Source organism: Vigna unguiculata, chromosome 5, assembly GCF_004118075.2.
Source record: "Vigna unguiculata cultivar IT97K-499-35 chromosome 5, ASM411807v1, whole genome shotgun sequence".
NCBI classification, from domain to species: domain Eukaryota; kingdom Viridiplantae; phylum Streptophyta; class Magnoliopsida; order Fabales; family Fabaceae; genus Vigna; species Vigna unguiculata.
This window is the reverse complement of record NC_040283.1, coordinates 31561814-31633902: the sequence shown is the minus strand read 5'-3', so window position 1 is coordinate 31633902 and position 72089 is coordinate 31561814. Positions and strand designations below refer to the sequence as shown.

Here is a 72089-nt window from a genome sequence, read left to right as displayed (position 1 = left end):
TCCGTAATGCGAGTACCCACATAATTTTTTAATATCCACGGGTACTCGCAGGTATTTACAAAAAATTAAAAAAAATTAACAACATATTTGAATCGTGAATTCAAATAAAATACAATACATAACATTCATAAATTTTAAATAAAGTCTAAATAACCCATTTAAATAGTGTTGAATGACAGTTTACAAAGAAATGATTTTTTTTAAACTAATTGATAAAAAAATAACTCATTCAAAATCAATATGTTAATATTTTAATCGTGTTTTTTTTATTTAAATTAGAGTATAGCAGGTACAGGTATCCACGGGTACAGATACTATGATACTCGTACTTGCCCCGTTAACATGCGGGTATTAAAAATACTCGTGCCCGTTACTCATGGGTATCCATTTACAATATCTATTTCCTACCTTTTGCGGGTTTTCCGCGGATACCCGAATGTACGGATTTTTTCGACATCTCTAATCACAATAGACGTCTGCAAAACGAGAAGCAATATTAAAATTAGAAAGCAAATTTATAATCCAAGTAAGTTCAGGTAGTAACATCTGTAAGAAATTTGTACTTAGCTTTAGAAAAAATTTGCTGACAGATGGCTACTTTTTTATTTCCGAGAGATTAAAAAGTTGCCGAAAAAATACAAAAACTAGAAGTGGATTTCCCAGTATCAAGACATGAACCCCAATCAACATCAACATATGTGTGTAATTTGTAATCAAAATTAGTTTTGAATAAAATGCCTTGACTAGCAATACATAACAAAAAATAAGCAGCATTCATTTTTTTTCTGAATGAGGATAAGCCATGAATTGACTAATCTTGTGAACAATGTAATAAATGTCAGGTCAGGATATAGTTAAATAAATCTACCGGTTAGGCATCTATAAATACTCGAGTCAAGAAAAGTATTGATTGACCTAGAAAGAAGTGTAGCATTTGGCATCATGGGATAGAAGAGGGTTTGCAACCCAACATACCATAGTAAGTAAGAATGGATAAAACATAATGACGTTGACACATAAAAATGCCACATTTTGACTTAGAAAGCTCCAAAACAAGAAAAACCTTAGGATTACCAAGATCTTTTAATCTGAAATGAGTGTGCAACATATTAGTTATAGACCAAATGATAGTTTGATTAGTACTAGTAAAAAAAGTATAAATGTGCTATCTATTACTATAGTAAAAAGAGAATAAGCATAGAAGCAACAATGTAGAAAAGTGATAAATTGTTGAGCAAGATGTTAGTTTTTAGAAGCAACAATAGAAAGAAGCCTAAGAGTAGTAACTTTGGCCATAAAATTTTATTGGAAATCAATACCAAGATGTTAAGAAAACCACGATACTTGATTGAAAAAGATCTTTCTAATTATTGAAGAATGAGGCAAAAAGGATTGATCGCGAAAGATTTCTTGTTCTTATTAGATGATCTTGATTGGATCCACATAAAGAGAAAGAACATATCTTCTTCTTTAAGAATAATAAAAAGGAAAGTGTTCAATTGGAACATGAAAACATGACTGAATTGATCCTAGTTACTCTTCGGAATAGAATAGAAGAAGTGGATAGATTCTCGAACCAAACTATGAGACAGATCCAATGACTTAAAAAAAATTGAACGAAAAGCCATACGAAGTGAAAATCTCATATACAATTATGTAGGGCAGTAGTAAGGGTGACTTATCTGTCAACTTTTCCACTATTACAATAGCAACCAATCTAGCCTTATGTTTAGCAATTTACACCTATTATGCTTTTTACCTCAAGGGAAAGGTGTAATAGTTAAAGTCTAATATAAATCCATAACATGAAGCTCAACATCAATAGTAGCCTTCAAATGAGGAAATATAATGGCTTGGGCACAAGACTGGTTAAAAGTTAGCATAAATTTGACAAATATAATAAATATGAAAAGGTGATATTTTAGACTATTGTATGTAATCTTGTAAAGGATATAAACTTTGTAAATTAGATATTATCATGAGAATGTTCATCAAACATCAATCATTGATACTCTAAATCTAAAAGTATTAAGAAAATGAGACCTAAATGTAGTCATTCTAATTTATTTGGTCACACCAAAGACAAGTGTTACAAGTAGGAATGGCAATTTAGGGCAGGTCAGGCGAGCTGGGATGTTGAACCCGCTGGCCCGCAATGGCCCGTCCCATGTACGCCCACAGCCCGTGCGGGCTAAAGGTGGGGCGAGGCAGGGTGGCCCGCTTACAAAATTATATGTTCTCATTTCTTTTAGTTCTCACATCATTCATCACATTATTTCTTTAAGTTCCTTTTATTATTATTATTAAGTTTATGTATAATCATTGTATATAAGATAGTGATTTTAATTCTTGAATATGGAATATCTTTTTATGCATTTTTAGGTACATGTATTATAAGGTGACATGTTACTATTGTACTTTAGTTATAATCTTCGTTGTTATTTTTCTTGTCTTTGATTAGGTAAACTAATTGGAATTATTTTAATAGAAAATGAATATCAATTATTATGAAAAAATATAAAAAAAAATATTTTGCTCAACAAAAAAACAAATATTTTGCTCATCACAAATGAAGGCCAACTCGCAAGCCTGTGACGCAGGCCAAAAAAGTGAACCCGAAATTAAACGGTGGGGCGGGCCAAAACAGGGTAGGTTGACCCGTTTTGCCATCCCTAGTTACAAGAGTGTGGGTTATCCTCTAAACTATTTCAAGAATTGTAAAACTAAGCATGCTATAAGTTGACACTTCTATTTTAAACCCCACTCAATGTCAACAAACGATAAATTTTCTTTTGGTTAGATCAAAGATTTTGTTAAGTTTATATGATGTTTCATGATAGTATTTGAATTATTTGAATTATTTTCACTTCAATACTAACTCAAATATTATCATAAAACGCATTTGAAACTTCAAATAAAGTTAACAAATTTAATTAAAATGATTAAATTCACACATTTCTAAAGATAAAGTACTAAATTGGTCAAAAATTTCGATGAATGACTAATCACTGAAACTTAAAGGACCAAAAACATATTTAACCCATTTTCATTCTACAAACATGCCATAAATGAAACTCTTCCTAATTAACATTAGTACTTATGTGATAGGTAAAAATATAAAAGAATTACTACTAATGAGATACGTAAAAATATAAAGATTTATTTTGTTAATAATGCTTTCATATGGATCTTAAACTCATAGACCTAAAATTCTAGGACAACTTCTTATATATGTTGCTTTAAACATCTTTTATAATATCTATGCTCCTATTCATAGCTCTCATGTTTTATTTCCTAATTCTATGAATTAATCTCAATGAGTATATTTTTTTTTCATATTGTGCTTGTATACCTAAAACATGATAATTCCACTGGGCATCTTTTGGAAGCATGGTTTGTCATTTGTATTTTCACATAGTACACTTTATATGTATGGATGATCTATCATTTTAAAATTTATAATGATATACTCTTCACAATTTTTTTATCATTTAACATTAGGATTCCTTAAAAACTCTTATTTAATTATTTACATTTTTCTACATCATCTAACATATACTCCATTTAAAATTGAATATATTATTTAAAATAATAATATACTACATTTTATTTAAAAAATATATAAATAACTAAATATAACTATTTTATTGTAACAAAATTATTATAAATATTTATAATAACTATTATTTCAATACTATGTATATGACGTTAATTATTATCATCATAATATTATTAAAAAAGTTAAATATTTCTTTTCTTTCCAACTAACAAAATGAAATAATTAATAACAAAGACACATAAATAACTTCATTTTATCATCTTTAAATAAATATTTTAATTATTTAAATATCGTTACTTTAACGAATAATAATTATAAAATAGAAAACTAATATAGTTTAACACTTAACTTCATATATAAAAATAGTATTAAAATATGTCAAAAAATCATATTCAATCAAAATAAGAAATAATTACGGTATGAATGAAAAAAGGAAAGAATTTTTTCAAAAAAATAAATTAAAATAACTATTATTATTAAAAAATAAATTAACAACAATTATTAATTGAAACATGAGATGTGAGAATCATCTTTATAAAAAGATAAAAAGAAATAGATATCTATTATTTTTAACTTTCAACTTCAAATACAATTTATTCATTTCTATTTCTTTTAAATTTTCTGTATAATTATTGCAAAAAACTTAATTTTGAAATAGGTTTTCATATTAATTTTGCACATAACAGTTGTGGTACTAAGAAACAAGTCCACTCGGAGAAAAGTGCGTCTATAACTACTTCAACTGCATACTCAGACAATGTGTTTGTTGTATTGTAATACTGTCAAGGAACATTCAGTATGTTTAAGAAATGCACTTAATAAAAATCTATGTACTTAATACAGAAAAATAGTTTCTATTATTTCAATTTGAACAAGAAGGGCAAATGCCAATAAAAAACGAGTAATTATAATATATCAGTGCAACAGCTGCATGAAGATATCATTTCAAAATCCACAAAGAAAATCACTTAAATAGAAAAAGAACATTCAACCCCCAGAGTCTATTGTGTAGGGAAGAGAAAAAGAGAAAAGCATAGTGAGAGATAAAATTTAGGGCAGTTTCCCTGAATTCAAACATGAGGGTAAACACGTAAAATCCTTGAGGCTGCCCCCCAAAAAGGGATCAGATTTTGGCCGGGTGAAATTGAGATCTCAAACAACATTTGCTGAGAACCCATTGGAACGGCCTTAAAAAATTATTCAATAACCCTTTACAAATAATAAAAACAACTAATGAGAAAACGATAATGAAGCAAAGGCTATGTGCAAATCCTTCCCACGTACTTTCTGCAACCAGGAAATAAATCGCAGAGAGAGAAATGAGAAAAATTAGGGTTTTCTATGCGCCCGCAACGGAACTCGGACGCCATTGCATTGCTGCTGCGCTCGGTTCTCTCAAAGGCACTTGAAGACCTAATTGCGAGTTAGTCACTATTTATATACAAAAAATGAGTCGTGCGGAAATGTCACCTTTACCCTCTAATGTAGGGTTTCTTGTTTCATTTATTCGCAGGATGGCAAAGATACTAACTTAACCGGCGCAAAATACTACTTTTAAATATGTGTTTTGTTTTTTTAAATTTGATTTTCTTTAGATGACATAAAATAGTGGCATTGTGGACTAAAATTATATAACTTCTTGATGTTTAATGTTGAAAATTAAAATGATATTTTAAAGATTAAAAGAATGCTTAAATAAAATTAAAAAAAATAATCATCGTAAAGTTGAAAAAATAATTAAATTACCTTAATGAATGTTTCTAGTACACATTCATTGGCGATATTTTATGGAATTAAATATTCCCACATTTTTAAAATCAGTACTCATTTGTATATTGTACAAATATTTGTATATTGTATAAATAATTCTTAATTCAATTAAAATTGAAAGAAATAAATTCAAATTAAAATGCATAATTATTTATTTATTTATTTTCTTTAAAATTCCATAACATTTATTTTGAACAATTTTCTCATTATGTATTCTACAAGCATTTTCTTATTCAGTGTTATCTGACTTCATGATTTTACTTTTTGACAATAATTTCTTATCTACTCACTTCATATGACATTTAAATTTGAAGTTGTTGTGGTAAAAAAAAACTTAAATACTACTTTGTGATTGTTTTTCAATTGTTTTTAATGTGATCCATTTGTGTTTTGCATTTTCAATATAATCTTAACTTTTGTTATTTATGTTCAATTTCATTTTTTTTTTCTAATGCCATTAAATCATTACTAGAATAGTGGACAAAATGACACCGATTGACTTACGTGTATAGTTTTTAATGACGTGGTCTCGTTTCTTTTGTATCTGTTACGTATTTATGAAGTATGAATTGCATAATTATTTTGAAATGCTTTAGAGGGGCGGAAAAGGAAACTAGGGTTTGATGTTCATGAAAGGAGTTGGAATGATCGTTGTTATGGACCGAGAAAAGAGATTGTCTTGTGAAAGGAGCGAAGTCCTTGGCCCGAAATCTTATGCATTCAATCTTCAAGAATGTCTCGTGGACACTCTTCATCTTCTTGCTAGGTGCAACCAAGTTGTAATTCCTCTCATGGTCGTGATTCAAGGGTTTTGGGCTCAACCCCATTTGCAATTGTGGAGAGCTTGTTGTGATGAGAATGACAACAACTTCAAATAATGTTGGTAAAAAATTTTGGGGTTGTCTTTACTACAAGGTATGAAAATAAATTTTTTTTTTGTTATTTGATAGAAGTATTTATTTGTAATTAATATTGGTTTCTTATTCTTGTGTTGAACATTAGAGCGGTTTGTCTCATGTGGTGTGCTGTAACTTTTTCAGATGGTGCTCTGAAGAAAATGTTAATCAAACGGATGCTATCATTGGTAAGCAAAGAAGGAAGATATAAAATTTGGAGAATTCATTGAGGGTTTTAAGAAAATGGATACAATTATTAGTAGGAGTGATTTCTATCATGGGTGTAATAAACATACTCATGGTGTCACTAATGTTGAAAAGTTTATATGTTTAGGTTGCCATGTTTTGTGTTGGTTTATGTTGTTGTTTGGTTTATGGTGTTGGTAGGACTGGGGAAATTGTTGGTTATGTTATGTTACCAAATGCGAGTTAATGAATGAAGTTATGAACATTATTGCTTTGTTCAAATAAGCCCCACTATGTGGTCCTACTCGAATAGAAGTTGTCATTTTTGGTAATAATATTCATATGGAAACATGTAGTGTGACCTGTGTCTTACTGAAGAGGTGTCGCAACTCTTGATTGAAGTTATCTCACCTATGCAACTTGCGGATATTACTAATTTAAATAATAAAATTAAGAAATATGATGAAAACCTCATTTATTATACTTCAATCCCCAAAAACGTGTGAAATTTTAAAACATTTATGACATCGGAAGTCATCCAGAAATCCATAATTTATGAAACTCCAATACATTATCCAAATTCACAAATAAGTAAAACATTGTTTACAAAGTTCATAAAAACAATAATGATAAAACTCCAGTAAAAGCTTTTCCCAGCTAACCCTCTCTCCGATGTCAAGCCTCACCAGCACCACCTGCAACATCATCTGCTCCCGTATAATGCATTACATGATCATCGCCAAACACAAGCAGATAGGGTGAGTTCAAAACAGTTAACATATAAGTTAATAAAATCAAGATACACCTAACTATTTTGTTCTAGTTAATTCTTAGCCAAGACCTTAATTTCCTAAGGTTTTTCAACCTTCAATTCACACAAATAATTGACCATGGACTTAGGATATATGATGCTCCCACAAACCTGCCCGCTCGTGGTCCTGTCTCTACGAACCTCCCCGCTCGCACTCTTGCCTCTACGAACCTCCCTGCTCGTAGTCCAACTCTACGAACCTCCCCGTCCGTAGTCCAACACACGTAATCCACCAGCTACGAACCTCCCCACTCGCAGCATCTCTCAAGTGTGAGCACGAAACATACGAACCTCCCCTATTGTATCCCCACACGAGAGTATCAGGATATGAACCTCCCCGCTCATATCATCACGTGTTCACCACCATCCATGAACCTATCCGTTCATGGCACATCATCTCCTGATCCAAGTCTCACATCATAGCATGATAATGAAAATAAGAAAAGCACACTACGCTACACAAGGTACATACTCAACCTGGTCTTAGGGATTTCAATGCTTCCACGAACCTGCCCACTCGTGGTCCAACTCTACGGACCTCCCCGCCCGTAGTCCAACTCTACGATTCTGCCCGTTCATAGTCCAACACAAGAGTAACTGGATAAACCTCCCCGCACATAGCAGCCTCAAGTGTGAGCATGAAACATACGAACCTCCCCGCTCGTATCCCCACACAAGAGTACAACAGATACAGACCTCCCCGTTCGTATCCATCACGCATCTCACATCTCCGTTACGAACCTCCCCGCTTGTAACTAATCCAGCATATCTCTGACCAAGCCTTTAAGATCATCCATGCAAATTCATTTGCAACGGACCTCTACCCATGCACTATCGCCTAGCGCTGCCTAAGTGTCGCTAGGCAAAAATGTGCTCCAGACCACCTGGCGGTAATTCGCTGCCGCCTAGCCACTCGTCTAGTGACCCCACTATTTGTGGCTTATCGCTTGTTGGAAGCATATTCGCCGCAAGGCACCATACCAATAATTCATATTCTACTGGTTTAGGCACGACAACATGAGTTCTGGCACATCCAAGCATTGAATCCATACATCTAGCACACCAATTTCATTTGATTACAATTCCCATACCAAAAAATTCCTCATAACATTTTCCTAAGTACCAATCAACATAAACACTTAAGCATTTCATCATGAAAGTAAGCGTCACTTTAAGGTTACTAAAAAGGTACATCATAACATGAATCTTTATATCAATAGTCCAATATACTTGCGTCACCATAAATATCACAACACATATACTAGCACTTCCAATTTGAGGTATCACATCCTATTTCTAGATTTACTAAAATCCCATAATTCCCATCCCAAGCACAAGTTCCTTTTATTAGTTGATTAGCATTATTACCGTGTCCTTCCTACCTGTTAACTACCTCCACGCACATTCTCTAACATCTCTCAAGCATACAAGTGATAAGGTGATATTAACAGAACCTTTTTTTTTCTTTCCTTTCACAACTTAATTTAAGTCAAGTTTCGTTTAATTCCCAACTCCTACCCATACAACGACACAAACCAAATTGAACACTTAGGCATCATGCAATCATACCAATTTTCGTACTAAAAACCTTTCCCCCAATGACCCCAAATGTCAGTTTGCCCCAGAACAAGCCCAAACAGCTACTGGTAAACTTCCATCAACTGGCAGCAACACTTGTACCGCTAGACGATGCCTCAATTTTCTGGGAATTCCAGAATTCCTGGTGGAACCCTTTGGATGAAGGTGAAGAAGAGAGCTCCATGGAAGAGTGTGGGTTGGCGGAAGAAAGGTGAAGGATGAAGGTTATTCTCGGAATGTGGAGTGAAAGGTGAGTAAGTCTATCTCAGAGAAGATAGAGGAAGGTGGCTGGAGGAGATGATTAATCCTCTAGCTCAAGTGACTCTCAAAAGGCAATAGAAGTGGAGTACTCTCAACACTAGGCATCTATTGCTTAAAATTTAAGAGTGATTACAATAGCCTAAAATTTAGGCTTTTATATGAAAGTAAATACACATAAGCACTCTTAGCCTTTGGATGAGAAAGGCCTTCAATCTTGGCCGTGGAAGATGGCTTGAAGAAGGAGGAAGACTCACGACCATTGGATGATGCCTTGGAAAAGGAGGAAGCATTCCTAGCCCCTGGATCCGTGAGTTGTAGGAAGGAAATTTGACTTCTACTTAGTTAACCTTGGATCTTTGGTAACTCATGGCCAAATCTCCTATTGGGCTTAGTTAAACCCAATTTTAGCAATTCAACTACGCATTGTTTGACTTATTATTCTAGAAAACAAGGCCTAAACAATGGGCCAATCTTATTGCTATTCTACTGCTCTTTGATATACCTCTTCAAATCTTCACATCTTCTTTGGCCTATGTGAAGAGTGTGAGAAGCCCATGTGGATTTGGGCCATCTTGGATGAAGTCCAATTGGATCTTTTTTAGCACGCCCCTTGTTATTGGGCCTTTTGATGGGCTTGGACTTGAAGGTGTACCTTGGCTTGATGTTGGTCTTGTTGGGGTCACATTAATTCCCTTGCACCTGATTATGATCCTAAGCTTCCAATACATGATTAAATCATCCAGTTGCACCTACTTTACATACAATCATGTTCCCAGCATACACATGTGCTCAATTCACCCATACATTTATTAAATAGCTAAAGTAATAAACAACACAACACCCAAATTCTCATAAAACCCTCATGTTCATGAAAACCCCCACATTAAATTATCATGAATAGGGAAACATCCTCAGTCAATTAGATAAATAAACAACCAAATAATGAGTGATGTATATCTCTATCTATAGACATCCAATGCAAATCTCCACCATCCATGTGAATAACAACATGTTATCAATCGTCTGTCAAAATTTCACCTAAATCAAACGGTTAACGAATCGGGAAACACAATTTTACAAAAACTACGTAGACTAGAAAAATTTGTGGCCCTAACATCCAAAAATCAAAAGCCTGGCGCCTGGCAGTATAAAACCAGCACCCGGCAGTTCCTGCTGCGCGAAAAGTACAAAAAATAGCATTTTTGCACAGTGTTCGCGTCGCCTGGTAGAGTCACCCTTGCAGCCAGGCAGTTCATCACAAAAAACCTAGAAAACAACACATAATTCATGCATCACCTGGTGGACCTTCAACGCCGCCAAGCGGTTTCTGGAAAAATTCCAGAAATGTGAAAACAACAAGGGTTTTGATCATACCAAGGCACCACATGCACACATTATACTACACAAACATTGTAAAATAGTTATACACATAAAAGAGCTCCCCTAACCTGGTAATCCTTGCCAAAATTTGAAATTGCTTGAGTTCTCCTTGCTCACGATCGTTCCAGCCCTTGTCTCCTCTCCAAGTTCTCTCTAAGCTCTTGATACTCTCTCTACTTAGCCTAAAACGCACTCTCCACGTTGCCAAAAATAGTTCCTCCTTTGCTCTCTCACTTCCTCTCCAATTTCCACCTTAACCTCACTTAACTATGTTTAATTGTTCATAAAAACGAAAATGGCATTAAAAGACTCGTTAATCATACACCACCAGGGATATGAAAATCACTAAAAACATTGTTTAAATTAAAATTCTTACACCACATAGAATTTTAATTACAAAATTTAATGTGATGTAGTCTTTAGCATTTTCACACACGTCATAGAAATCGACAAAATTGATTTAAAATCAATTTTAGTTCTATCATAACTAACAAGTGACTCATTTTTACCCACATGAACCTTATTCATGGGATCTCCAATCACAAAGGTTGGGTTAGCATCACTTCTTTATTTATAAGTGGCTTAAGTCTCATTCCCCTCGGTGTTTCTAAAACCATGTTTCATTCATAATGTATTAACAAAGATGAGGTTGGTTTCATTCCTAGTGGAATGTTTGCTAAGAAGTTTTTCAACCACTTAACTTCACTACCAAATATTTCAAGATCAACAAACTTAGATTCCATTGTTGATCATGCAATAATTGTTTTCCTAACTGATCTCCATGCAATCACACCACCCCCAAGTATAACAACTAGTGGATTTTGTCTCATCTGAATCAGAGATCTAATTAGCATCATTATACCTTTCTAGTACAACGAGAAATCCACTATATTCGATGGCATAATCCATTGAACCTATTAAGTATCTCAAAATTCTTGCAAGCATCTCAATGTTCCTAATTAGGACATTAAGTGTACTTACTCAGTCTACCTATTACTTAAAAAATATTTGGTCTAGAAAAGCTCATTAAGTGCAGTAAGCTCCCAATTATTCGGGCATACTAAGATTGAGAAATAGATTCTCCTATGTTTTTTCTTTGAGATGGCCTCATTAGAGGTACTTATTGATTTCAAGTCAGAATATCTAAACTTCCTAAGAAGTTTCTCAATGTGTTGTTCTTGGGATAATAATATATTATCTCCCTTCCTTATGATTCTAACACCTAAAATAACATTGGCTTCACCCAAACCTTTCATTTCGAATTTAGATCTTAGAAACAATTTAGCTCTAGAGACAATCTCAATGGATGTATGTCGCAACCGGGATCACGGCGAGGGAACGATAAAAAAAGAGAGAAAGAAACGGGTTTGAAAAGAGATTTGGAGTCGCCACCATAATTATTTATGAAACACTATGGAAAACCATAAAGATAAAGCAAGTTTGCTTAAAACCATATTTTTGGGTTCGGGAGTCGGTTATGCGTAGGGAAGGTGTTAACACTCTACTACGCCCGCCCAAGGGCGGTATCTTTAATTAAACATGCAAAGTTGAGGTGGTTTTCAAAATGTTAATATTCCCCAAAAATAATAAGACAAGAATATATAAAAGAAACAAAAATATATTTTTGTTTTTTGGGTCGGACAAGGATTGACCTTAGTCCTACGTATTCTCATTCCAAATGAGAAATCAGGGTTACGTAGTTCGTTTCAAAGATATTTGGAAAGCAATTGAGAAAATGATTTGATTTTTTGGAGGTGAACATGACAAGGATTGACCTTGCTTCTACGTATCTCACAATGGAGAATCAAGGATCACATAGTTCTTAAGAAACGATTTGGAAGATTTGGAAAATGATTTAATTTTTTGGAGGTGAACCTGACAAGGACTGACATTGCTCCTATGTATCTCACAATGGAGAATCAAGGATCACGTAGTTCTTAATAAAGATTGTTGTTTGAAAATGTTGATATTTTTATATTTTTTGGTATTTTTGAATTACTTGAAAATATGCGTCACACGACGCGAGCGATCGGACAAACATTAAAAGAAAAATAAAATTATTTCTGGTATTTTTTAAAATGAGTGTCACACGGTGCGGGCGACCGGACAAACACTAAAGGGGAAAAAAACTATTTTTGGTATTTTTGAAAATGAGTGTCACACGGTGCGGCGACTGGACAGACACAATAAAACAAAAGAGAACATTTTTCATTTTTTAGATTTTTCTATTTTTTTTGTAATTTTATATAATTTAAAATATTTTTGTTTTTTAGAAAATTATAAAGGTAGAATTTAATAAAAAAGGATAAAAGTGAAAAAACAAAAATAGGAGGGTGCATGAGTAATGTGTGAGGTGCATGAAGAAATGTGGTGTGGTTATTAAAGGTGAGAGTGTAGTGAGTAAAAGCTGAAAGTAGAGTGAACCTAGAAGGAGGGGTGTGAATTGTGAAAAGTGGGGTGCAGTCAACAAATGGGGACCAATGACATAAGGAGTGCAAAGCGTAAACAACAAGGTTGCAATGAGTAAACGTAAACAGATACAACATAACACAAAAGGTGCAAAACTAGTAAACATCCAGGTACACATAGCATAATAATAAAACAGGCCCAAACAAACAAGACACAGGGGTGCAAGTTATCAGAATATGGAGGTGTACGAGGTGAAAACATGGGTGTAGAGATTAAGATGGGGTGCACGAAGAAAACATATCCAATTTTTTTTCTCACCCTAATCATGATTAAAGCTCATTCCTGGCAGTCTCTCTTCCTCATCATCACCGCAAACCACCACGGCTCCAACAGCAAGAAACATGTGTTCATCTTTTTTTGGCCACCACGGACTGTTGGCGACACCGCCGGCGATGACTCCGGGAACCTCGCCGGCGACGATGTTTTTCACCCTTTCTCTTTGCGCGAAGCATAATGTCCCATGCATCTTCTCCTCTATGCGAAATCTGGACCGGGACCTGGCAACCTCCCCTTCCACCATCTCACGCAGACAACTTCCATGGAGTTCCAGCAGCTCTCACTCTAGTTCCCATTTCCGGCGTCGCTGCAAATGCGATCGGAGATGTCGATTCTTCCTCTCCTTTCTCACGCAAACCACCGTCGCTGCGTTTCCTGTGATTCTACTTCCACCACCCAACGAAGCCACCGCATGTGATATCGAACAGAGCCGCCAACGCCACGCAACCTCTATTCGAGATCCAAACCCGCCAGCAGAAATGCCGTCGGTGACTATTCTTTCTCCTTTCTCTGTTTTGCTATTTTGATGTTGGGTTGCGATGATGAATTTGTTTTTGGATGGGGAAGAGGTGGTGGATGAACTGACTATTTTTGTTTGTATAGGTGAAGGAGAATAGAGTTTGGTTGTTGTTTTTATTAGTACAAGGGAAAGAGGATGGTGTGAATCTATCGTGGTGGTTTTATGTAGGAGAATGCAAAAAGGCTTTGGGTGTTTTAGTTGGAATCGTGAGGATGAAGGTTTTGTTTTTTGTTTTGCAGAGAATGAGGGAAAGCAAGCTTGAGTGAAGAAGGTGAAAGATGTTGGATGAAGGAAATTTGTTTGTTCCCTTCCCACCTCAAGACGAGGGATAAGGCTGAAAGCAGATGTTGTCATCATGACTAGCTAGCTACCACACCTAATTATGAGAGACCTTAGTATCCTAATATAAGAGTTTACGTTAACCTCTCGTTCTTCTATTTCTTTTTTTTCATTTTTTATATACATATTTTTGAAATAGGAATAAAATGAAATAAAATAAAAAGTAAACAAAATATAATTAAAATAAAAATAAAAAATAAAAAGAAACATAAAAATAAAATAAAATAGAAAAGATAAAATAAAATAAATAAGATAAATAAACCAATATTAAATAAAATAAAACAAGATAAAATTAAATTAAATTTAAAATGAGATGAAAATAAAAGTAGGACTATATCCATACTCAAATCAATGTTCACTACTCTTTTGTTTTTTTATTCCCTCCTCTTCCTAATTATTTTTGGAAAACAAAATTATTTCTTACTTGGATAAAATTGGGTGTTGACAATGTACATAACATGTCATCCACATACAAACATATAATGACACATTCACCATTTTCAAATTTAGAGTTCACACATTTATCACACATTATCAAGTTTCATGCCATTGATTTGGTGCTTGTTTCAACCCATACAAGGATTTTAAAAGTTAGCAGACTTTTTTCTCTTGACCAAGTACAACATTCATTTGGTGTGTCACTAGCTTATTGATAGTTGTTAGAGCTAAAAATACTCAAATAGAAAAAATCCTAGTCATAGGGACAAAAGTTTCAAAGTAATCTAGTTCGGTTTTTGAGTAAAACTGATGAGTCCCCAATTGATGAAATTTTCCAAAGTTAAAAACACTTCTTTAGGGCGTAGTTTGTGAGTCTTAGCATTTTAGGATATTTTTAGTGTAGATTAGAGAGTTAGATCTTACTTTAATTAACCTTACCTACTCTTCCACTCTTATTTTCTTTTTTTACCCTAATTTACTGCAGCAGTAAAATTCTCTTAACTTAAAACACATTCTTTTACCCAAAGTAAATCTCCTTTTAATCTTTCCCTTCTGAACATTACTTTCCAATATATCAACTCTTGTAACTGCCAACCATCATTGCTAGCCGTTGCCGCCACCTAGTGGTAGATTTTTGTGGTGGCAGGGAGGGGCCATGACCCCTCCAAAAATTTTGATTTTTTTTTATATTTTAGGTATTTTAAATTTTTTTATGTTATAGATATTAGATAATATATTATAGATATTAGATAATATATTATAAATTAATGATGATTAAATTAAATATTTTATTTTTTTTATAAATATAATAATTCATGTTAATAAATAATAAAATATAAAATCAAACATAATAAAGAATAAAGAATAAAAAGATTTTTCAAGATGTTTTTATTATTATTTTTCATTATGGTTTGAGCTTCTTATAAATCGTTTTCATTTCTTATTCTCACATGTTTCCTTTTGTTTTTGAAGAGAAAAATATCTATTTTTTTGCTCTTATTTCTCTTCGTTCTCTTTCATTCTCGAGGAGGAAAAGAATGAAGTAATTCTTTCATCTTACTTGATAGTGAAATATTAGTTTAATAATTTATTTAATAAGTCTCTTTTATATTAATTTTTATTTTATGAACATAGAAGTAAAATTATCTTACTGTGTATTTTTTTATAACCGGATTTTAACTGTGGTTCCATTATATGACTTGAACTTCTCACGAATTGTTCTCATCTCCCATTCTCACCCATTTTCTTTTGTTTTTGAAGAGAAAAAAATCTACCATTTTTGCTCTCATATATCAGTTGTTGTCTTCCATACTCGAAAAAATAAAGGAGAAGGTCTCTCTTGTATCACATGATAGTGAAATATTAGTTTAATAATTTATTTAATGAATTTGTATATTAATGTTTTCTTTTATGAACATAGAAGAAAAAACATTGTATTGTGGGTTTTTTATAACTGGATTTTAAGTGTGGTTTGATTATCATCGAATTTTCTTTTGGTATTTACGTCTCTCAGTTTTTTATTAGATTATGAAAAATTATTTTTTAGTCTTTTTTTTTAAATAGGTATACAAATTCAACTCTTCCATATATTCATTTGTAGTCTTATTTCTTTTTTAGTTATTGTTATACTAAATTATGTATTCATTTATATTATATTAGTGATAATAATTAAATGTATAAATTTTGGACGTATTATTTTGGCTCCCCCAACAATGTTGGTCAAGATCCGCCACTGCTGCCACCAGACACTACCAGCAGCTGCCGCCACCAGCCACCGCCAATTCTTTCTCTTTTTTCAATACTTTTTTCTACTTCTCTATTTTCACTATAATTATTTTGCAAAAAAAAAAAAACATACCAATTTTCCAACAAAAATAATGACCAATGATCAGAATACTTCAATATCATTATTTTTGTATTAAAATTATATGTAGGGGTATTATATTTTCTTTATCGCATTATTTCCGTCATAACCCGTTATGATTTTCGTTATAACTTTATAAAGGTTTTTGGGGTCACCGATATATTCCGTTATCCGATATCAATAACACTGATTAATTGGTTGTTTTTAGACTAGTTTGGCGAGAACTAAGATTAGTGTTAACATTGCCTTTAATTTTCTTAGTTCTATTGACTTTATTTGACAAATTAGGATGTTTCACTAATTGTTTCTTGTCACATATAGATTTTATATCAGTTTTACTTTCTTTACATTGTTGATGTAGTTTTAATGTTGATAATAGCATAGCCTATAATATTCTACTTAGCTTGTTAGTTGTAGCTTCTTATTGTTACTAATTGCTAAAGTGAAGATTTAAAAATTTCATATTTTTAGTTGTTGTTTTAAGATTAAATAATCATTTCCTTTGTTGTTTTTGGAGTGGAATTTAATCTAGCTTTACTTAATTGAATGTTAAGTTTAGCTTAGGAGGTAGTTTGCTATTAAATAAGTTTTTAATATCTTTAATTCTTTTACATGTTAGTCTTTTGTTCTCTTAGTATCATGCAGAAGATTTTCTTAGTTTAGGTAGTTAATAGTTCCTTCATTCATTAGTAAATATTTGCAGCAGTAAATAAATTCTCTTGTCACGTTAATTTTCTCTAAATTTATGATAAGTTGTCAGGTTTAATAGAGCTTAGAAGAAGTAACCTATCTTTGGGTGAACATGGAAATTAAAGAGAGGAAAACCGGGACTTAACCTGCAATAGCTTGGGATGTATCTACTGTAAAGCTTGCTGCCAAATTACCTGGGAAAGGTTGGACCTAAGAGTTGTAACCTGCTACAAGCTGTGAAGAACTCCATTGCACTTTGAATAGTTGTAGCAACTTGCTATAGCTAATGGAGAAGAATGCAGTTGTACCTAAACAACCTGCTACTTGTTGAACTAGGAGAGGAAATTGAATTGGAAAGAAGAACTCACTTGAAGTAAATATTATAGATAAAGAGCATATCATGCACTACATTGTTATTTTAGTTCAGTATTAAAACTCCTCTACATTGCATATAGATAGTATCTAATTCACTTAGATTAGAGTTAGTAAATTTCCCTAACTAAATCACTTTACATACAATTAGATTACTTAATAGTTTGCTATATCCTAGGATTGATATTTGGTCGACCATACACTACACTTTGAGGAAAACTATTATTTGCATAGGCTTGATGAGACTAAAAAGCTCCATCAAATTGGCACCATTGTCGGGGATATGGCACATTTGAGTAGTTGTGTGTGTGATATGATTTGTGTTACAGTTTAAATATAGTATAGAACTGGTTATTCTAATGTCTGTTGTATAGCTGTGGTTTCGGCTTGTTGAAAAGAGTTACAGGAAATATAGTTGAGTGAACCAATCGTTCCAACATGGTTAAAGAAAGAGGGGAGAAAATATCGAGGGAGTTGGCTTCAAGCAGTATGAATTCTTATCCGTTTTGTACAAACATACATCATAGGGAAGGAGCACCAAAGTTTGAATTAAAGACAAGGTTGATTCAACAATTGCCTAAATTCTTTGGAGTAGAAAACGAAAATCCCTATCATCATTTGAGGGAGTTAAACTTAGTTTGTGCAATGATGAAACCAGGAGGAGTGTGTGCTGATGATGTAAAAGCAAAGGCCTTTCTGTTTTCATTGACAGGATTTGCCAAACACTGGTTCCTCTATCAAATAGCCCCAATGAATAGTTGGAATGATATGGAGACTATATTCACAAGGAAATTTATTCCAATAATGATGAGGCAAACTGCCTTAAATCAGCAGGTTGATGCTATAATCAAGCATTGTGGATTATGTGCTGCAAGTGATCATTAACAGACCAATGTCCATAACTTCAAGATGTAGCCAATTTGGATTCACAAATGATGGTTGGAGTTTTCCAAAATCAGCAGGGAAATCAGCACAACAATCAGAAATGGATCCCTAACCCAAACTACATTCCAGCTGATCCCTCACAACCACATACGCAATACTTTTAGAACACTATATTTGTGCCTTATCTCACATCTAATACTCAACTATTAAGAGTCATCCTAGGGCTTGTTGGTCAACAATAATTCTACAAACCTCAAGGGTTTGGTGCACAACATCAACACAACAAAGTAATCCATCACTTGAAGCAATGATTCAAGATCTGAAAACTCATGTTGGGCAACTTGCCTTCAGTGTCAATGAGTTGGTTCAACAATATTCTGGTACTCTTCCTGAATAACCAGTGGTAAATCCAAAGTCTAATTGAAAAGCTCAAGAAGAAGAAGATTCAAGTCGTTGTCTATACCATAGTTTCATAATTTAGTTTTTGTAATAAATCTTGTGGATGTAAAGTTCCAACTTAACATTCAGCTTGAATTTTGGAAGTGATGTACAATGAGAAATATTTTGGTGTTTTTGCTAATAAATAAGTTAAATTCATCTGTAGGAATGTTAAATATCAAGCTAAGGTGTCTTGTAGGAAAGGCTCCTTCCATTGAAGAGTAGCTGCACAAATCCCTGGTTTTATTTCTTACACTTACCGTTTTAGTTTTTGTCATAGTTCTAGTTATAGTTAGTTAGCTTTATTTCTATTCTAGTCCAATGTGGTAGTTCAATAGTAGTTTAATTCGTTTCAATTACTTGTCATAGGATTAGATTGTTTGTATGCTTTTAATTCTTTTTATTGTCAAATTGTGAAATTTTGGGTCTGCATATGTAGTTTTTGTTTTCCATGATATTCCTGATCCTTAGTTTAGTTTTCATTTTTCATTTACTAATTAGAATGTGTGTAGCTAATTGCTTAGCATTTCTTTTACTGCTTTGATATTTTTTTTAGGTTTTCACTAGGTAGATTTTCATTCTCTAGTAATTTTTGATTTGTGACTTGTTTGTTATCTTTCTTTTGCTAATTGAAAGTTGTTCAAATATTTATATAATAGTTTCTTACGGTAGTTTAAGTCAGTTTTAAGAATTACCAATTTTAGTCTATCCGAGTATTAGCTTTAGGTTCTAGGTAGCTATATTTTGAGTAATAACTAGTTTTGGTAATGTAAGTTGTCTTTTACTTAAATTTTGTCATTATAAACTTGTTAGGATAGTTATTTTACATTCTTATAGGATAGTTTAGTACATACATATGCATTTGCGTTAGTGAGCTTTTTAATCATTTTGCAAAACTCCAAACCATTGATTCAAGTGGTTTTACATGAAAAATCTGTGGCATGATCTGTTTTAGCATAATTGACCATGGAGAGCATTGAGCCTGAAATTCAATCTTGTGTGTGCATTCATGAAAGTTGCATCCTAGGGTTTGCATTGTTTCTCTTGATCATGGAATGTGAATTGTTGAGATTATATAGGCCCTTTTTGAATCAAGACAATGGAGAAATAAAGCTTACCTAAAAAATACCCTTGCACCCAATATTTCAGCTTAACATGACCATTTCATTGTGAAATTTTCCCCTGACAGCAGCCTTACAACCATAAAACCATGAATGCGACTTATCCATGAATTATAAGATGAATGTAGGTTATGTTATGGGACAGTTTTTAGTTCAAGTGTGGGGATGTAGTGTTTCAAAAGCATGAATGAAGTGAATTTATGGCTAGACATCTTGTGAATCAATGAAATATGCGAAAAAGCTGAAATGAAATGAGAAAGCAAGGTGAAAAAAAAAAGCAGAAAAAAAAGTAGAAAGAAAAGCAAAGAAAGGTTGAGATGAAGGCGCTGAACTTGAACTAAAAGGTGTCCACCTACATTCATCTTAACTTTCTAGGATTTGAGCCTTGCTTCCCTTTCATATACCACACCTTTAGCCTAACCTTATTACAAGCCAAGATGTCAGAACTATTGATCTTCAATTCATATTCATTTTGATTAGAAATTCTGCAAAGTCATATGATTGTTTGTTGGATTGAGTTATGAGAGTAAACAAGAACTTATACACTTGAGTGCAGAGTGGGAAACACCATCCGTGAGGGTTAGAGCTGCTCATTGTCACTAATCTTGATTATTCACCACCTAACATCTAAGCTTGGAGTTGTTTTTTATGATTCGAAGTTCTGCAACTTGAATTAGTTTGTTTTGTTATCATGTGCAGGTTAAAGTGAGCCTGTTAAGTGAGTTAAAATGTGCAAATTTATTTAGCATTAGTTTTATGTTTTTAGAAAGTTAGTGAGTGTTTTCTTCTATCTTGCCCAGGAGTGCAATAGTTCAAGTGGGGGGATGTGATAAGTCCCTTATCTTTACAATTTTTCTTGGATTTTTGTACTATCTTGAGTAGACTTAAGCTGTTAAATGAGAGTTTTTAGCTTAGATTTAGTTTAATTAGCTTTTTAGACTAGTTTTGTGAATTCAACTTAATTAGGCCTTTTTAGTGCACTTTTAGTGAAAGTTTTAGAATTGCTCTTAGAGTAGACGAGTGATGTAAAAGGTTAGTTTAGATTACAAAATCTTATATAGGTTTGTAGCATTTTAGTTTGAGTAAATAGATTTAGTAGTAGTCATTATGGTAGAATATGTAGTATAGAGTAGAATTAATGTTCTTAGTTAGCTTTATTAGTTTAGTTGGTTTAGGTTTGTGTTTGTGTGCATTCTAATAATTTTGTTAAGTTTGGGGTCAGATTTGAAGCTAGTTGGTATTAGATCTAGTGTAGTTTTAGTGCTTAATTGAAATATGGCATAGTAGGTTGTCTAGTATAGTGTCATTAGGTAGAGTCCTTAGCTTGACTAACCTTAGTTTGAATTTTGTAAGTCTAATACAGCCAAAAGATGCAGAGTTAGCACTAAAATGATCATTGAAAGCAACCAAAGCATCCAAATCAGCCAAGCCTCATTGAGGCATAGTTGACTTTTTTAGCAAAGTTGACTAGAGTGTTGACTAATAGTTGACTTTTTGCATTTGGGCTCTAAATGATATGAAAACTGTGAGAGAAGCTAGAGAACACTTAAACACACTTGTGCAAACATTGAAAGGGCAAAGAAAGTATCGAGAGTTGCGTCAAACTCTAATTCCAATTTGCACTTGCTTAGTTGACTAGTGTAGTATTTTGTGGTTAAGTTTTAGCTTAATAATTCTAATCTGATTTCTTTGGTTCTGAATGCAGGAGGGAGTGTGTGCTGAGGTGCTTGAGTTGTTCCTAACCTAAAAGAGGTTGCTGAGTTGGATGAACCATGATGAAGAGGTCAAAAGGATACCACACAAGCCTAGCATGCGAAAAGCAATTTGAGAAGTGGACTTGAAGCTGTTATGAGCCAGCAGGCCTTGTTTAACCCCTATAATAGGTTAAGAGCTTGAAGAGTCAAAAGGAGTAGAAGGACTGACTTACACTAGCCTATGGCAGCTGGAATAAGGGTTACCTACGTTAAGGGTCAAATTTAGAGTAGGTAGTATAGGTAGTTAGTTAGGAGTTAGGGATGACCTGTAATAGGCTGTTTTGTTCTAGTAAAACAATTATAGGTAAAAACCAGCCAAAGAATCATTGATCCATGCACCATTTCAGATCCATACAATCATCACACACAGAGACACCATTTTCTTCTCTCATTCTGCTGCACTTTTCTACACTTTTTGGAGCTTAAGACCGCATAATAGGCTTAGCACCAAGGATTTTCCTTATCTGGGAGTTTCCATTCCATTTCCACCGAACAATTGGTTGTAAGCATGATTCTATTCAATAAGTTTGTGTATTCATTTCGTTTTAACCAATTAATGTTTTTGTTTTCCTATTGCCTTTGCTAATTTGAGTTCATGAAACAAGTTTAATTGATTGTGTTGATTCACTAAAACACTGAATTTGATCTGTAAACATGTCGAATTTCAGAGAATGCACAATCATTCAACCTATATCAAATGTATTTTGATTAAGAATGAATACACAACAATTTGTGTATTCATTTCGTTTTAACCAATTAATGTTTTTGTTTTCCTATTGCCTTTGCTAATTTGAGTTCATGAAACAAATTTAATTGATTGAGTTGTGTTAATTCACTAAAACACTGAATTTGATCTGTAAACATGTCGAATTTCAGAGAATGCACAATCATTCAACCTATATCAAATGTATTTTGATTAAGAATGAACTAAATGCAAGCAATTTAAACTTAATTCATGACGTTCACTTCTGCAGAAACTCGTGTGCACTGTTCCATATGTTCTTCAATTCGATTTTCAATTTTTGTTGTTTGTCAGCTTCGTTTATTGGTTGTAATAGCTTTATGATGCAATTCGTGACTTGTTTGATGCATTTTTGTGGTAAATTCATGTTCAATTTAGTTTAAATCTCAATTCGTGCTTTGCGACAGTTAAATAGTTAATTAGGGTTCTTAAATTGGGATTTCGAGTTTTAAGTAATTGTTTTGAGTGATTTCAAATTCTATAGTTAATTAAGATCAATTGGGAGTACATCGTACAATAAATTCATTGATTCATTCATTCCATCTCCATTACGAACTTGTCATAGACATGCCATTCGTGAACACAACCATGCAAGTTTTCCAATTTTTTATTTTCTGATTAGAACTTTTCCATTTTATTTGCAGTAGTTCCAGTTAGTTTTATTTGTGCATTGGGATCATTTTAAATATTTACATTGTGAGTGTAACAATTGCATTGCAAAATTTATATGTTCAAAGTCACTTAGGCATTTTCACAAACACTTTGTTTTTCATATAATTTCTTTAAGGCATTTTTACGAATAGATTGCATCATGACGAATTCTGCATTGCTTAGAGTACTTTGTCTCTCATATTAGATAGCATATCATTAGTTGATAGGGTTCATTCATTAATAATCTATTTCAAGACATTATATATGGTCTTAGGATAGGATTCATGCATCCTTTTCAATTTATAGCTATGATATATTAGTTAGCTTAGAATAATTAGATTTCCTCTCTTTATACACACACTCATAAATCCTTTAAAATCCATTTTACCTTTTCTAAGATTGATCTTTAGTTTCACACTATACTACACTAGTGGAGAAATCAATTTTGTATAAATTTGAAGTGACTTAGAGTTTATCAATAACATATCTTATTTGTTCATTTGCTTACATTGGTTATAATTATGATGATGGATTTGATTACAAAAATAATAATAATCATTGTTCATAAATGTATCAATTACAAAAATTATGATGTTGTTTTATTTAAGTTAATTTTATAATTTAGAATGAAATGGAAATTTTAACTTATTTTTCTTATTCTTTTAATCTTCACATTTCGAAAAGGAAAAAAAATCATAAATTATTAATATATGTAGGTTATATCTAATGTCTTCATCATCCTCAAAACAAAAGCATCAAAGCAGTCTCCCACAACAAAAAGAACCAATTTATATTAATAACTCAATTACTCCTCCCCCCTTTATCACACTTGTTGGATCACAATCAATATTTCACAAAATTAAAAGAAAAAAAAAGTATTATAATGATAATGACTACAGAGCCATTGTCAGTTGAAAATAATGAATTTCACCTTCATTGTTATGACTGAATTTACATTTTCTTAGTAATTGACCTCTCAATTTGATAACCTCCTCCTCAAGTTAGGTTGGGCTAAAGCAAGAAGATGGATGGTGGGCAGAACTAGGAGGGTGGTGGTAAAAGCTCTCTGTTTGGAGGTTTTGGTGGTTGGATGAAGGTGGTTGATGGTGCTCTTAAAGAGGTTAGGCACTCTCTCTAGAGAAGGGTGGTTCGAGGGCCTCTAGCAATGACTAAGAAACAAGTTTATGGCTCAAATTAAATTTTTGCAGCATAACATTGTACATCTCAAAGTGAAAATACACAACAAAGACACCTCTATTTATAGAGTAAGGTATCTCCAAAGTGGACCAAAATTCTAAAATGCTATCTTGCCCCAAACCTATATAATACTTTCACTATTAGGAAAACTCTTCACTCCTATAATGTCATGTGGAAAACCACTTTAGTAAAAATTTCTTTACTAGGAAAATGACAGATGGCCACTACCTTTGTAAGAAAACTCTCCACTAAGGGCTTATCATGTGGCATCATGTGTGTGGGATGTCCTCCACCGATCTAGGTTACAAAACTAATTACCCTAGATTAACTTAAGCTAGGCGCAAACATTGCTCTACCACTTAAGATTGTTCAAAAACCCTACTTTGTTTGGCCCTTAATACAAGGCCTTAAAAGAAATCCTACACCCTTAATACAAGGTCTAGAAAAGTGAAGAGGATTTTAGCTTCAACTTCCATAAATGATGTTAACTCTTTTTAAATTTGTTTGACCCTGATAATTTATAATATATAAGTAAGTGTAAACCTTACTTTACAAGTTGGTTTTGTAAAGTTAAGTTACGCTTAAAGTTCATTTCTTAACACATACATTGATTATATGAGTCTAAGAATACACTAATTAGATGAGTATAACAAAATATTAAACAAGTTTGTTGATGCACTAATTAGACAAGTTTAACCATACACATTATATGAGTCTCTCCATACAATTACTAGACAAGTATAGAAAAAGAACTAGATGAATTATTTCACAATTTTAAGTATACTAGTTTAGCGATACCCATTAGACAAGTTTGTCCATACTCTAATTAAATAAGTCTAGCAACAAACACTAGATAAGTTTGTCTATACGCTGATAAGACAAGCTTAACAATATACATTGTACAAGTATATTCATACACAAATTATACGAGTCTATTAGTACATATTATATGAGTTTGTTCATTCATTGATTAAATAAGTCTTGCAATACATATTAAATGATTCTACAAATACTTTGATTAGACTATTATGTTCATACACTAATTAAACGAGTCTAACAACAAACATTAAACGAGGATGTAGACAAGTCTAGTAGTGTACATTGGACATGTTTGTCCATACATAGATTAGACGAGTCTATTAATACACATTAGACAAATTTGTCTATTCACTAAATAGATGAGTTTTTAAATACACATTACACAAGTCTGAGTGTGCATTGATTAGACGAGTCTGAATATGATTAGACGAGTGTGTCCATATACGTATTGGACAAGTCTAACAATACATATTAGACGAGTTTGTCAATGTATTGATTATACGAGTTTAGCAATACACATCAGACAGATCTTTCCAAACAAAAATTGGAAGAATATAGCAAAATAAAAAATTACATCAACCTAACCATACACATTAGACGAAACTATTCATACAATAATTAGACGAGTATAACAAAAAATATTAGAGAAGTCATTTCATATGTTAATTAAACGAGTATAACAAAATTATTAGACAAATCAAGGAATATATTGATTAGATGAGTAAAGAAAAAACATTAGAAGAGTTTGTCAATGCATTAATTACACAAATCTAACAATACACATTAAATGAGTTATTCATATATTGATTAGATAACTCTAGCAAAGTACATTAAACAAATCTTTCCACACAAAAATTAGACAAGTCTATTAATACACATTCGACAAGTTTGTTCATTCACTAATTAGATGAATCTTGTAATACACATTAGACGAACTTATTCATATTTGATTAGATGGTATCGCGAAAAAAATTAGACAAATTTAGCAATACACGTTAGATGAGTTTGTTCATATATTGATTAGATAAGTATAGCAAAAAATATTAGATGAGTAAATACATACATTAATTAGATGAGTCTAAGAATACACATTACATGAGTATCTCCATGCACTCATCAGATGAATCTTACAATACACATTAGACAAATTCGTCCATATACAAATTAATTAGATGAATCCAACAATATACATTAAATAACTTTGTTCATACACATATTAAATTAGTCTATTAATATACATTAGACAACTCTATTCATTCTTTGATTAAATGAGTCTTCAAATATACAATAAACAAGTTTATCCATTAATTAATTAAACGAGTGTAACAATTAGATAAATATATCCATGCATTGATTGGACAAATCTATCAACACATTAGAAAAGTTTATGAATACACTGATTAAACAAATCTAACAATATACAATAAATCATACATTGATTTATATTTTTAGTAAGTTTGCTCTATATATTTCTACACATCCTTTATATTTGTACAAAATCTAGTATTTATATTTTTAAAAACATTTAATTTCTAAACCTATAAATAATTTGTTAGGTTGATTATATTCATAATTTAATTATAAACTTAAAAATGTTAATTTATTATTTCTTCAATTTCTAAATCGATTTTAATAAACACAAAAAATACTTTGTGCGTAGACATGAATTTAAAACTAATTAAAAAAACATATTACAATGATTATGACACAGAAGCCATTGTCGTCTAGTCGAAGATAATGAATTTCATTTTTTTTATGACTAGATTTACATTCTTTTGGATTACATTTCTTAGTAATTGACCTCTCAATCCTTCAAAAGATTACTGTCATGAAAACGCGATTATTATGAGGATATTGTAAAACCGTTGTAAACAAATATCAAACTCCTCGACGTAGATAATCTAATCATTAAGGTGTTGAAGAAGATTAGATCACACCAAATGATTGGATAAATGCTGCAAACTTGAAATATGGTGGAGAAAAAATTGATCTAACCAACACCTCTAAATACCTCAACTACAATAGGAATGCTACTTTGGTTGAAATGTTAATGTCGGAGCTTCGCGAATGTCTATGCGATGTTGACTATGCACAACTCCTACAAGAAAATATCTTCATGACGTGAGAAATGAAACATAATAATGCCATTAATTGGTCACATCATATCATTGATTATATGCGAAAATGAAAAACTAATAACATATTATTGCTTTATGCTCTTCTTATAACTCGTATTCTCTTTGACCTAAAAATTGCAAGACTAAATTAGGGTGGTCAAATTTCCTAAACGTGAAATCTCAGAAAGAATTAAATGTAGTCAACATAAACAGTGCATGGCAACGTTGCATAGGTTACCATGAGTAACATGACCCTGACAAAGAAGACCACGAAAATCCAGATAAAGATTTCGAGGTTTAAGGACATCAACCCTATCTTTCCTATGTTAAACCAAATACAGGATGGTATTAAAGGACTGCAACAAGGTGTGGATGAACTACAACTAGCTTTCAATACCATATCCCGGAGCCTTTGTAATGGTCTCCAACATGTCCATTAAGGATTGATGGAATTGAAATTTGGATTCAATAACTTACCAACAATATGGGAAACTCACGTATTATTTGTGTTATTATTTTTTATAATTTTATGTATTTTTTTAATCCATGATTGTAATTAGTTATTTTCACGGTTAGTTAAATATGATTGTTGGAATATTAAATTAATTGGCATGTTATTATTTCATTAAACATATATTTAAATTTCATTTCTAAATTGAAATTTAAAATATTAAATTTTTTTAATAAACTTTTATGTTTCTATATTCAAATAGGGAAAATATTTCATCATATATATATATATATATATATATAAATAAATGTTTCTAAATATTTTTTCCATTACATATAGGGATTCCTTCATAATTATCCATTATTCAAATATAACTTACACTCATGCTTAATAAATACACCCAAGGGTATATTAGCAATTATTTATATAACAATTAATTTTTTATGTTTTATTTTTAGGTACATTAACTACAAACTTCCTCATTCATTTTCACTCACTTTCCTCGTATTTAAACAATCCTATATTCCACTATCTTCGCCCTTCTTTCTTTTCCTTTCCATACCTACCCGAATCCACAGAAAGTGTTAATTTGAACTTGTTTTTCTAGTATTTTAATATGGCACCCGAAAAAGGAGAGGGTGTCTGCTTGAGCAATAAACATGATTTCTCTATAAGAGAGCAAGGAAGATGACAACACAATTAATTTTGAATGTTCTTGAAGTTCAGTCTGATGAACATATTCCTATTGTTTATACTTCTAACGTTTTAGAGCAGATTCATAATGGGTCAGACCCGCTTCATAATAATACTTTTCATAGTTTGAGTACCAGGGAACCTGAAGCCGAGGCTATTGCTTCTCCCGATACTAAGGCTACAAATAGTTCTTCTGATATGGCTGCTGCTGCATTTAGTTCTGCAGCCAAAGAAATTGATTCTAATTCCAGGCTTGTTGTGGATGCTAATATGGTTTCTAAATTCTGATCTAATAGGGTGCAAGAGGAGGAAGAACAATTGAGTAAACAAGATGATTTTGAAGATGAGGCTATCTCCTTATAAGTAATCCCATATAGCAGAAAATTGGGCAGGCCACCTAAGAAATCTACAAAAGCTCAGAAGACCACAAAAGCTGGTAAAAAGAAAAAGTATCACGACCTTTTTAGAGGGTTGTTTCATGATGGAGGAAGGCTCCATGTTGACGAAGGATTCACCCCAACCAAGGATGGAGGCACATGCTTAAGAAGACTAAGCATGTTTAGAAAGGAAGTTCACTAATCCTTCATCTCTTTCATTTGCATTTGTTATTTTTGATTCCCTAAGTTGACTTAGTTGAATCAACTTTAGTTGACTTGTTGACCTTTGACTAGGTTTGACTTGTTGATTATAGTTGACTTGACTTAAGCCAACATGCTAATCTATGTTTATTTGCTTTGTAGGTTAATTAGGAGTAAGAATGCAATGCTAGGTGGCGCATGGTGATTGGGGAGCATAAATGATGTGGAGAAGAGAGTAAAGCAAAGGCATAAAGCATAAAGAAAAAGGCATAAAACAAGTGTACCTATGTACCTTTGGTCTCCTTTGTTTTTAGCACACTATGGCCACTTTTTAGAGACATGAGACACATTCTTGGTCTCCTTTTGTGCTAGAACGAAATTAGCGTTGCACACACCATAATTAGCTTTTTTGTCTCTCATTTTTGTAACCTTATTTGACCTAGTTTCTAGAAGGTAGGGTTAGGTTTTTGTAGAGACATCCTTATGTATCTTTTATTTGCATAGAGGCCCTTAAACTCTTCTATTTATGGGGGTGCTCTACCACTTGTACAAGGGTTGAACATTTTGAATCAAAACACTCTTGTTTCAACCACATATCCGTGAGCTAGCCCTCCTTCCAAGGAGTGGAAGAACTCTTGCCTTATCTTGCTTATGCAAGTGGTGGCACCATACACTCATCTCTAGAGCTTGGTTTGGCTTTGCCCCCTCTATGAGTGGCGTGCTCCACTTCCATAACCATTACTCTCTTCTCTTCCATTTTACTTTGTTCTTCTTTTTTCATTGCAAATTCGTTGTGTTTTTATTGCTATTTTCGTTGTTAAGAACTCCAATCCATCTCTTCCTTCTATTGTACTCTTGGAAAGGAACCTTCACATCTAAATAGCTTGCTATCTTAATGTCTAGTGGGGATTTCCTTGAGTTTTCTTAAACAACTCTTCATCATATTCCATAATCTTAAAAGGAAACAAGATAATCCTTCATCAAGTCTCCCTTTCTCCTTCCTTATATCTAATTTGTTCTCTTTTTTTCCAGCATGTCCTTTCAATCTTATATCTTTAAGTCAATTAACCAAGTATTAAAATTGTTCACTAACCTTTGATGACAATTCCTTTGATATACAGGAACCTAATACAAGGTGACTAATTGAAATAGAACTTGAATCTTATACTATTTTGAAACTACTCCACATGTGCCTTGTCTTACATCTCCATCTCCTAAACTTTACATGATTGTTTGTTACATCCTCACTTGTCAAATTAAAAAAAAATGGTTCCTAAACTTAGTACTCCTTATATGTTAGAATGTGGGTCATGTCAACTAAGAAATCATGTTAAATATTCTTCTCCTGAAAAGTTTGAATTGAGACATAATTATTATTTTTCTATCATCCACTTCGATATTCGCGAACTATGTCATGTCTCATCTTTTGGTTTTAGGTATTTTATTACCTCCAAATATAATTAGGCTTATCTTATGAAAGATTGTTCCAAATTGTCAACTATCTTTACATCCTTTTAGAATGAAATAAAAATCAGTCTGGCCAAATAATTAAAATTGTACAGAGTGATAATGCCAAAGCGTAACTATCTAATTTCTTTATAGTTTTAAGTTCACATGGCATTTCACATCAATCTACTTGTCCACACACCTGAAAAAGATGGTATTGTAGACAGAAAAAGTAGACACTTGGTTGAGACAACTTATACCTTATTACATGGTGCCAATATATTGGTCCATCATTGAGTTGATGCTATCCTAACTACTTGTTTTCTTATTAACAAAAATGTCATCTTCTCTAAGCAATAGTGTTCCTTATTCCAAGGTTTTTAAATATTCTCTCTTTCATGTTTCCTCCGCTTGTTTGATTGTGTATGTTTTGTTCATTATTTGTCACCAAGGTTGAATAAACTCTCTACCACCTATATTAAATGTGTCTTCTTGGACTATTTACAACTTCAAAAATGGTATCGTTGTTATTCTCCTAAAATCAAGAAGTACTACATGTTTGCTAACGTTAAGGTTTAGGGTTTAAGGTTTAGGAAGGGAAATAATGAAAGGGGTTGGAGAATGTATAATAGGAAGTGCAACTTCAAAAACGGTATCGTTGTTACTCTCCTGAAATCAAGAAGTACTACATGTTTGCTAATGTTAAGGTTTAGGGTTTAGGAAGGGAAGTAATGAGAGGGGTTAGAGAATGTATAATAGGAAGTGCAACTTCAGAAACGGTATCAAGGTTACTCTCCTGAAATCAAGAAGTACTACATGTTTGCTAATGTTAATGTTTAGGGTTTAGGAAGGGAAGTAATGAGAGGGGTTGGAGAATGTATAATAGGAAGTGCAGCTTCAAAAACGGTGTCGTTGTTACTCTCTGAAATCAAGAAGTACTACATGTTTGCTAATGTTAAGGTTTAGGGTTTAGGAAAGAAAGTAATGAGGGGTTGGAGAATGTATAATAGGAAGTGCAACTTCAAAAATAGTATCGTTGTTACTCTCCTAAAATCAAGAAGTACTACATGTTTGCTAATGTTAAGGTTTAGGGTTTAGGAAGGGAAGTAATGAGAAGGGTTGGAGAATGTATAATAGGATGTTTAAAAAAACAAGTACTTAGTAGTTTGGGGGGTGAGACTTTTTGAGAAAGTTTATATATTCTTATCTCGAGGGGTGCTGAGATAAGAAGGATTTTAGTTGTTGAGATAGGGAATGTCCCATGTGAAAGGACATTTCCTTTGTAAGCGGATGCTTGTGTTTTGAATAGATAATCAATGAATAATACAGAAAAGGGGTCTTTTTTTTACGTTTTATCTATCTTGTTTTGTCAATTATTTAGAAGGCACTCTCTATCTTGTTTTGCCAATTCTTTAAAAGGTACGTAATAGATTCATATGAAAGATTTCACTTTCTCTGTAGTCAGGGACATAGTGTTCAATAAATACTTTAAACAAAAGATGCAAGCATACATCTCAAACACAACTAAAAGTACAGTACCTTATTTATAATATCTTCAATCGAGTAATCCAATGCTACCAGGTGGCCATACCTAGTAACATACAGCATTCGGAAAACTTTTAATGGACGATTTAAAATCAGTAAATAGAACAAATTCGTACTTGCCAACAACTGTTAACATGCACTTTTTTCCAATCATGTAAAATATTTGTAGTATAACATAAAATGGTTCAACTAATTAATCAGAATGACCTAGCTTCCGCACAGCAAATGATGTTTTCACTTTTCACTGCAATAATAGGTCAAATTATTCGAGGTTATGATATCTAAATAAAGCAACAAATAACAGCAGTTGCCTTATACATTACTGTTTCAACTATGGTTCTGATACAAGGATAGATCAAAATATTCAAGGTTATGATATCTACAATCAGCAACAAATATCAGCAGTTGTCTTATGCCTTACAGTTTCAACTATGGTTCTGACTACAATGATAGATCAAATTATTCAAGGTTATGATATCTAAGATCATCAACAAATAGCAGTTGCTGCCTTACCTTTACAGTTCCAACCATGGTTTTGAAAACCGGATTGGATTGGCCCCTAAACAGTCTAATCACTGTATAAAACCCAAAAATTTTAGAACCAGTAAGAACCGGCCAAAACACAGTGAAAACCAGTTCATTGAACCAGTGATTCAAAAAAGAAAAAATTAAAACTTAATATAAAAACCAAAAATAAACAAAAAGTCATAATTAGTAATGTTCACAAATTTCTACGAATTATAATACCAACTATTATTGTTATACATGTATATCAATTGATATTATTTACAAATTTTGTATAATTTCCTATTATACCAATTTGTCACTTTATTTTTATTTTGTAAGTAATTATTATTTTTAGTAGACGCTATTGTAATTTATTAATTTAACATTATTATTATGATATATTTTATTCAGACTTTTATATGTATTTTGACTGTTAAAAAAATACAATGATATTTTTTTTTAGTATTATAAAATTATAATACTATACTCCCTCCCGTTCTTAATATAAGACATTTCTAAGGTAAACACATAAACCAATAAAAGTAATTAATTCAGATGACTTTGTTGAATTTAGAAAATAATGTCAGCAATGTACAAAGTTTACCCTCCTTAATGACTTTTAAAACTATTTTCTCGTTGTTTATTAATAAAAAAACACACATATCCATAATATTAATAATGAGAAATAAGGAAAAGAAATTTAATATTTCATAGAATATATAAAATACCTTACCAACAATTTCTTTTAAACTATGTCTTATATTAAGGGCCGGAGGGAATATTTAATTATTACTCCCACAAATACTCATAATGTTTAATAGGAATAAACAAGTAAAATAAATCTAAAGTTGTATAAAAATTATAAAATGTCTTATTAAAAGAACCAACAATTTCTTTTAATATGCGTCTCATGGTAAGGACTAGAGAGAGTATTTATCAAAATCAGTTCAACCAAAGTTCAGTCAAGGTTAGACTGTTGAAACTTGAACTTGAGTCTTGACCGGTTCAATGACCAGTGTGCTTTTATAAACATTGGTTCAACTACAAAATGACTGATTTATCCGAGTACACTAGTGAGGAAAAGAAAAACAAGCTTAGCACTGTATTAACATAACAGTACTAATACAACTCTACCTCACTCAGCAATTTTATGGGAAATAAAAAATGTTAGACCACATGAAGATAAGAGAAAAGTGCATCATGAAATTCAAACAATTTTAAGATAAAAGAGAGAAACTTAAAGAACCAATTCGTAAATCATACAAGAACGTAGAATGTATGAGGTACAACACTTACCCGGAAAAACACTTTTCCTTCTATGAGACCATATGGGACAGGACCGAAATGGCGTGAGTCACGGGAGGCATAAATGTTATCCCCTTGAATCCAAACATGCCCCTTTGGCACCTGTGGAGAAAAGATTGATAAAACAGATTATAACAGCAATTAAAGCATAATATCAAACAATGGACGATTAATAATAACTACTTATTGCCTCTTAAGTTCAGCAAACAAAAGTATTTGGATTGGCATGATAGCCTAACCAAAATGGCATGGGCATAAAAGTTAGGGTGTAGGGTTTAAAATAAATGAGTGTATTGCATTATAAAAAAAACACTATAATATTTTACTTAAAAATATACTTGTTTTCAGCCTAAGGAAAATGAAATTTTGACTGACATTACTATTCATCACAAGCAAATAACTCATCTCTTCAAGTGACCAAGTGAGTAAAACAGAAACGTATTCGATCTGTTTAAGACTCTTCTGCCAAGTTATTATACATGGGACAGAGCTGCTGTGTGGCACCAGCCAGATTACTGAAACTGTACTTTTCCATTCTATATATAGAGAAGAAGTAGAAAATTACTCTAACCATTCTCTTAGTTCCACATATTCTTAAATGAAAATGGCACCTAAACATCAGAGTCAGTTGAATGAGCAGTCAAAAAGACCCGCCTAACTGGGACACAACATAAAAACAACTTATGATAAATCACAAATTGAAAGCATCAACCGATGGCTTTCAATCTTATGAGTCATGACTAAAGCAACTCACACCTGCCTTTACTCACTACGATCTTGCATGATTATACAGTTAAGCTACTACTTTATTAGAATTACATGTATATATACTCTATACTGCAAATATTCATCTAAATTCATAACAGAAAAAGAAAGGGGGCATTTAGGTTGATGTTTTCTGAAGTTTATCCAGGAAAAAGTGAAAACGGAAAAAGAAAACATTTTGAAACAGAAAACAAAGTGAAAACAAAAAAAGTGTTTTCACAAATGAATCGATCCCTAACTTCACAATAGGTTGAATCTCATATTTGATATCTAACATAATAAAACCATCAATGAGGTACATTTCAAAGACTTCTGTTCTCTACCAATATAAAGTCAGTTTATACCGTCAACAAATCACAATCCATAAGAACAATCCCTGACATAGTGGTAAAGTTCAATTTTGGTGACCCATTAGACTTGGATTTCAATCTAAAACAGTCTCTTTGCATATACAAGTGAATGTGCAAGAACAAGACATACAATGACCCTCATCGCACTTTCATATTGCGAGGAACATTCTTTGTTGACTTTGACAATTGTTGAGAAATTTCTAAAGGATAGACCAGAGAGACTGATCACCTCAGATATGTAAGTTGCCTATATGAAAGACTTGACATCACTTTCAATATAAAACCTTATGACTTAATGTTCATGACCTTTCTATTCTTATATGTGACTCAACTTTTTCATTTCTGCTTGATATGAGATTTTCAACTTATATTTGAATTCTAAGAGTCTTCCCCTCAAGTGTGAGCCTAAATGCGGTTCGGTCTTACTCCAACAGACATACTTGTCTACGTTAGAGTTGGACACCAAGATAAACCTCAATGAGATTAAACACAAATTAAGTATGAGTTGTCCATATAAAAGACTTTAAATTACCTACAACATAAGACTTTAAGACTTGATGTTAACGAGTCTTTCTTTCCTGACACCGAATTTTCTCATTTCCTGTCATCTTTCATCTTTTACTTGAATTCCTAACAATAATTAGATTCCTAACAATAATTGGATGACAATGTAAAAACAATTATATTCATTTACTACAAAAGAAAAAGAAAAATATAAAAACACAGATTAATTCTAGAGCAAATGAAGAACAAACCACTAAGCACACACACCACTGCAACTTGAGAAGCTTCAGAGTGCAACGGGTCGAAGTAAGTGACGGTGTCCCCTTCCACGGCCACGACGCGCTTCGTCAACCTGATCTTAGGGTTTAGAGGGGACCGAACGAGAACCAAGTCGCCGTGGCCGACGTTCCCGAGTAGCGGAGAGAGATGGTCGGCGAGGAGGATGTCGCCGGTGACGTTGAGAGTGGGGAGCATGCTAACCCCATACGCCTGCAAGCAGGGAATGACGCAATTGAATCAAAAGAGTATCCGAAAAGCACCAAGAAGGGGAGAAAAGCTTGAATCTTTGAAATGAATACGTGAAACGGGGAACAGAGGTAGTTGCTGGTGAAGTGAAGCCAACACAGGAAATTCACAGTGATGCTTGTGCGGTCCAACGCTTCCTTCGCTGCGCTTCTCCATTGAGCTGCGTGACCCAAAAACCTCATCTTTCTCTTTCTTTCGGTCTCTTCTTTTCGAAGCTTGTTAGTACACCATTCTTTGAGAGCAATAAGCGAAAGAATACTCACTGAGGTTGCAACCTACAAGCAATTTATGGGAATATAAAGGAATATTTGAGAGAAAGGGTTGTAATCTACTTCTTTTAGGAATTAGGAAGTTTCAAAAAAAAGTATTTATGCCCGTTCGACGTTTTCTTTTATTAGAGTTAATTAATTGTATATTATTAAAATTAATTTATTATTACATTATTACATGCCCAAAAGTGATAGAATTAACGTAATTTATTGAAATTAGAATAATAAGAAGAAGAACTAAAAAAATGAATAATAAGATATTATCATAAATTTGGTTGTAATAATATAAATTACCTTCAAAAAAATTTTATTACAATAATTTGATATAAACGAATTTGTAGAATTTGAATCAGAATGAACAAATAAATTACTTATATGACTCCACGTAACGAAACAAAAAATATTGATTATTTACACTATATACTATTTGTCGACTTTTAGGTTATGATAATAAATAAAAATTATTTCTTTTAATTATTATTGAAATAAAAAATGTTATTAAATTTATAAAAGTATATTTTTAAAAAATAATTATAAAAAATAGTTATAGAATCTAAAGAAGTAAGGCCTTTTATATTACAAGAGCAAAATGGACAGGGAAATACACTAAAAAAAGTTGGAGTTTGAATCAAATTAGTGTTAAATATGTTTTTAGTCCCTTAATTTTTAGTGAAAATTGGAATTAGTCTCTCTTTGAAATTTTATATCAATTAAATCCCTCATCTTTAATAAATAGGTGACTAAATTAGTCTAAAGTTTCGAAGAAAGACTATTTTCAATTTCTACCGAAAGTTAAGGAACTAAAAACATATTTAACACATCAAATTATTAGCAAATTTACACAACAATGACATATTCACTAGGCTGGTCAAATACACTTAAAAAGAGTTGGAGTCATCTGGTGAAAGTTGTGGCAACTTACGAACCCTTTATTATTATTATTATTATTATATGATTTACTTATAAAATTTTAGTATCAAAATTTACAATAATATCTAAATATTCACATATATGCTTATATATTTTACAGTACGATATGCATCCTACAGTCCCCCCCCCCCCCCTCATATACTGGTCTTCAAACATGAGGAGGAAAAAGGTTATGGATAGGGTTCACTTGGACCATTGGAGGTAAGTAAAAGGTAACTCCAATTTGTCATTCAATGATAATAAGTGCATTTGGACTCGAAAGGAAAGTGATAGTAGAGTTTCCATTCCCCTGAAATGTCACACAGAATTATTTACTACATTTGTTTGCCATGCATTTCCTAGGAAGACAACCACGATGTCAGCGAAGAAGGGATCAGACATGTTGGGAGCAACCATCTATGATGAGGTTATAAAATTTTGTTTTTCATACACAATCATAAAACAGGAAAGTGAGACAAATATCACATAAAAATATACAAGATATCATAATAATATAAAATAGGATGGAAAATCTTCCAAATCCATAAAATTGAATTTCATCATACTTTATAAAGATATTGATTAATTTTGTAGCGACTGATCAAGATAAATGAGCTCATGGACAACAAAGTAACTCAAGAACATTTCATCTTGAGTAATACTAACTCGTTTAAATCCCCAAGGTCATACATTCAACTACAATAATCAAATCTTAATTTATCATAAACCATATAATTATATAAAGAAATAAATAAATAGGGTCAAATGCATAATTAAAATAAATATAAATAAATAAATAAAAGTACCAGTACGTGACTAGCGATAAATATAAATAAGTAAGTGAAAGTAAATATAAATTGAATAAATAAGATCAGTGCACAACTAAAGATGAATATAAATAAATAAATAGGAATGAAAACTAAATATAAATTAGAATGAGGTTAGGGACACCTCAATTAAAGTAAATATAGAAATAAAAATAATTATGAAGAGATAAAAAAGATAAAAGTAAAAGAGATAAAATAATAGACGTCTCCTCTCCTTACCTTATTTATTATGGAAAACACACCAAGGTTGTATCGAGACTTTGGTGATAAATTTTTTTTTTCTTCGTTGTTGTAACTTCTCTCTCTTTGAATGGATCCACACAGAAGCTTCCCTCTGTTTTTTTTTTTCTAGCTTATCTATTTCGCTCTTTATTTCTCTTACCCCACCCTTATTAATATTATATTAGGTAATCATTACTTCTAGTTTGATTCTTAATTAACTTAGTTCCTATACTATTCTGATTCCATTAGTTCTCAACATCCAATCCTAGATTTTTTTCTTTATAATGAAAGGATAAAAGATAGAAACGAATATGCTAACATTAAATGTTTCTAATCTCTTCAATTTATATATACATACATACATATATAAATATATATATATATATATATATATATATATTCTCTTTTTCTTTTCTTATAATTTTTATTAGATACGATAATAACTTTCTCATTCACTTGTTATTCAATCCACTGTCACTTTGTTTTCAAAGATTTCGCATTTGATTGTTACCCATTTTTCATTTATTCATTTTGCATTTATTCAAACTTTTGTATATAAAATCAAATATCGATTATTATTAAACGTATATTCATAATTTGTATATTCATAATTTATTGTATTATTAGTTTCAATAATATATATATATGTATATATATTTATTTATAGAATATTCAACCATCATATATATTATAAGTACTGTCAACATGTTTTCTCAATGAAGATCTTAAATGTGGTTTCTTTAAAATATATTGACTTGATCACAAAAAAAAATATTTGTTAATAGTGTATATAATATTATTATTGGGATTTTATTTTGTAATGTTAGAAATAATGAAGATAAATAGTATAACTCCAATGCATTGTATATGAAAAATAATCAATCATTAACTTTTAGGTGTTAACATACTAAAAATATTGTGGTATAAACTTTTTGGATGTTACATTTTCTTCCCTAGATACAAAAATTTCGCCCTTGAATTTTTTTTATTTACTAAAATAATTAGGGTAAATATCTTTTATTTTTTCTTCTAACTCCCATGTAATATCCCCATTAGCTTCATTCCACATGACCTTTACCAGAGGAATTTGTTTGCCTCTCAGTTCCTTGACCTTCTTGTCCATAATTTGTACAGGCACTGCGTCAAATGTAAGGTTATGCTTTAATTGTACTATATCAGGTCTTATTACATGTGATGGATCAAAAATATATTTTCTTAATTGAGACACGTGAAAGACATTATGAAAGTTGGAAAGAAAAATGGGTAAACAAATTTGATAATCAACAAGACCTTTTTTTCTAAGAATTTGGTAAGGACCAATGAATCGGGGAGTGAGTTTCTTCAATTTTATCACCCTACCAATTCTAGTTGTTGGTGTAACTTTCAAGAATGCATGATCACCTTCTTGAAATTCATGAGGTCGTCTTTTCTTGTCAGTATAACTTTTTTGTCTACTCTGAGTTGTTCTCAATTTTTCTCTAATCATTTTGATTTTCTCGGTTGTATATTGAATCATGTCAGGACCTAATACTGAATTCTCACCGGTCTCAAACCAACACAAAGGTGTTCTACATTTCCTCCCATATAATGCCTCATAGGGTGCCATACCTATGCTGGAATGGAAACTATTGTTATAGGTGAACTCAATCAAAGGTAGACATCAGTCCCAACTATTAGAATTTTCTAACACATAAGCTCTTAGTAAATCTTCCAAAGATTTAATGGTTCTTTTAGATTTTCCATCAGTTTAGGGATGATAAGCTGAGCTAAGGTGAAGCTTGGTACCTAAGGCTTGATGTAAACTTCCCCAAAATTTTAAAGTAAATCTAGGGTCCCTATCAGATATAATACTTATTGGAACTCCATGTAACTTGAAAATTTCTCTTATGTACAATTTAGTCAATTTTTCCAATGAATACCTAAAGATAATGGGTAAGAAATGAGCATACTTTGTTAACTTATCCATGATAACCCATATGGAATCAAATTTTTGAATGGTTCGTGGAAGGCCAACTACAAAATCCATTGCTATACTATCCCATTTCCATTCAGGTATATATAAGGATTGTAGCATTCTTGTTGCCTTTTGGTGTTCTATTTTAGCTTTTTAACAAACTAGACATTTTGCTACATATTGTGCCACTTCCTTTTTCATTTTGGGCCACCAAAACATTTTCTTGAGATCTTGATACATTTTTGTTGTGCCCGGATGTATGCTTAATTTGCTTTTATGTGCTTCTTCTAGAATCATTTCCTTAATTTCCTCATTATTGGGTACACACATCCTATCCTTAAATCTCAAAGTTCTGGTTTTATCTATGCCAAAATTCTCCCCACCCCTTTGACCTATCAATTTCTTTTTCTTATTAATGAACTCATCACTTTCTTGTGCCTCATGGATTTGCTTTTGTAAATTGTTAGTGATCTGAATGGAGTTTAATTCTATTTTATCATGGTTTAGGGTGACCGACAAATTCATGTCTCTAAATTTTTCTAACAAATTCATTTCATGAATCATTAGTGAAGAGGCATGTAAAGATTTTCTGCTTAAAGCATCTACCACTACATTTGCCTTTCCTGGATGGTAACACTAGTGTAAAATAGGCTTTTTATACCGGTTAAAAAAAGGCTTTTTATACCGGTTCTAGCATCGGTATAGATGCAGGCGGTATAGAAGGTTTGATCTTTCTACATCGGTTCCATGGCAGGTATAAAAAAATTATTTTTTATACCATTTCTAAAACCGGTATAGAAAGTCCTCTTGAAAATGAAAAATTATGTAAGAAAAAATGACTTACTATACCGATTATAGTTCCAACCGGTATAAAAAATTACACATTTTACACCAAGTATGACCTCAACTGGTATAAAAAGTGATTTATTATTTTTTTTATGAAAAATTCATTTATGCTTCTTACCACATACCAAACCTGTATATAATTACCCAAAACATCAAAAAAACAAATCTCATTCAATCTAATATTTACATGAAATTGAATGTAATGTTTATATGAAATATAATACTACTCCAAAACGAATTACTACATAAGTCATAAAACACCTAACATCATCTTATATATTGTATATAATTACCCAAAACTTCTAGAAAACAAATCTCATTCAATCTAATATTTACATGAAATAGAATCTAATGCTTATATGAAATATAATACTACTCCAAAACGAATTACTATAAGTCATAAAACACCTAACATAATCTTATATACTGTATATAATTACCCAAAACATCCAGAAAACAAGTCTCATTCAATCTAATATTTACATGAAATAGAATCTAATGTTTATATGAAATATAATACTACTCCAAAACGAATTACTATATAAGTCATAAAACACCTAACATCATCTTATATACTGTATATAATTATCCAAAACATCCAGAAAACAAGTCTCATTCAATCTAATATTTACATGAAATAGAATCTAATGTTTATATGAAATATAATACTACTCCAAAACGAATTACTATATAAGTCATAAAACACCTAACATCATCTTATTTAAACACCTAACAACAGTTTTTATTGAACAGAAGAAAAGAAAGTGGCGAAAGAGAAGTGACATATGAGATAAAGAAGGACAAAATTCACAAGTTAAATTACTAAACAATGAGAAAAGCCAAATTCTTCTACTCGTCAATTTCTTAAAATAAATAGGAATCCTTATGAATCAACTGAAAGAAAATAATAAACGAACCATGGAGATTCAAAATAGATGGGTGAGAGAAAATTATTACCTTAAAAGTGAGTTTTGTGAAATGAAATTAAACAATAAACCAAAGTCTAAAACATGAATGATGTGTAGAAAATAAAAAACATGTATGATTTAGTTTGAGTACATCAGTATATGAATAAACCACTGCTAAAGAAGAAAGAAATAATCAGATCCATACCAGAAAACTAAATCAGAAGTCAATTCATTACAAGTATAGTAACCACCGAACTGACCTTGGAAGGATGCACAGAAGATCGATATTACCTATCCAAAAGTCTTCCCAAGAATGAAAACCTCTGCAAAACAAAAACTAAAACCTCTTCAAAACAAAAATGCTTCTACTTTTACATCCAAATACGAATTACATTCCCAATTAAATCAAATAATTTTTTCAAATACTTTTAGAATGAGATTCGTTGGATGCAATGTCATTCGCTGGAAATGAGGTTTAGCACGATTTTTCTTTCTTTCTTAAATTAGACTTTGATAACTTTAAAAGTTACCTTATACTGATAAAAGAAATTTCCCAAAAATATGTACATAATAATTGAATAACACGACACGAATGAATAAAGTTACTCTCAAATCAAATCTCAATAAATAATAAAAACCTTACAAATCCATCACGTGATGTGTCTAAGCTCCTCCAACATGCTTTTTTTTTTCTCGGAATCTTGACTTGGTAGTGAGTAATACTAGAGTCTTGAATTTAACTAAAGTTTAAACATGCCTTAAAAGTAAGCTGGTTTAATTTTGAAAGAACATATATAAAATATTTCAAAAAAAAAGAAAAATCTTCGTGCCTTCGAAAACTAAGAATAATTATAAATATGTAAAACGTATAAACATTATAATTTCTTAGAACTAAACAAATTATCGTAACTTAAAAACGAAATGATCGTAATTTTCAAAAGAAAATAGACATAAATGAACATAACTTCAAAAGAGGAGAGTGAAGCATTATACAATAGTCAATGTTGCTTCTTACCAAAAGGATCTTCCCTTCTTGTGCTGTCTCTGCAGAAAAAGAAAACAGAAAAAAAGAGAGAGAAAATAAACAAGTGAAGAACAAAGACAAACAGAAATAAAGTTGAAGTTCCTTAAAGAGATCATGAAAGTTTGCACACTGACATAAAAGGTGACGTGTGTCATCAAAGATATTAACCTCATTTATTAGACATTCGATTTTATTTTATTTTAGTCAGCAAACCAAAACAAAACATTGCCTCACTTTCTCACTGCTCTGTGTTTTACCTTCTACTTACGTCTATCAGAAAATATAACAACTCGATTTCCCCATCCCCAATCTTCCAATCTGAGAAACTAAATAAGTCGACATAAAGTAATTCAATAGAGGTGACACTTCAACACACATCATGTAGAGAAACTTTTAAGCTTAAGCAATTGGGAGAAAACAGAGATACGTTTGTCTGACACATAGGAAAGAAAAGAAAAATAACATAAAAACAAGTAGGTAGAGTACAAAAGCAAAAGCAAATAACTAAATTTGACAGATAAAATAATTAGAGTAATTATATACAAACTTATCGTTTCACTAATACTTACAATTGTTTGTATTGTCTCTCTTTTCTTATAGCAACGTATGTGAAGATTGGTATGAAGGTTTTAATTAAAAGATGGTTGAAATTCAAAAAGAGGCTGTCCAATTTAATGGTGGGAACAAGAAAGGAGACTCAGAACTCTGTCCAATTTAATGTTCAGCTGTTGAGAGAGCCAACACATCGTTTCGCTTATAGATTTGTTTCTTCTGTCTCTCTCCTTCAGCGCTTTCTAATTTATGTTCTTCACTCTTTCATGCCCTCACATCATAGTACTACTTCTACTCTTGCATTTATGCATGCATTATCAATTATTAACATTCATCATCAACTCCACTTTCCTCTCATCATCAACGTTATTTCAACAATTATGAGTCATTGATCGGAAGAAAAGACTTAGATAGGAAAACCTGCCACTACTTTAACACCAAAAAAGAAACCTAGTGCAATGGCCACACTTTTTGTTTAGGGCAATGCATTTCAATTATCAGTTCTAAAGATTTTATCACACTGGCCTGGCAAGAAACAAATTAAAAAGAAAAAGGTTTATGGTGTGCGGTGAAAGGAAAGTAAAGGGAATCTTTCTAAGATATAAAAATAGCTTATATCTTACGTGAAAATAGTTCAAACTGATTTATTCAATTATAAAAAAAAATTAAAATCCATGTGCTTATTATAACCAACTCATATTTGGGTGGTACGTTCATGAAGGGAACACACTCTACACACCAACTCATACATTTTGACATATACAATAAAGTAGTATCACAATTTTCTTGTTAGTGTGTCTCCTTTTGGTGAATTTTCGTAATTAATTAATTTCAAAGCTACTACTCCTAAAATGTTTCTGCCACTGCACCTATTAATCTAGGAGGGAATTCTGTGACTCTGAATGACTAATTTATTCCATGCCTCGTTTAAGAAATTTCATTTCAAGTTTGAAAGAGACTACAGAAATCACGTGAATTTGAAAGTGATCTCCATGATGTACATTGAGTCCATTATCTTCTTTGGGCCTTTGGTCCTTAACTCATTTAAGTTTGATACTGATATTCTAACAGTTCTTGTTTTGTTCACAAGAAAAAAAAAAGCAGTACTGGTAAGCCAATTGAAGAAATGGTGCTTTAATAATGCGCAACTAAATAATGTTGCTTCCTAAGTTCGATTAAAATTAGAAGTTTCTATGGAATTATTTTTTGTATTGACATTCTATTTGAAATTTGAAAACAGTCACTACATATAATTGTCTGATAATCTCGAGAATCACACCTTTAGAGATGAACACAAAAGGCTAAAACATATCTTATGGAGAGCAACTCAGAAGTTAGTCATAAAAATCTATTGGTCTATTTGGAAAAGAAAAAAAGAAACAGGAAAAACAACACAAATAATGATTCCTCTTTATTTGATGAAAAATAAAAATTGACTTTATAAACAAAATATTCTTCTCTTTTCCATTTTGTTTCCTATTTGACAACCAAAGGAAATGTTATGACTCCCACCCAGTACATGAGATCAGTGTGTTTTCTCTTCATTTCTGCTAATAAAAAGGAAATGAGAGCACACAGAGGAAGAATATTCACTAAATACAATCCAAAAGAAGAAATAATTAAGTAAAATATATTTAAATATACAAAATAAAGCAGATGAAAAAAATCTAGAGAAGCTCTACTCCTGAGAGAGAAGACTTTTGATAGTCTTTATCCAAGTAAGCCTTTAGTAACAGACATAACTAATGGATTTCATATAGTACAACCTATGATCAGAAAACAATAATCAAGGAAAAAAAGAAAAATGATTGATCACAACTATTAAATTTCTATTAGAGATAGTACATATTTGCAATTAAGAGTGTTCTTTACAACTATATTCCCTTCATGGTTAAATATAGCAACAAACATCATGCCACCTAACCCATTGCACGCATAATTTGGCCACAAAGTTTACGATTATTATGTAATCCTTGCATGTCTCTGCTTTCATTTTATGCTGCAAGAGTCACACTCTGCTACTCTCAAAACTTCAGTGTGTAGTTCTTATAATTTACAAGGAGCACTTTCATTTAGCATGCCACTCTTTTCTTTCACATAGTAGGACTAAAAGGAGTGAACTGCACCAGCAAAGAGATTTTGTTTAAATATGTTTTAGCAACTGAGTTCAATCCATTTAGTCCACCCTCTCCTCTGATATTTTGGTTTTTAAATTAATGGCTGCAACCATGGTTATCAAACTCGCGGGTTGACTCGTACACCCGTACGAGTCTGCGAGTCATGACAGTGTTCACGGGTTAACTCGCATATAAACTCGTTTTTTTTAAACTCGTAATGAACTCGGAGTAAACTCGTCGACTCGTACCAAACTCGCGAGTTCGAGAGCGAGTCACCGAGTTCGAAGAACGAGACGAATTGACACAAAAACATGTTGTTGGCTTTCGGATTTTAAGCCCAAACCAAAACCCCAATGCCCCAAATCGAAAATCCAAGCAAAAATAGAGATCGAAACCCAACTCGAAAACCCTAATCGAAGAAGAAGAGAAGATCGAACTTGAAAACGTTCACCTATTTCGAAATCTCAGCCCCGGTCATTCACGTCGCAGCTCCGATCATCTCGCACGGCAGCTCTGATCGCCTCGCGTGGCAGCTCCGTCGGATCGCTGGTTCAGTGGCGTCGTTGTTCCCTTCTTCTCTTTTCCCTCTTTCGAATTAATGACATACGTATATAATATATCTTTCTTTGTTTTTTTATTTCATTTTTTTTACTTTTACTGATCATTACATATATAATATATTATATATCTTTCTTTGTTTTTTTATTTCATTTTTTTTCTCTGGCTTTTGTTGTTGTTCTGTTACGTGTGTGTGTGTGTATATATATATATATATATATATATATATATATATATATATATATATATATATATATATATATATATATATATATATATATATATATATATATATATATATATATATATATATATATATATATATATATATATATATATATATATAATATATCTAGTTTTGCTTTTTATTTATTTTATTTTTGGTTTTCTAAAAATTAAATTATTTGATTTTTAATTGATTGAGACTGGTTTATAATGTCTGGAAGTGAGACTGGCAAGATAATGTTGTAGATGATAAAAGTAGAGGATTGGGGTCAAAAAGTTTAGTGTTTGCAACCTCTGGACATGACATTACTACCTGCCCAGAGGTTGCAGACACTAAACTTAGTCTAAACCAAATATTAAAACCAGAGTTTAATAGTATGTCCATGTGTTGGTATCTGTACAACAAAAGCCAAAATATAGGTATTTGGATTGGGCATTAACGACCACACCGAAACCTTTTTATCTCAATTATAGGGTTCGCAACTTGAATATACCAGAGAACTATCCACTAAAAGACCAACGATTAACTTGCACAAAGGAGGCAAGTTCTAGTTGTCTTAGTCTATTTCAACAAGAGTCATCACTTGTCAGGGATCACGATTTCATGATTAGAATTTGGTAGCTGGCTTCATGCAAATTCTGTCAAATCACTAATAATTTTGTAGAATTTTGGAAAATTCTGAACTATTCTCTTGAAGAATTTAGCAGAATCCAAATAATTACTGTTCAATTCAATTATAATATTTCCGCTTCTGTTCAATTCAATTCTAGTGTTTCAGATAAGGAATTGTTTACCAAGTGTAGTCACCTGCTTACGAAGGGTGACCACATTCATTTGAACCAATACCCGAAGAACAGTCTTCAATATGCATACAACCTCATGCTTCTGTTAAAAGTCTAGAGCATGCATAGCTAAGGGCAAAACCTCACATTACATTTTCTGCTGGGATGTTAAGCGGATATTGTTGTAATTCAAGTAATGATCATTGAAGAGATATGCAAAGAAAGTGACGAGATACTTTGCGGGATGCATCCCCCACAAACTTTATATCTAGACGGCCTAAAATTGGAGATCATTGGGTACCCTAGGTCACAAGGATCATTGGAAAAAGTACACTTTGATCATAACTTTCACCAAGAAGCTTAATTCGTTTCCTTTTGAGACCACTTATCGTGGTGTATGGATATTTTCGTCCTTGGCCTCAAAGTTGTGGATCTCAACAATATCAAAGATATAGTGCGAATTCTTTTTCTAGGTCATTGTACATATATTGGGGACTTTAGAATGTGACAGTGTTCTACATTGTATTTGCAGTTATGTGGTGGTAGTTAATACAGTAGAAAATTATGCATAGATGTAACTTTTAAAGCCATAATTGCAGTCATCATGCAATTCCTGAGAGTAAAAAATTTAATGCTGCAGAGGCAGTTGGGATTTTAAATTTTAGTTTAAACAATGGATGGAATGTTGTACTTCGCTTGCAAACAAGTAACCACGTCCTTACAAAGTAATTTCAGAAATGTACTAATTTTTTTTTGGAGCCTATAGATATAAACTTTCGGTACAGAGAAGTAAATCCGCTTACCGTTTCTAGTAATTCTACGAGCAATTTTACTTGATAACACTGAAAATGAACCACGAGTGCTAAGTTTTGTGATGGCAAAAGTAGCTCCATCAGGATTAACGTTATAACATCCAATGTGCATCACTGCAAGATAGGTAAAAAAGACAAACTAAAACATGACAAGAAACATTTACACTTTTTCACCCTTATTAAAGTAGAACCAAGCGAGTACCTTTAGCTATTCCCAGCACCGTACTTGAAAATCCTTGGTACACAAATTTCAAAATTTTACCTCAACTTCAACTCCCATAATGTCGTAAGCAAAAGTCAAAACACTAAAGATGAAGGGCAATACCAACTTCACTAGCAAGATGAAATTGGCTTTTGACTCCATAAAAGTTTATTTTCAGAACGGTACATGAGAAATTCTGACAAAAGTTGTTTCCAATCCACAACTCAACACTAGTCTTGATTGCCTTCATTTGGTTTAGGAATTTTCTTGTATTCATAGTTGTTAATGTCCACCTTTTGTTGCAAAGCCTATCCAACAACAAATAAAAATTAAATCATGGGCAATCTAGACGACGCTGTATTGTTAATGAAGAGGAAAACGAACCTTTAGCTCATCGTCCAAGGAAATCTGTTTTGGATTGTACGCATGCACTGGTCCTGTCCTAGACAATGCTTTTCTTGTTTCAATGATTTCCCACTCTTGATCATCTTTCACCCTTGCAATATCCTTGCTGGGCAGACAAAGTTGCATTATATTTTAGAATGAGGGCGAAGTAAAACAGAATGAGCAATGAAAAAAGAAGGGTTGAGTAACACAAAAAGTCAAATTTTTATACACTGTCTCTACAAGATATTTACATAGTCAAATAATAAGAAATTGTGGTAAACGTAAATTTAAAGATAGTTGTTGTAAAGTAAACAAAAATATGTGTGTGTGTGTGATTGAATGACAGTGAAAAATACAACAAACACAGTAACAATTCTAAACACGTCAACTATTTTCTCTCAAACATAAAGCTTATTGGGCAGTAACTAACCTGCCTTGCAGGAGTTGGGCAAGGCCTAGAGAGCCGAGGACAGTGAGAGAGATCATAGGAAGGCCATATCTCAAAAATGGGCTTCTCCTGCCCCATCTTTTGAATGCTTTCTCAGTTATGGCAGTTCCTTTTGTTGCCCCCTCGCTCTGGACTGTAGTCATTATTATTGGTCACAAAATTCAAATGTTGGCCTGAAATCTCAGCCGAGTGACATGATGAGTGAAAAGAAAACCCAACCGATTACCAATTCATTCATGCCACTAGATTTGGCATTCTATCAAACATGTAATGTTCAAGCTACACACAGAGTCGCAATAAGAAAACATACACGCAAACTCCAGCCACACACAAGCCTCGATGCGATTACAAACTGAAGAAGGCCTCTTTCACGCCAACAATATAGGGTTGTTAACAAACCTTAGGGCTCAGAAGATTGGGCCATTCAGTTTTGGGAATGAAAAATTGTAATTTTTTACTAATTGTTAGAAACGATTTGATCTGTACAGAAAGGGAATGAATGGAAATGATTGGTGTAGGGAGTGATTTACTTGTGTGAAGAAAAAGGGTACGCTAAGAAGGGGAGCATCAGAACAATAAAACTTCACAACTCAAGTCCTTCACATACACCAATGATTTTCGCTTTTTTTTTTTGTTTTTTTCGATGTAGTTTTGATCCGAAGAAAAAACTTTTAAATGATATTGTTCTGTTTGCTAAATAATCCGCTCCTATATGCCAATATCTAATGAAAACTTAGTACAAATCATACCGATATATATCACGTTCAATTTTATAAGCTTAAATACATATTTAATACTTGTTTTTATTGATTTTATTTAATTTGGTTTTTATTTTTGTTTTGTTGTTTAGTTAGATCTTCATTTTTGTCAAATTTTGGTTAATTTGGTTATTTTTAGTAACCGTGTTTAAATAATTAACGTTTTTGAACCGTACACGTGTAGGGATGTAAGAAAAATCCGTACCCGCAGATAAAACCCACAAAAGGTAGGAAATAGATATTAAAAATGGATACCCGCTACCCGCAGGTACGAATATTTTTGATACTCACATGGTAACGGCGCGGGTACGGGTATCATAGTATCCGTACCCGTGGATACCCGTACCCGTTAAACTTTAATTCACAAAAATACCCTCACACACACACACACACACACACACATATATATATATATATATATATATATATATATATATATTAGTAAAAAATATTCTAACCTATTTTTTTCTAAGTTGCACATCTTGTCTTCTTTTCTGTCTTCATTATTCTAACTTCAAGTATTGGTAGGTTGTCTTTTTTCAAGTACACCCCTTAAAATTCTTCTCTTTCTTTTTTTTGAAATTTGGCATATACATCAAACTCCTATATAGACAACGTTTATGGTATGCTTGTTGTGAAACCCCTTATATGCGTTATTTTTGTTCTATTTAGTCTCAATTTTGGTTAAAATGAATCAATTTTGTCTCTTTCAAATTGACACTAAATTTAATATCTTTTATAAAAATTATACCAATATTTTTCTAAAATTGACATTTTTATTAATTATTTTTGAAATTCAATTATAAATTGAATAAAATTTTTATATTTAATAAGAAAAGTAAACTAATATTTATAAAAATTAGAAATATTCTATTTAACAATTGAATCTAAAAATTATATTTAATTTATAATTAAATATAATAATTTATAATTGAATTTCAAAAATAATTAATAAAAATTTCAATTTTAAAAATATAGTATAATTTTTATAAAAGAAATTAAATTTGGTGTCAATTTTAAAGGAAAAAAATTATTCATTTAACAAAAATTAGGACTAAATTAAACAAAAATAATGAATATAGGAACTAAATTGAACACAAGAAATAACACAACCACAAACTAACATGTGACACTAACATTGACACGTGACACAATTATAACTTGACATGTGACACAATGACTTGACACGTTGCCAATTTTTATAAAATTAAAATTAAAAAAAAAAAAAAACAGAAGTTAACACATGACATGTACCGTTGACAAGCGTTAACTATTTAAACACTTATAGTAAAAATGACTAAATTTGACGAAAATGATGATTTAATTGAATACAAAACGAAAATAACGATCAAATTGAATAAAAACAGCCAAAATTGAGAATAAATGTATAATTAAGCTAATTTTATATCTCAAAAAATTTATTGAAACTTATTATGCCTAATAGTTTCTGAAACAGATTTAGATTTAAAAGTTTTTTTTTTAACTCATTTTTTGGATTAGATTTCAACTCATCTTGATTTGCTTTTAATTTTAATCCTTTTCAAAAGTGTATATTTTTTCCAAATATATATACACTAATAATATAATTCTATTTCATAAATAATATTTTATATAACATAAATTTCTTTGAATACATTCAATAGTTTCATAATGGTTGATAATTTAAATATATATATATATATATATATATATATATTTTTTTTTTTTTTCTTTCAATTCTTTTGAACTGTCTATAACATCATTAAGATAAGTAAACATATTATCTGTATTAAGATTGTATTATAATAAAATATTTAATTATATAAATAAAACAAAAGTATTACGTTGTAATTAATGAACAAAATATACAATATATTTGTAAAACAAATCATTATTTTGATTATCATGATTTTGCAAACTTATAGTTCTTTTGCAGAAACCCTCACAGTTGTTTAAATGTGTCTCTTTTTAAAATTCTACAGTACAACTCCCACTTGATAACATTCATGGATAACCATGTCTAGACATTTTTTCAAATGTTTTGTTTCAAACAACATATAGCCAACATTCTTTCTCAGTAATGAAAAAACATACTGTTCAAATTTTTCTACTTCCAACTTTAGATAAAAGCAAATTTACTAATAGCAAATTGGCCACATTTTTATAAGATTAGTTAGATAAAAGGCTGAAAAACGTTTAAGAACAGCTAACATGAGGGTTTTGCAAGTTGTAAAGTACTAAACATGAGAGAATTTCAACTAAACTATTTTACTGATGTATTTCTCCTCTTCATTGTGCAATGAACTACTCTTAAAACTTGAATGTTCAAATATTCTTCTTTGAATTTGGAGAAAGTGAACATGAATGGAAGAACACAGACAATAGAAAAGCTTCTTCAGTTTTCCAACTAAACATAAACGAGGGTATGGCAATAGCCATTTATGCTGACTAGAATGGCCTTGCCAGAAGAGAAACTGTTTCCAAGTTCTAATGTCTAAGTAGAATAAAGCAAGCAACTAGATGATCTTAAAACTTCAAAAAGAAAAAGGAAAGAATTGCAAATTGTTTTTCAACTTGAAGTCTTTCATTTCACTTGCATGGCCTTTTCTTCCATCTGGGCAGTAGTTGCCGGTGATATTTTGGACTTCCGGCATGGCTTGGAGACATTGGCATTAGAGGGTTTAGGCACAAGCTTCCAACCCAATTTCCTAAGGAACATGTTCCAACCTCCCTTTGACTTCATCATTTTTTCCAAATCATGCTTCATGCTCAAGTACTCCTTCTCAAGTTCAGCCACTCTCTCTTTCATGTTATCAAAAGCCACAACCGGGTTGTGTGGAATGCTGCCATCATTTCTCATCAGAGACAGATTTGCATTCATGTTTTGTGAGTTCTCAACGTTGTCAGAAGCAAAAAACCAGCCAGCAACAGATGTGCGCAGCTTCAGTTGTTCAAAGAACAAGACTTGGACCACTACACGAAGTGGTAATCTCTCATTTTGAGCTGCATGTGTGCTAGCTTCCAATGACAGCTTCTGGCAATTCATGAGCCTGCAGATTTGTTCCTTCTCAGAGTCTGTCAGCCAATGATGATTCTGAAATTTTGAGTCCGTTAGTATCATTATTATGCTACATTTACAAGATAAGGAAAGAAAATTGTAGATTTTATTTTGTACCTTGAGATATATATCAATGGCGCGGTATAAACCATCATCCAGGGTCCTGACATGATCAGGAATTACAGCAGCAAGTGATTGAAATTTTGGTAGCTTCACATTTACATCAGGTGCAACTTCAGCTAAATAAGAATCTATCAGGTTAGCCACTTTTGCCATTGGGCTCAGAGGTTGAGAACTTCCAACTATGCGCCTTTCTTCCTCTTCTATATCATTAGACGTAGTATCAATTAGATCATGCTCTACAATCATGAAATGGTCAAGCATTCTTTGGACACAGTCGATGTCATGAATAGTTTCCATTGAGAATCCAATATTTGGAATCAAAAGATCTTCTAAATATGCTTCATCTAATTGAGAACCAATCCTTTTCTCCAAGCTTGAGCAGCAAGATGAACTAGCATATAAAGCCATTGCTGTCCGCAGACACCCCAACAAAAACTTGGTTGGTGCTATGTCCTTTTCATTTGGCAGCAACTCCACTATTTCCTGAATAAGATTCCTCTGATCTGCTTCAGAAGGGGTAGAAAGAGATGACTTAAGAGAAGACGAGTTTCCACTCTGTGAATTTGTTTGACTTCCCAACAAGGGAATGTGCTTTTTTGCATAGTAAATAAGTGATCCAGCGATTCTCTTAGGTTTAATGTTTGGTGCACTAGCACCTCGTATGAACCTTTTGTACAATGGCAAACTAAGAGAAGATACATCATCAAACCACCAATCTTCACCTGATGCCTTTGGTGTCAGGCTTATTCCATTCCACACTTCTGCATCTTCTGGACTCTGAGCAACACTTGGACCTGATGAGACAGGCAAATTAACCAAACTTTGATCTGCCACTTTCTGCACCAAAGAGTTTATGCTACGTGAAGCGATGTGAAGCTCTTCAGCCATAGGTAAAACCTCTTCACATGTTTTAAGAGCAATGAGAGTGTCTGTCCAGTAACCAAACACATGATTAAGGAATTTTTCTGTCTGCATGATGAGATTCCCCTCTCCATAGTTCTCACTCATTTGCAGATACTCTGCTGCACACCTGAGACCAACCACATTCGATGCATTCAACTCCATTTTGACACCATAACAAAACTTAACAACATGCAAAAACGCCTTGGCTCCTCCAGGTAGACCAGGCAGTTCCAAAACAGACTTATCAGGTTCGCATGGTACTTCCCTCATCAAACTTTCTAGCTCTCTGCTTCTTGATATCAGTGGAAACTGGTAACGCGGCAACAAACGAATTAATCATGCAATGTGACTGGTAATGACAACAAACAAATATATAGGTTGAAGCATAACTGATACTCCTATTGTTTTGTGATGCATTCAGTGATATATCTTCAAAACGCATTGTGTAGAAAGTATGAAAACACACCTTGTGGAGATGGAAAGATGTATCACCAATTTCAATGATGATATCACTTGGAAGTCCAGTTGAGCAAAGCCTAGAATAATCATTTGGAAGCCAACAAGGTTACTGATAACTGATAAACTATAACAAGATTTCACTGATAAATAAAATGATGAATTATGTACAGAATATATAGCCACTGTTGATGTAACCCTAAGAACAAGTATAATTTAATTGAAGTTATAATGTTCTCAATTGTGAATTCGATTTTGAACATTTGTTGGGAAAAACACACGACGAATGGAATCATCCACGCATACAAAAGATCTTTAGATGAAACACACACAGAGGTTTATCATGTTGGTTATACAACCGATCTACTTTGTTTGTAACAGTGAAAACATATTTCACTGCCATGCATGTATTCATCAGCCACCAATAGACAAGACAGAAACTTCCTCCGATTAACCAAAACTAGTGTTTTAAGCTTGTCAAAGGATGAAGGAAACATGCTATAACAGTGACACAAAAAAGGGACAAAGATCACTTATGAGATTATAGAGATGTAATTAAACAATAAGAAAGAAGTGGAAAAGAACTGACCAACTTTGGCCATAGAGGTAAAACATTTCAGATTTGGATCCCAGCTTCATGCACGCCATTTGTGGCACTTAATTAACGTCAAAATGTTCCTTCAAAGTGGCAAACAAAATTAAAAGCTACATGATAGCTATTATCCTTTTTCTCTTTGTTTCTGTTTTGGGTACTGAGATTTTTTCCACGTTTTTCTCTCACAGAAATAATTTGTTATGCCAATGTGTTGTAGTGTGTATACTGATTCCGGTTCTAAAGGTGGAAAATTTAGGAAGAAAAATAAGCTACAGCTGTTACGCTAATGTGTAATGAGAAGAGTGATTCTCTATTGAGGCTGTTAGAATTAAATTTCGTTATCGTAATAATAAAAATAAAACACTATATCATGGTTGAGTTTAACAAAAGTTCTCTGTGCTTAAAGCATGTTGATGAATGCTCCATTTATTATTAGATTCTATTGTCAGTAAAATTTATCAATATATATATATATATATATATAGTATTAAAGAATATATTCATTAAATTGTAATAAATAATTGATTTAAGCAAATCTATTGAATTTTATATTTATAAACAATAATAGATCACGTTAATAAAATGTATTACAAGTTTCTATCAAGAAATTATTATAAATTAAGTATATATTAAAAGAATTACATCTAAAGTAAAAAATTATTATTTTGAAAAAAAAAATAATATCATATGCATATTCTGTTATCTATTCGAGCTGATATTTGATTTTATAAAAGAAAATAAATTTTTGGTAAAAACATTTCTCACAGTGTATTTTTGTAAACATACATTATATTATTATTATTATTATCCTATATATATATATATATATATATATTAGTATAAACATAAAAAAAATGGATAATTAATAATTAAAAATAAATACACTTCGCACTTGAAAATTATATTTTACTAATTTGGTATGCAAATCTAATACGGAGTTTCATAGAATATGTACAAAACTTTAGTAGAAAATAATTTTCAATTAGATCATGCCTAAATTTAGGTTAAATTAATTTATAATAAAAAAGGAAGTGAAAGGGAAAAAACTATTGAATACTTTTTTTCTATTCTTATACATTTAATAAATGAATCAGTCATAGTGGTATTTTCACCCATGAAATCCAGGTAAGGAAACCTATGATATATGAGAGTCAATTTATCATACTTTTATATTCTTATATATTTCTAATCACATATGTTTTTCCATAGATTTAAAATAGCTCCAAATTTTTTTTTCATTGACTACTTTGTATACACAATGTTTAAATGTTCATGCCAATAATCTTTAGGATGCTTAAAGTATAAAGTATAATAAATAGTATTATAATTTTTTTTCTTAGATATAAAGGTATATATATATATATATATATATATATATTCAATATGTTCTTTCTAGCAATACTTATATTTATTTTAAAGTTTGAAAATTTAATTTACCATTACAATAATATATTAATTCATTTTCTTTTTAATAATATTTGTATGTATTGTTTTGTTATTGGTCAATTAGACACAATATCATTCCTGAAACTATATCATCTTTTTAGGTTTAAGAAATATATTATTTATGATGGCATTGAATCAGGTATTTTTTAATTATTTGACAAAATTTTAATACAATTTTTAAAATATACAAATATTTACTGGATCCAGTAGTAAAAATTAATCAAATTCAATATAAACATTGTTTTGTTGCCTAATAAATTAGTTCAGTCATGATTAAGTTACATGTTATTTTTATTGTAGAATAATATTTTTAACAAATGTTCATCGAATTTAAATTGTCAAAAGGAATGGTTTTATGTGAATCAAAATTGACATACTTTTAAATAGAAGTGACCAATGATGATAAGTAAATACTTTTGCATTATTAAAGGAAACATGTGTTACCTCTCAATTTTCATTTTCAAAAAAAGACATTAGAATCAACTTTTTTTTTATCATGTAAAAATATTAAGTTTAAAATAATTATTTTAACCTAAGTTCATGCCTAAAAGAAGTTCATGTAAGATAGATCCAACACTTTTATTTTTCACATGTATAAAAAATTAGATCAGTTTAAAGTGAGAAAGTGATGATCTATTATTAAAAATATCTTATAAGCTTAAACTATCTATAATCCCTCATTTCCTCACTTCTTGAAGTTAAATCTAGTGAGTATTGGTAACAAGAAGAGAAATGGATTGGTTGGGCTGATTGGGCCGGGTCGACTTGAATTAACATTTATGTGATGAAATTAAATGACAGGAAATGACGCACCTATTTTTTGTTCCTGCACCCATAGATGTGAGGAAATGACAGTTTTATCCCCTATTTTTTCCTTTATGCCTAGTCTTGTACCATTTGTCATCGATAAAAAAATAAGGAGAAGAAGAAACATGAAGGAGGAAGGAGTGAGAAGAATAAGCATGGTGGAGGAAGGAAAGAAGAAACATGGGGACATCTAATATGAAAGAAGGGAACACGCGATTTGAAAATATTTCTGAAACACTGAATCCAAAAGGTTTATTTAAATGTATTTCAAAACGTACTTACAAATTTAAAAACACTTTTCAAAATGTTCATGTAATTTTATTAAATATATTTTGGGTTATGTAATCCAAAGGTATTTTGAATATAAAAATATGTTTTGAAATGTATATTTCGAAATGTATGGTTTTTAATATATTTCAGATTTTACGTTATGATACATAGTTTTGCATTTGAAAATATTAATAGCACAATTTTAAATTATTTTAAAAAATAAGCATATTTATTCAATTTGTCAATCATTGATGCACAAATAAATAAACGTTTCAAAGGAAAGGGAATAAAGGACTTTGAAGGAGGACTGAAAAACAAAGAACATAACGAAGAATGTAAAGATGTAAAATGAAAGAGGAAGAGATATATGAATAAATAAGAATGACAAATAAACTTGACACCATAGATATTGTTTAACCTTGTCTCCATTTTGACAGAATACTCATAGTGTAAGGATAATATCAAAATTTTCATTTAGGTATAGAGATTTGGTAGGAATGTACATACCCTCTCATTCCTATTCACATACCTATCCTAATAGTTATTTCGCTTAATTTAAATTGCCAAATTACTGTATTTAGTAGGTAACCTAATTGATATTGAAATAAAAACATTAAGTAAGCTAACACCAACTCATATATTAATGTTTGTGTACAGGTATAAAAATGAGGATAAATTATTTTTTTTTGAGAGGAGTATAAGGTAATTAGGGATGACAACGTGTCAGGTCGGGCACGGATAGTGCCTACCCGACCTGCAAAAAAAATAAATTGTTCGCTACTCGGCTAATAAACCGACGGATATCTGTGGATACCCGATATCCGCAAATATTTAAAAAAAATTATTTTATAAATTTTTTAATATTAAATTATACAAATAAAATATAAATTAAATTAAATTTTAATTATAATTAAATTTGACATAATAAAATATACTGCTAATTTTAATTTTAGTTAAATTTAACTTAATAAAATATAAATTAAATTTTAATTTTAATTTTTTGCGAGTAATGGATACCTACGGGTACGGATAGTATGATACTCATACCCGATCCGTTTATAAGCGGGTATTAAAATACCCACTACCCGTTATCCGCGGGTAGTAACTATCCGTCGCGGATTTTATCCGCGGATATCCACGGACGCGGGTATTTTTGCCATCCCTAAAGGTAATAAAGTTCGTTCTGCTCCCACCTTATTGTTTATATTTAGGGATAACATTTATCATTTTATTATCTATAACAATATATAAAGAAAATTCCATATTTTGTGTTCACATTTCAAATTTCTAATTTTACCTTTTAAAATATAATTATTTATTAAATTTTTGAAAATTGACCGTTATTTTTACAAGTTTTTTATAAAATCGTCTATCTATGCTTTTTCTCTTTTTTCCTATTTATCAACCGTTCTCTCATCTTTTCTGATATATTCCATTTTATTTTTTATAAATATAATTTTATTTTATATATTAACTTAATAAAATTACAATATCATCACCTACTAATATAATATCATGTATATGTAAAAAATGCGTATACACATATATGATAGCGCTTGTGTTTACGCTAGTAATTTTAATGAAGATAATTTGGGGTTTATAAGTTTTGTGGGGTGCGGGAAGAAAAAAGGGGTGCAGGAAGAAGAAGCAGCAAATCTAGAAAACCCAATTGTTTTGATTTGACCCAAAATGAGACTTGAGCATCATCTACGGTGAATCGGGAGTTATTACACTCCAATCTAATAAACCCAAAATTGCAGTGTAGACTTCAGAGTCTTCCTCTCCTTCTCAACACATTCAGATCGTCGATGCCGAACGCAGGGTAAGTTTTGTCTTTTCTCGATAACATGCACGTCGACTTTCGCTCAAGATCCGTGTCAAAATGGGAAATTTGTTCTCCTGCGCTGATTAGTGCCTAGAAAATATGAACTTGCAACATGGGTATAACAATGAGTATCGTAGATTCATGTGAATGGGTAATTCTTGTGTGAACAATGCGTGCCATCTGTGTTTTGTTGCTTACTCTTGTGTTTTTTTAGAGTTCTGGGAAATTGAGATTACATTATTCTAGCTGGTTTGTTAAAAAGATTTGTGGTGTATGATTTGGAGCGGATTTAAGTGGACTAGTTTGTCCTGTTTATGCAATACAATTTTTGATAAATTAGATAGATGATTTTTTTTCTTCAAAACAATTGTTATATTTCTGTGTTCTTTTTTTGAGGAAATGTTGGGTGTGTTCCACTATATTTGGCGCCGTCCAAAATGCTCTTTTCTATATATTGCATGACTAATATGCCAACGATCCTTGCAGATTGACTTGACCTCTCACATTATTAAGGTGTACTTGACATTGAAGGTAACCTCTCCATACTATTACTTTTTTGATAGTAGGATTCTGTTTGGATAATTTTTCCCTCGAGCATGTGTAGGAGAAGAAAATTAGAAGAAAAGATGAAATAGGTTTTCTCAATGGCTAAAGTTAGTTTATGTACAAGTGAAAAGTCAGATTTTTGAGAAGCGAGATCTTTTTATAAATTAGTTTGTACACAAGTTAGTATTAACTTAAGGATTTCTTTTCTTAGTTTCTTCTTCTGGAAATGTTTATCCAAACAGGTAAATCTGGTGTTTGTATTGGTTTAAGTTATGCATATCTGTAAACTATGTTCCATGTTCAGCTGGGAATAGGGACTTGGCTTTAAGTATAATATCTGATTAACTTACTGGCATGTAAAAGTCATGTTTAAGTTGGCTAGATGAATTTTATTTATTATAATTTTGTGAAAAGTGGTTTGAACCAAACTTATGTCTATACAAACCAACGTAATAACACATTAGCACATCTCATGCATAGAGTTTTCTGAGTTTCACTTTTGAATTTGATTAGAGTTACCTTTTGCAAACACTTAGGGCATGTTTGGTAAAGGGGAACCTGATGTGGAGATTTATTCTTTTAATGGTAGCCATCAATACATGAAAAAATATTTGGGGGGGGGGGGTGGGTGTCGGGTCTATGAATGTTTGAGTCTATTGAAGTCTATAACATGTTTTGGATTCTTAGACCAACAAATCAGTATTTGTTTGGACCAAATTTTAACTTGAAATTATTATTTTTTATTTCTTTTCGAAGGATTGTGCAATCAAATAATCATTTACAAAATTTGTTGATTTTATATTTCTGAGAGTTTTTCTTTCAGGTTGAAAATTTGGGGACATCTGCTGCTTCTGAAGTACTTTTGGCCTTTTCGCCCACTGAAGTTGAACATCTTGCATTACTCAAAGCCGCTACAACTTCTGGTAAGAGGAAGAAGAAAACTTATGTTCCTCTTGATGTCAAGTCTGCTAAGCAGCCTGATGGACCAAATGGAACTAAGTTTTTCTCTATAACTTTGTTAACTCCATTAAGTAAAGATGAAACCACGACATTAGAGGTTCTTTACATGTTGACACGGTCTTTGGAACCTTTCCCAGTTGAAATAAGTCAATCCGAGTCACAATTGGTTTATTTCCGTGATAGTGCAATATTATTATCTCCCTATCATGTCAAACAACAGACAACTTTTCTCAAGACACCAAGCACTAGGGTAGAATCATTCACGGTGGTGGACCCCACTAAACGTGCTGGTACAGAGTTGAAATATGGGCCATATGAAAATCATCCCCCGTATTCATATTCTCCTGGGAGCTTCTCCCTGCACCTCCAATAATTTCTCCTGTACCCTCAAAACTTAATTTATTTCCATGTTTGTCCATGGTAAAAAAACAGTTACTCCATCTTTCACTGCTCTGCACCCCCAAAACCATACACCCCCAAAACGCACCCCCAACCCCATTAAAGTAGATTCCCTGCTGACACCCTGCACCCCCAAGAATCTTTATCTTTTTATCTTTGAATGTTTGACCTAACTCTTTTATTTGACGCCTCCACACCTCCACACCTCCACACCTCCACAAACCTTTCATCCTTCTTCTCCCTCTTCTCCCACACAGGTTCCACACAGTTATTGTCCCTGGCGCATCCTTTTCTCCTCCACACACCGGCGTTCTTCTCCCTAGCGGCAGACTCCTTTTCTCCTCCGGCTTCTCCATCCATTTTTAACAGTTAAGTAATGTTTTTCTAATATTAATGTGCATGTGTATTTATATTTTAATTGATTTAATTATTTTTACCAGTAGATTAGAAGATACATAATTCACAGGTTTTCCACATGCGTGAAACGGAAGGTTTAACTTTTTTTAAGGAAACGGAATGTGGAATCCGTTTCCCACAATTTTTTTTTAAGAAAACGGATTGTGTAATCCGTTTCCATGATATTTTTTTTTAAGGAAACGGATTGTGGAATCCGTTTCCCAAAATTTTTATTTTTAAGGAAACGGATTATGTAATCCGTTTCCCATTGGGCAGGTGTGGATGGAACTTGAAGCCAGCAATCAGCCCAAGCAAGAGCGATGAAGGACAACATGGACAACATCCCTTGACAAGATATTTGCAGACTTGGTTGTCAGCATGTTATAAAAAAGATTATTCTTTAATTGCGTGAGCAACAAATTTAATCTGTTTGGTGGATAAAAAATAAATTCAATATTAATTTAAATGATTAAAAATGAGAAACAAATTACTCACTCATGTGATGTAATTTAAATTCCACTGCTTTGAAAACTTGGAAGTAACATTAGTAATTGCACCGTTATCAATGGTCATCATTTTATTTTGGGAAAGACATTTTTGGTTTTATTTTGGGAAAGACATTTTTGGTTTTGATTTTCTCGGTTGTATATTGAATCATGTCAGGACCTAATACTGAATTCTCACCGGTCTCAAACCAACACAAAGGTGTTCTACATTTCCTCCCATATAATGCCTCATAGGGTGCCATACCTATGCTGGAATGGAAACTATTAGAATTTTCTAACACATAAGCTCTTAGTAAATCTTCCAAAGATTTAATGGTTCTTTTAGATTTTCCATCAGTTTAGGGATGATAAGCTGAGCTAAGGTGAAGCTTGGTACCTAAGGCTTGATGTAAACTTCCCCAAAATTTTAAAGTAAATCTAGGGTCCCTATCAGATATAATACTTATTGGAACTCCATGTAACTTGAAAATTTCTCTTATGTACAATTTAGTCAATTTTTCCAATGAATACCTAATGATAATGGGTAAGAAATGAGCATACTTTGTTAACTTATCCATGATAACCCATATGGAATCAAATTTTTGAATGGTTCGTGGAAGGCCAACTACAAAATCCATTGCTATACTATCCCATTTCCATTCAGGTATATATAAGGATTGTAGCATTCTTGTTGCCTTTTGGTGTTCTATTTTAGCTTTTTAACAAACTAGACATTTTGCTACATATTGTGCCACTTCCTTTTTCATTTTGGGCCACCAAAACATTTTCTTGAGATCTTGATACATTTTTGTTGTGCCCGGATGTATGCTTAATTTGCTTTTATGTGCTTCTTCTAGAATCATTTCCTTAATTTCCTCATTATTGGGTACACACATCCTATCCTTAAATCTCAAAGTTCTGGTTTTATCTCTTCACCCCTTTGACCTATCAATTTCTTTTTCTTATTAATGAACTCATCACTTTCTTGTGCCTCATGGATTTGCTTTTGTAAATTGTTAGTGATCTGAATGGAGTTTAATTCTATTTTATCATGGTTTAGGGTGACCGACAAATTCATGTCTCTAAATTTTTCTAACAAATTCATTTCATGAATCATTAGTGAAGAGACATGTAAAGATTTTCTGCTTAAAGCATCTACCACTACATTTGCCTTTCCTGGATGGTAATGTAATTCAAAATCATAGTCTTTCAGAAATTTCATCCATCTCCTTTGTCTCATATTTAATTCTTTTTGGTCAAACAAGTATTTGAGACTCTTATGGTCACTAAAAACTTCGAACTTACCACCATAGACATAATGTCTTCATATCTTAAGTGCAAAAACAATGACAACTAGTTCTAGATCATGGGTTGGGTAATTTTTCTCATGTGTTCTTAGTTGCCTAGAACTATATGCCACTACTTTTCTATCTTACATAAGAAAACATCCTAATCCCATTTTGGAAGCATCACGAAATATAACAAAGTGACCAGTAGGATCAGGTAATGCTAAAACAAAAGAAGTGGTTAATCTTTTCTTGAGTTCTTAGAAACTATTCTCACGTTTTTCTGTCCACATAAAAGCTTGGCCCTTTTTGGTGAGTTTGGTTAAAGGCATAACTATTTTGGAAAATTCCTCAATGAATCTTCTATAATAACCTGCCAAACCAAGAAAACTATGAATCTCAGTCACTATTTTTGGTGGGTCCCATTGTAAAACTGCTTCTACTTTGATTGGGTCCACTAATACTCCTTCTTTGGAAATCACATGTCCTAAGAACTTCACTTCCTCTAAACAGAATTCACACTTAGTCAATTTGGCATACAATTGTTTGTCTTTCAAAATCTGTAAAACAGTCTAAAGAAGTTCCTCATGTTCTTCAAGAGTCTTAGAATAAATAAGAATATCATCTATAAAGACAACTACAAAACAATCTAAAAAGGGACAAAAAATTCTATTCATATAATCCATAAATATTACAAGAGCATTGTTACACCAAAAGGCATCACTTGGTATTCATAATGACCATATCTAGTTCTAAAAGCAGTTTTCTGTATGTCTTCTATTTTTACTCTAATCTGATGATATCCAAACCTCAAATCTACTTTAGAAAATACAGAGGCTCCTCTCAATTGGTCCATCAAGTCATCTATCCTAGGAAGAGGGTATTTATTCTTTATGGTGAATTTCGTTAATTGACGGTAATCTACGTACAACCTAAAACTTCCATCTTTCTTTTTAACTAACAAAATTGGGGCTCCTCAAGGTGACACACTAGGACGAATGAACTGTTTTTCAAGTAACTCTTCCAATTGTTTCTTAAAGTTCTGCTAATTCAGAGGGTGACATCCTATATGGTGCCATAGAGATTGGTCCAACTCCAGGCATCAGATCTATGGAAAATTCAATTTCTCTGTTGGGTGGTAAACCAAGAATATCATTGGGAAAAACTTCAGGAAAATTTTGAACAACTGCAATATTTTTCAAATCAACTTTCTCTTTTATTTCCATAGAGGATAATAACAAGTACCATTGAACTTTATTCATTAAAGGCTCACTTTTTGAGTTGGTAGGTGATTTCAAAAGATTCTTAGAGTTTGGAAACATTACTGATTTCTCAACACAATTCAAAAGGACTTGATTGGAAGATAACTAGTCCATACCTAAGATTACAGCTAGTTGAGACAAAGGTAGACATACTAAATTTACAAGGACTTTTCTATTCTCAATGAATAGTGGACAATTTAAACAAACTCTTTTGGTAATTACTGTGTCATTTGTGGGAGTTGAAACAACCAAACTGGTTTTCAAAAAAGAGATCGACAAATTAAGGTGTTGAACACAATAATTGGAAATGAATGAATGAGTTGCACCTGAGTCGTACAGTACATTTAAAGTTTTACGTTCAATAAAACACATACCCTAAATCAGATCATGGTTTTCAGCGGCGTTAGCTCTAGTCATGGTGTATACTCTTCCTGTTGTAGTAGGTTTTGTCTTGGTTGCAACTGAATTGAAATGTGTCTTTTGTTGTCCACATTCAGAGAATAGGTGACCAGGTTTTCCACACTTGAAACAGACTGGTCCCTTAAGATGACAATCTTTAGCATGATGACCTTATCCGCATTTAAAGCATCTGATATGATTATAGGTAGGTATACTAGAATTTCTTGATGAGGATTGGTTGGATTGGGACCTCCATTGTAGGCGATTGTAAGGTTTTCCCTCATTGCGTCTATTTTTATTTGTCTGGGGTCTAAAATATTTTGGTTTGTTTTTTTGATTGTTCTCAAAGTCTTCCAAAAATCTACACTTGTAGATAAGCATAGGAAAATCAACAATTTATAGTATTCCTACTGCTTTTCTCAATTCATCCTTAGGTCCATTTTCAAATTTTATACACTTCATCCTTTCCTCTAGGTGATAAAAGAAAGTAAAGTATTTTCCTAATTCCTCAAACTTGGAAGTATATTCCCCTACTGTCATACTTCCTTGTTTCAACTGCATGAACTTTATTTCTTTTTCTCTCCTCACATCATTTGGGAAATATTTTTCTAAAAACCTTGTTCTAAATACTTCCCAGGTAATAATTATTCCCCTCCTTCAAGTAATTTCCTATAACCATCCCACCAATATTCAGCTTCTCATATCAACATAAATACAACATAATTCACCTTTTGGTTGTCAACACAGTTCATAACTCGAAATATTTTCTCCATTTCCTTAATCCATAATTTAGCTTTTTTTGGATCATATCCTCTAGAAAATTGTGGGGGTTTGTTCTCCTAAATTCAGCTAAACCTTGTGATTCAAGGGTTCCTTCATGTCTTTGATTCCTTACAAGAGCAACAATCATGTCTTTGATAGCTTGCATTGCTTCAGTTCATTCATTGTTCCTCCTATTGTTTGCCATATGGAATTATAAGTTAGTAAAAAAATATATGATGAGTATATTTCACAATTCTCGCATGAAACGTTGCTCTGATACCATCTAATGTGGCAACTTACGAACTCCTTTTTTTTTTATTATTATTATATGATTTACTTAAAAAAATTTAATATCAAATTTTACAATAATATCTTATAAACTTCAAATATTCACATATATGCTTATATATTTTATAGTACGATATGCATCCTATATTTACATCATTTAGCACACATAATATTTTCTACACTAGAAGAGGAAGGAATGTTATTTATTTACAGTCCTCCCTTCATATATTGGTCTTCAAACATGGGGAGCAAAAAGGTTATCGATAGGGTTCACTTGGACCATTGGGGGTAAGAAAGAGGTAATTCCAATTTGTCCTTCAATGATAATAGGTGCATTTGGAGTCGAAAGGAAAGTGATAGTAGAGTTTCTATTCCCCTGAAATGTCACATAATTATTTACTTCATTTGTTTGCCATGCATTTCCCGGGAAGACAACCACGATGTCAACGAAGAAAGGATCATGCATGTTGGGAGCAACCATCTATGATGGGGTTATAAAATTTTGTTTTTCATACACAATCATAAAACAGGGAAGTGAGACAAATATCATATAAAAATATACATGATATCATAATAAGATAAAATAGGATGGACAATCTTCCAAATCCATAAAATTGAATTTCATCATACTTTATAAAGATATTGATTAATTTTGTAGTGACTAGTCAGGATAAATGAGCTCATGGCCAACAAAGTAACTCAAGAACATTTCATCTTGAATAATACTAACTCGTTTAAATCCCCAAGGTCATACATCCAATTACAATAATCAAATATTTATTTATCATAAATTTTATTTCAATATTAAACCATATAATTATATAAATAAATAAATAAATAAATAGGGTCAAATGCATAATAAAAATAAATATAAATAAATAAAAGGACTACATGACTAGCGATAAATATAAATAAGTAAGTGAGAGTAAATATAAATTCAATAAATAGGACCAGTGCACAACTGGAGATGAATATAAATAAATAAATAGAAACGGGAACAAAATATAAATTAGAATGACGTTAGGGACACCTCACTTAAAGTAAATATAGAAATAAAAATAATTATGAAGAGATAAACAGATAAAAGTAAAAGAGATAAAATGATAGATGTGATAGAGGTCGTACCCCACCAAATTAATATAGATAAATGCAATATGTGGTAACCAACCAGAGTTGTCTCCCAACGACTAATGTTCTTGTTCAAAGCTCCATTTTCCAAACCAACACAACACCTATAACACAAGGGAGGTTTGGCAGATTCAATTTCAACACAAAATTACTAAGATCTAATAGCGAAACTTAATTGAACAAAATTCAAAATGTATTGATTCCTTGATTATACTGAAAATCCACCAATCACAAATTACCAAATTACTTGTTCTATTCGATTTTGCTCTCATGAACCCTAAGTTAATCAACTAAGCGAATTATCATGGATTCATTATGTCATTAAGCACAACAAATTTCAAGCAGCTAACACCCATAGATTTAAACAAGCTGTGATAGAACCCATGAACAGTAAGCATGAATACTAGCCATTAATGTGCATAAAACACGAATTTGAGATTAAACATGCATCAAAAACGTATTTCATCATGAAAACGCAACCTGAACCAGAGTCAAATTCGAACACAACCAAGAAACGACCAACAATCTCATGGTTTCATTTCAATTTCTTCAAGGAATCAACACTAAAAGCTTAGCTAGACATGGAAATTGAGCATACAAGCCCTTCAAAATGGGATTCACAAAAATAAAACATCAAACCCTAACTTAGGTATTATTCAAACGCGATTTCAAGACCAAAAGAGAATTTTAAAGCTTTAATGAAACAAAATAGACTGTTGTCATATAAAAACCGAAAACCTCATACATGGGTGTTGTTCCAAGTCAATACAATCCACAAAACGAAATGCCCCAGCTAGCAAATGAGTTCAAAACGTATAACCCAAATTTGGTGCTGTCAAATGTGCATAAAAACGCTAAAAATAAGTGCTAAAACGTAAAAACTGCAAGAGGCACCTCCATGGTCACAACCCAAGCTTTGAAAACACAAAAATGGAGGTTAGAGAAGAAGGAGTGCGACTACCATGCTAGGAAACCCTAAAAAAATGTGGTCACATCAAATCTGCCACTCCTATTTACAAAAATTCCACTCTGCCACTAAGAATTACAAAAATGTCACTCTGCCACCCAAAATTACAAAAATGCCACAAAGGACTGAAAATGCTGGCCCAATGACGTGGACAGACTGACTGACATGACCAAACGTGGCAAGGATGTGGAAATCACGTGGCAACTCTCTTTTGACCTTAAGATAAATGTCCAAGCTCTAAAATTTGCTCAACATAATACCTAAAAATAATTAAAAACAAAAATTAGGCCAAATAATGTGAAATTAACCCAAATTCGAAAAAAGTGACCCAATAAAGCCCAACATAGTAAAACACACTAAAGATAAACAATTACGCATTGAATAACTATCTAATGGGTACACAAAGACTAGTGAAATGGAGAAAAATAATGACTCATCAAAATCGACCACACTTACCCTTTTTCACTCTTGGACAAAATTAAAAAGTAAAGCAAAGCAAAGACGTCACAGACATAACAAAAGAGACGAAAAGAGACATAAGACAAACAAACTCGAAACAGACAAATGGAAACACATCTAACACAAAAGTATTCAAAGCTGCAAGGTATCCATGAACATCATCCAAGCAATTCTAAACATGTCAAGTACTCAATTCAGCTCAAAGAGAGAATTGAAAGCTACATAACCTCACAAAAAATGCACTATATCACTCAAATCTCTAGGTTACTATTTACTCTCAAAGCACCCCTGAAAAATGAACATCAAACAGACTTGGAAAGCCTCTAGAACCAACAACCAAACCAAAACACATGCAAATCAAGGGCAGAAGGACTTTTCAAGATTGTAATGGGGTTGGGGACAAGGTGTGGAACATATGAATAAGTGGCTAAAAAGAACCAAAGGAAATAAAGGAGCAATGGGGAAATACGTCAAAATCAAGCATGAAAGCAATTCCAAACTCCAACACTTCTAGATTCAATTCTCAAACAATGCTTAAACCCAAACCTCTTTTCTTTCTTTTCTTTCTTTTTTTTTTCAATCATTTTTTCTTTTCTCATTTCTTTTCATTTTTTAGTAGAGAAACAACAATTTTCAAGTCCGACATAAAATGTACAAATAAGCAATCCATGAACAAAACAGGTGTGCGCACAACCACACCTATTGTGCGCAACCACACTTAAAAGATAACACATATTCCCAAAAGAATTCCAAAGCTCCAAAATTTCCTAAGGTAGGATGAATCATGGTTTTTCAGGCTAAGGGCTTGTAATGAGTAGTAGAACAATGAAAGGGTATGCAGGCTCAAAAAGGGCTATCAACGGAAACAGTCCAAGGTAGGCTCATTTGGTTGTAGGCTCATCAGAACAAAATTGGCTAAATCATATCCAAACATGCATGTGAATCAGAAATGCATCAGAAAGAGTCAAGCCAAGGCCATTGTGCAAGCATTCAAGAGGCATATATCACACAACAAAGAACAGAGAGTGGCTCAAATCCTCACACACGGTAAAACAATTCAAAAGCAACTTGACATGCAAAGGGAAAGCAAGTATATCAGTCCACAGAACAACTAGCAACTCATCCTCCAAAGGTGAAGTGAGTGTCCCAAACCGAAAACAGAAACTTAACACAAATTAACAAAAAAAAAATGAAACAAACAACTAACTCCCCCATACTTAAAGAACACATTGTCTCAATTTGACTCAAGTACAATATCAAGCAATCAAACATCAGCAGATGGACCTGGACAAGTGCAATAAAAGTAAGGAAGGAGAAAAAAACTCCTTGAATCATGGTGAAACAGAAGTGGGGTCAAGTAGGGAAGTCTCTTCTACAACAGTATCCACCGAGGCAGGGTTGCTGAGGAATGGCTTTAGACGATGCCCATTCACTTTAAAGCTTTTGTCGGTGGATTGGGTCTTGATCTCAATTGCACCATATGGATAAACATTAGTAACCACAAAAGGACCAATCCACTTTGACCGCAACTTACCATCCATGAGACCAAGTCTAGAGTTATACAATAATAGTTGCTAACTGATAGCAAACTCCTTTCTAGCTATGGAGCTATCATGGAACCTCTTGGTCTTCTCTTTGTAGAACATAGAGTTCTGATATGCTTCCAAATGAATCTCATCTAACTCGTTCAATTGTAGCTTCCTTTCCTCCCCAACTTGATCAAGTGAGAAGTTGCATGATTTGACAACGTAGTAAGCTCGATGCTCTATCTCCACTAAAAGGTGGAATGGCTTACCAAAGACAACCCGATAAGAAGACATCCCTATTGGAGCCTTGTAAGCAGTCCTGTGATCCCAAAGAGCGTCTTCTAGTCTGTTGCTCCAATCCTTTCGGTTGGGTTGTACAATCTTCTCCAAGATCCTCTTGATTTCTCTATTTGAGATCTCGACTTGCCCATTAGGTTGAGGGTGATATGGTGTAGAAAGCTTATGCACAACCCCAAACTTTTGAAGCAAAACCTCATGGATCTATTGCAAAAATGGGTGTCCTGGTCACTAACGATGGCTCTAGGAACTCCAAACCTGCAAAATATGTGAGACCTAACAAAGTCTACAACAACCCGATCATCATTAATTCTGGTGGACTTGGCTTCCACCCATTTTGAAACATAATCAACAGCAAGCAGAATATAAGTGAAACCAAAGGAGACAGGGAAAAAGCCCATGAAATCTATACCCCAGACATTGAAGACTTCACAAAATAACATGGGTTGTTGAGACATCTATTGTTGTAAGATCTGCTAAATTTAACTAATTAAATAAATAAATAATTAATAAATGTGGGTAGTGGGAGCCTTTATGGCATTAATTATTGATTGATATGATATGGAAAAGTACTAGCTCAAGTGGTTGAGAGTACTTGATTGTGTGAGAGGACTTGGGTATGATGGGCGATAATTTAATCCTATATTTATAGGAATTATAGTGAAACATGAATTAGTTAAATGGTTGTGCATTGAATTGTCATTGGTATGGTTATGGGTTCGAACCTTAATAGAATCAAATTAAACTTTCTTTTTGCTAAAATTAGTTTTGGCATGAATGTGAAAAGACAGAGAAACCCTAGTTGACAATGGACAGCCAAGAGGGGCTGGAAAAACAACCACTGATGGACCTTGAATGGAAATTAAGTTAGCTTAATGTCATTTTCGTTTTCCTTACATCATTGCTAATTAAGACACCATTAAAAGACCAATTTTGGGTGAGAATAAATGTTTATGAGTGTGTCATTATTGAGCAAGGTGAGGAGAAGAAAACCGAGAGTTATCATTGCATTTAGAGAAGAGAGTGAGTGTGGTTCATGAAAGGAGAAAAGGCGGCCATTGTTGATAAAGGAAGACCTCTAGGCATATTAATTTTAAAGCAAGGAATCCAGGTTAGGGGAGCTGAACTCGAAATTTATGTTGTTGTGTTAATTGCATGATGTATGATGTGAAATTATATGCTTCCTTTTTGAATCAATTCGTAAATTCTGGGTTTCTGGAAATTTTCCAAAAAAGGCATGGCGGACGATGAACTGCCGCCAGACGACTCATCCTATTATGCTTATTTCTGGGTTCTAGAGATGGAACCGCCTGACGGTAGAGCTTATCTTTTAGGCGACGTTTGCTGTTCACCCAATTTTATGAGTTTTGGTTGAATGGCCTAGCGGGGATGAACACCCGCCAAGTGACACGAGTCGAATTGACTCGACTTTTTTATGTTTTGAGTATTTTGGGATGATTCTGATTAGGGAGAAAGTAAGTTCTAATTGTTTGTGAATGATTAGATGTCATACTTCATTGAATTTTGTGTAATTGATGGCTAAATTGGATGGAATGATATGAATATGCTTTTAGGGTTTGGAAAGTTTGGGGGTTTGATGTTACGAGACTAATTAGAGGTAGAATTGTAATAGGAATTGGTAAAGAATGCATGTGGGCTATACACTAGTCTGATTGTAGGTGAATCCGCATGAGAACTGATAGAAATGGGCAAAGAAAAGACCAACTTGGGAGGTTTGGAAGCCTTCGCAGAGTGGAGCCATTCTGGTTTGCCCAGAAATGTATGCACCGCTTGGCGACACGGGGCCTACCACCAGGCACCATCACTGAAACAATTATCTTGGCGTGGCTGCGGGAAATTCGGA

The 72089-nt window shown here is 32.3% G+C and overlaps 4 protein-coding genes and 1 long non-coding RNA gene across 15 annotated transcripts; 1 reads left to right on the top strand and 4 right to left on the bottom strand.

Annotated features, from left to right (window-relative positions):
• Positions 1-26741: 26741 nt before the first annotated feature.
• Positions 26742-46043, bottom strand: LOC114184926 (mitochondrial inner membrane protease subunit 1). Of its 11 annotated transcripts, XM_028072330.1 has the most exons (9): positions 45882-46038; positions 42753-42781; positions 42381-42477; positions 41998-42060; positions 35856-36036; positions 35545-35766; positions 33650-33760; positions 31841-31892; positions 26742-27114 (listed from the first exon to the last, which is right to left on the bottom strand). In XM_028072330.1, exons 3-8 carry the CDS (start codon positions 42386-42388, stop codon positions 31857-31859), a joined length of 621 nt encoding a protein of 206 aa, XP_027928131.1. In that variant the 5' UTR covers positions 42389-42477; positions 42753-42781; positions 45882-46038; the 3' UTR covers positions 26742-27114; positions 31841-31856. The 11 variants fall into 11 exon arrangements, 7 of the variants coding, with proteins under 7 accessions (XP_027928131.1, XP_027928132.1, XP_027928133.1 ...); XM_028072331.1 differs by lacking the exon at positions 31841-31892 and having other exon boundaries at positions 45882-46040; XM_028072332.1 differs by lacking the exon at positions 42381-42477 and having other exon boundaries at positions 35856-36077; positions 45882-46036.
• Positions 46044-47894: 1851 nt separating this feature from the next.
• On the bottom strand, positions 47895-48993 carry LOC114184927. Its single transcript, XM_028072338.1, has 3 exons — positions 48828-48993; positions 48395-48521; positions 47895-48318 (listed from the first exon to the last, which is right to left on the bottom strand). The coding sequence occupies exons 1-3, from the start codon at positions 48986-48988 to the stop codon at positions 48241-48243; spliced, it is 366 nt and encodes a 121-aa protein (XP_027928139.1). The 5' UTR covers positions 48989-48993; the 3' UTR covers positions 47895-48240.
• A 3173-nt stretch (positions 48994-52166) lies between these two features.
• LOC114184610 (BTB/POZ domain-containing protein At5g03250-like) lies at positions 52167-54770 on the bottom strand. The gene is made up of 4 exons (XM_028071927.1): positions 54712-54770; positions 54133-54202; positions 52758-53975; positions 52167-52676 (listed from the first exon to the last, which is right to left on the bottom strand). Exons 1-4 carry the CDS (start codon positions 54768-54770, stop codon positions 52167-52169), a joined length of 1857 nt encoding a protein of 618 aa, XP_027927728.1.
• Positions 54771-58995: 4225 nt separating this feature from the next.
• Positions 58996-60667, top strand: LOC114184928. The gene is made up of 3 exons (XR_003604692.1): positions 58996-59062; positions 59552-59596; positions 60435-60667. It is a non-coding gene; the product is annotated as an uncharacterized LOC114184928 (long non-coding RNA).
• Positions 60668-69733: 9066 nt separating this feature from the next.
• Positions 69734-70626, bottom strand: LOC114184607. The gene is made up of 3 exons (XM_028071926.1): positions 70522-70626; positions 70047-70429; positions 69734-69953 (listed from the first exon to the last, which is right to left on the bottom strand). Exons 1-3 carry the CDS (start codon positions 70624-70626, stop codon positions 69734-69736), a joined length of 708 nt encoding a protein of 235 aa, XP_027927727.1.
• Positions 70627-72089: the final 1463 nt, after the last annotated feature.

Excerpts from the sequence above, each read along its gene's own strand:
- LOC114184927 (XM_028072338.1), bottom strand. The coding sequence starts at position 48,988 with ATGACTACAGTCCAGAGCGAGGGGGCAACAAAAGGAACTGCCATAACT. Across the intron at positions 48,522-48,827 it reads GCCCAACTCCTGCAAGGCAG|CAAGGATATTGCAAGGGTGA; the intron begins GTTAGTTACTGC and ends TTGTCTGCCCAG. Across the intron at positions 48,319-48,394 it reads CCTTGGACGATGAGCTAAAG|GCTTTGCAACAAAAGGTGGA; the intron begins GTTCGTTTTCCT and ends GTTGTTGGATAG.
- LOC114184610 (XM_028071927.1), bottom strand. The coding sequence starts at position 54,770 with ATGGCGTGCATGAAGCTGGGATCCAAATCTGAAATGTTTTACCTCTAT. Across the intron at positions 54,203-54,711 it reads TACCTCTATGGCCAAAGTTG|GCTTTGCTCAACTGGACTTC; the intron begins GTCAGTTCTTTT and ends TGATTATTCTAG. Across the intron at positions 53,976-54,132 it reads CATCTTTCCATCTCCACAAG|TTTCCACTGATATCAAGAAG; the intron begins GTGTGTTTTCAT and ends CCGCGTTACCAG.
- LOC114184607 (XM_028071926.1), bottom strand. The coding sequence starts at position 70,626 with ATGGGCTTTTTCCCTGTCTCCTTTGGTTTCACTTATATTCTGCTTGCT. Across the intron at positions 70,430-70,521 it reads CCAGAATTAATGATGATCGG|ATCCATGAGGTTTTGCTTCA; the intron begins GTTGTTGTAGAC and ends TTTTTGCAATAG. Across the intron at positions 69,954-70,046 it reads GAAGCATATCAGAACTCTAT|ACTTGGTCTCATGGATGGTA; the intron begins GTTCTACAAAGA and ends GTATAACTCTAG.
- LOC114184926 (XM_028072330.1), bottom strand. Across the intron at positions 35,767-35,855 it reads ACCTCTGTTCCCCGTTTCAC|GCGTATGGGGTTAGCATGCT; the intron begins GTATTCATTTCA and ends CCCTGCTTGCAG. Across the intron at positions 33,761-35,544 it reads AAGCTTCTCAAGTTGCAGTG|GTGCCAAAGGGGCATGTTTG; the intron begins GTGTGTGTGCTT and ends TTTTCTCCACAG.